The sequence below is a fragment of the Hydra vulgaris genome, chromosome 04 (genome assembly GCF_038396675.1).
Source record: "Hydra vulgaris chromosome 04, alternate assembly HydraT2T_AEP".
NCBI classification, from domain to species: Eukaryota; Metazoa; Cnidaria; class Hydrozoa; order Anthoathecata; family Hydridae; genus Hydra; species Hydra vulgaris.
Window position 1 is genome coordinate 11,894,471 of NC_088923.1, and position 63,030 is coordinate 11,957,500.

Consider the following 63,030-nt stretch of genomic DNA (forward strand, 5'->3'; position numbering starts at 1 on the left):
CCTGTTTAACCCTTTCGAATTTCAAGACTCAGGACTTCAATGTATTTTAACTGGCCTATGTGCTGATAAGGATGATGAAATCAATTGTGATCAGGCAGAAAATGTGAGTATAGAGATTCAAAACAATCTTAATAATATTGCAGTCAATCAAGCAATTATCAAGCGTTCAAAGCAGGTCAAAACACTTGCCAAGTTGATGCCATCTGTTAAAGTTAATGGCGATGCAGTCCACGTAGATCCTAATGTTTTGTTCCAAAGGCTAATCATGCTAATTGAGAGGGTTAAAGATTTGACTGACTGCTTCGAATTTGAATTAACACCGGAGCCCTCATCTCTCTTCAAAGATGGACTAATGAGGAAACCTAACAAAGCAGAGCTTGGTAGAGAACTCATTAAGGATTCCACAATTTTAACAGAGATTATTGACACGACCTATATTCTTGACGGCGGAGCTTTGCTGCATCGAGTTTCTTGAAGTCTCCTAGCTACATATTCAGACATTATTGAACAATATTGTACATATATTACAAAAATTGTACATATATTACAAAAAAGTATGGTAATCATACTTTAATTATTTTTGATGGTTACAAATCATCCATCAAAGATCAAGAACATCAAAGGCGAGGGAGAAAGTTTGTCAACATTGTATTCCAACCAAAAAACCAAGTGTGCTGCAAACAATCTGAATTTCTGTCAAACAGCAATAACAAAACTGCTTTGATCAAAGCATTGGGAATGAAGCTAAGAGAAAAAGGTCATATAGTAGTGGAATGCGAAGGAGACGCTGACAGAACCATTGCTACAAAAGGAATTGAGCTTGTACAAAATGAAAATGTGTGACTATCGTAGCTGATGATACAGATATTCTTGTGATGTTGGTTCACATGTGGGATCAAACCATGTGTGAGATTTTTTTCCGCCGCAAAACTAAAAAAGTATGAAAAAAAATACGGAAACAATCAGCATAAAAAATGTTACATTATGTTTATCATATCACGTCAAAAAATGTTTGTTGTTTATCCATGGAGTGAATGTAATACTACCTCTGCGCTTTTTGGTCAAGGAAAGATAGCTGTACTGAAGTTTATTGAATCAAATAGTGAGTTCGCTCAATCTTTATGTTCAGTTTTCCAAGATCCATTTGCAACACAAGATCAGATAGCTAATATTGGAATACAAGTGGTTTTGAACATGTATTTTTAATTTATTTATAATATTATTTATTTGATAACTATACGTCCATATTGTTTTGCATAGGATTAATTTAGCTTAACTATTACTATAGGCGAAAAAAATAAACAAGTCTCGCTAGCACAACTTAGGAAACAAAAATATATGAGAATGGTGGCAACTTCCAAAAAAGGAATTCAGCCAGAACGACTACCACCAACCGAAAGCGCGATCAAGTACCATTCGTTTCGAGTGTAGTTACAAATTCAGCAATGGTTGGGAGTCAATATGGATGAAACAAAGTGGGGATGGAGATGGGAAAATGACGTTTAGATACATATAAAGACAGACAAAGTACGTATACTGGAGCGCAATACAAACCACAAATGTCGATTTCACTTTCAAAACAAATTTCTTGAAAATAATCATTTTTCAATTAACAGTCTAACTTTTCAAGTCTAACTTTATTTTACAGTCTAACTTTTCAGTCTAACTTTATTTTTTTATTCAGGATCCTGCTCCAATTCACATTCTTAATATTATAAGATGTAACTGCAGCACTAATTTTAAAACACCATGTGAAAAACAATGCCAATGTCGACGTCATGGAATAAATTGCATGACAGCCTGCAGACGGTGTGCACAAATTGGAGTGCACAAATGCACCAAAAAATAACGTCAATATAGATGACAGTGAAAATGAATACGAAAGTAGTAAAGATGGAGATGGAAACATTTTTGAAAAAATGTTTGACTTTTGATTTTATATTTACTTATATTAGTCGAGTGTGAAAAACACTAATAGTTAAACCTAAAAAAATTATTCAAAAGTAGTTAAAATTATATTTTTTATAAAAGAAAATACTTCAAAAATGCTTGTTTTTTAAAATAGTTATACTAATAAAGTTTTTAATTCGTATAACTATTTTATACTAATAAAAAACTATTAGTATAAAATAGTTAAACTAAGTTATACTAATAAAGTTTTTATATTTCAGTCTCAATTTCAACTATTTATTTAGTAAATTTGTAAGTATAGGTGTTTTAATATACCATAAGTTTTAGCCTTAAAAAAAAAATATTGTAAAAAACTGCTGACATCAGCATTGTTAATATTGTATTTGCTAGAATTTTACTCTTAAGTAGTATTGCAATATTGTAAATATCCTTGAAATGTTTACAACTAATTTCAAGATTTGGTTTGAATATAATTTACGAAATAAATCCCGTTTTCTGTAAAAAAAATAATTATATCCATATATATTTCTTTATTATTTAAAGCATTAAAACACTCGACGAATTGACATCCGAGATGATCAAAATAGGATTTGTAATCAGCAAGAGCGCCTTCTATACTCGTTTACTTCCGAAAAGTTACGGAACATTAGTAGGCAAAAGGCACTTCAAAACAGTCCCTGTTAGATTGATCAATCCTCAGAATGAATCTTATTTAAAACATGTTGACGGACTCTTTTGCAGTTTAGCCATAAAATATGTGGAAGAAGTTTGTTATATTTTAGGGCCAGATGAAGTGTGTTTTATTAGCCAAGACGAAAAGGCTAGAGTGCCAATTGGAATCACAGCAGCCAAAAAACAGGCGCCGTTGTTGATGCATTTTGAGTACCGGGTAACTCTACCGGACCACGACAGGGTCGTCGCTGCTAAACTCAAGCATATACCATCTGTTTACGTTGGAATTACAATGAAAAAAGATGGTTTCGGCAAAAACGGGTGCTGTTACTTATTTAGGATCCACCTACATTGTGGTTCGATTAGGAAAACACGCATCCTCGACCGCCTTCGCTCATGGGTTCGACTTTCAGCGGCTCTTGGGTATCAAAGAATTCGACTCTATTACCAGAGATCCTCAAACTAATATGGTTAAGCCTATTGTTGTGTTTAGCGTTGATGGAGTACCCGACGAAAATCCCAGATACCAGAAAGTAATTGAAATCGGGATTCACCATTTCTTGAAGAATAACCTTGACGCTCTTTTCATCATGACGAACGCTCCAGGCCGCAGTGCATTTAACAGACCTGAGCGACGAATGGCACCTCTAATTAAAGAATTATCTGGGGTGATTCTCTCGCACAAACATTACGGAACTTATCTTGGTTCTCAAGGTAATTACATTGACAAAAGTTAGTTTGTAAAAATAATAATATAATTTTTAACCTATATTAACCAACATATCTTTTTAAATCAGGCAGGACAATAGATCAAAATATAGAAAAACAGAACTTTGGTTTTGCTGGACAGGCTTTGGCTGATGTTTGGTCTGATCTACAAATTGACGGTTTTCCAACCATTGCAGACTATATTGATCCAGACAAATCAGAGCTAGAGTCAAGGAGCCTTTTATTACAAGATCAACGTTGGATTGCTGATTATCTTCGTACAAGTCAATATTTTACTCAAATTGTGAAATGTGAAAATCGTTCTTGTATCGGACAATTAGAAGCTCTTACTTCACTCTAATTAGAGCAAGATTTCTTCCGCTACCTGTCCCTGTCTACCAAACGAGAGACAGGCTCAAAGCAGTAGATGTCTCAGAAGGAGCAAAAGAATTGTTTCCATCATCCGTTTTTATGCCCATCGCATCAAACATTGAAAGTATACTTCCTCGTACTGCTAAAGGATTTCCGATTTTGCCAAAAGATTTCCGATTCCGATTTTGCCGTATGATGCGTTTTGTCCATCAATTCAGTCTGGCCTTGCTAATAGAACCTGTAAAAAGTGCAATATCTACTTTGCCTCTCAAGCTATGTTAAAAAAGCACGCTTCTATCTATTCTTCTGCTTTAACACTCCTTCTAATCAAAATTTTTGGCAGTCATCGCCTTGCAGAAGAGTTCGGAAACTGTTGAATGGTTAGATGAAAATGAAGTTGACGCAACGAATATGATTGTATCTCACGAATACGATATCCTTTTAGAGCGTGGAGAGCATTTAGTTAACTAAAAAGTCAGTCGACTATTTTTAGTTAACTAAAAAGTTAGTCGACTAATTCTAGTTAACTAAAAAGTTAGTCGACTAGTTTTAGTTAGGCTAAAAAGTTAGTCGGCTAAGTTAGTTACGGTTTTTTTAGTTTAGTTAGTTACGATGTTTTAGTTAAACTAAAAAGTTAGTCGGCTAAGTTAGTTACGGTTTTTTTAGTTTAGTTAGTTACGATGTTTAGTTTTGGTCACAAGACTGTAGTAAATAGGTTTTTCATAAATATTGGATTTAGACTATTAATAGATTTAAAAGTTTCGATCTTAAGAAATCTCAAATTTATTAGATGGATTTTTATTTTTGGTTTAACCCTGACGGAAATTTATTAGATGGAATTTATTAGATGAATTTATTAGATTAAAATAGATTCTTCGGCTATTATCAAAATTTAATAATTCATCCAGAGACAAATCTTTTATTGACTCTATTTAGAGCTTTTTTATGAATTCTATTTATTTGTTTGTCATCTTTTGAATAAAACATCCAAATTAGAAGACAATAAGAAAAGTTAGACAAAATAAAAGCATTAAGCAGCAAAATAGATTTATCACGTGATAAAAAATTTCTTATGCGTGATAGAGCAAAACATTTACCATTAGCTTTACAGCATAACTGTTTAATATGTTCCCTAAACTTTAGATCTTTAACAATTGTTATTCCAAGTAGTTTTACGTTATCGGAGGCAAAAACCTATATATTATCTTTTTTTAGCGATAGAATTTTTGTATTTTTCAAGCCAACTAAAAGAAATTAGAACTTATCTGGATTAGCAACCATCGAGTTTAACTAGTGAAACCAATTGATGGTATTGGTTGCTTCTTTTTGCAAACAAAAAATAAACCTTTCCAAAGGTAAAATCACAAGCATGAATAGTGTTATCACCTGCAAAATTACATCTTAATAATCTTTAATAATTTATAAAGATATTGAACAAAATAGGTCCAAAGATTGACCCTTCAGGCACTCCAGATAATATATCCACCCAATTTGAGGCAGAGGAACCTACTTTTACCCTCAGTTTACGGCCACAAATGTAGGATAGCAAGAGATAGCTGGACACGAAAAAAAAAAGTAAAACAAGCAGGGCCGTACCGAGCCAATTTTGCGCTTCGGGCAAGAAAATAAAATTGCGCCCCCTCTTACCCTCCCTTTCCCCTCCTTAAAAAAAAAAGAAGAAAATTAAACGAAGAAAATGATTTATTGATCACAAAATTAATCACATCAAATTATAAGTAAAATTTGTCATTAAGGTTGCACAAACTTTAGTTTAATGCCACTTTTCTGGCTTTTCTTGAGGCAAATTCACTAATGACATCATCAAAATCAATGTTGTTTGCCACTTCATTTCAATTGAAATTATAGCCAAACTTGACGAACGTTCTTGGCCCATTGTTGACCTCATATAGTGTTTTATTAGCTTAAGTTTACTGAAACTTCTCTCACACGAAGCAACTGTGACTGGTAGGTGAGGAAGATGCGAATAGCATTTGTTGTGTTGGGATAAGCATCGGTCAAAGAATATTTATGAATGAGCTGCAAAATGTCGATCGAGCTAGATTTTTTAAGGTTGTCCAACATTGCGGCAGCTTGATATTCAAAGCTTGCCATTTCTGACTGGAAATTGGAAGAATCTAAATCTGCCTTGTAAATTTGAGATAAATTTGCAGCTTTTTTCATCCACTGAACTTTTAGAGAGTGAATGCCCACTGAGGTAGTCAAAATCAGAGGATACAGCAGACATCAGCCTCAAACCGCCACTCTATTTGTGTAATAATGTCAAACACAAGGTTGCACATCCTTCTAATTGGAAAGCTACCATCAGTTCCGCTCTGGTTATTTTTTTCTGTGGCATCTTTGATAATATTGTCCACCCCAACATCTCAAAAATTCTGAATGGAAGCCTTCAACCATTTCATTTTTTTTGCGGCAATGTCAATTGAAATGGTTTTTGACTGAAGCAGTTTGCTTTCCCGGTCAATTAGAGAAAGAATATGACACCAGAAATCCTACAAACACAAAAAACTGAAATCAGTATGAATTAGAAGTTCTTTTGCACTGCTAATTGTTACAGCATTTGTCATGGGATTGTGGATAATGTATTCCAAAACTTGAAGAACATCTTTGATTTGTCTGTGCAATTGTGTGATTGCTTCTTTTTTGGTAGACCATCTTGTGTCACTATTTCCCTTTAATGAGATGGTCAACATTTTCATCAGTTTTTCCCATTTTGACGTGATGCTTGAAAAAAAGTTGAAGATGGGTTGAACCTTTCCAAAAAAAGTAATCATCAGTGGGGAAACCTCAGCAGCATGAACACCAACTAGATTTAAAGTGTAAGCTGTGCATGAAACAAGTTTTGCTAACTCATTAAGAGAATGGATGTGAGCTTTGACGCCATTGTATTTTCCAGACATATTGGCTCCATTGCCATAGCCTTGGTCCCGACAATTGGAAATGCTTAGACCATCCTTCTCCAATTTTTCAGTTATCTCTGTTGCAAGACCTTTTCCGGTTTTTTGGTGAGATTCAATGAAGTCCACAAAGCTTTCCTTAATTGTGCAGGTTTCATCACTGATGCGGACATATCTGATGATCTGAGTCATCTCCTCTTTGTGAGAGGTATTTGGAGTGCAGTCAAACAGAACAGAGTAGTATATAGCTTCTTTGATGTTTGACAAAATTTCTTTCCTGACTTTCTGCTTTAGTAACTCAATCAGCTCATTATGAATTCAAGGAGAAAAATAGGATGTTGTAGTTTTTTTTTCTTTAACGGATAATAATGGCTAATGAACTTAATTAAGCTCAGAAAAATGCCACTGTTTTGTTGACCGATGTTTTCTGTTGTTCCCCGGAGGGCAAGATTGTTCTTGGCTCAGAACAAAATTGCATCAACAATCACTTTCAAGATGTCTCTCCGCTTTTTCATCTCTCCACTGGTAACTCTCTGCAGATCAGAATCCAGGGTTTTTCCTTCCTTAAGGTTTTTTTGAAGATTATTTGCAATTCTTGGGTTTACTTTCTTCCAGTCACAAAACCCTTTAGAAATTTTTGAGAAATTGTTGGTTTTTGTTGTTGAAAATAACAAACATCAAAAACAAAATAAAGAATCTTTTTTATTGCTGTACTGCAGCCAAGTGCGAACAAATTTTTCACCATTGCACAGTGATTTAGAAACACTTAAAATTTGGCCAAATTACAGTTTTTGAATGGCGCAATTTAAATAATGTTATTAGCTAACTATTTTCTACAGCTTCTCATAATTTTAACGGTATAAAAAATAAGTTCTGAAATAAAAGATTTAAACGTTAATTTATGTTTGAAAGTGACCGAAAACAGCTTTTTTTTATCCATAAAATTTTATCATTTTTAAATCTTGATTTTCTCCCTAAATACAAAACCTTTCAATTTAATTTTCTACATATAAAAAGATAATAGATAACTTTATCTTAAATTATGAAAATATTTGAAATATGTATTTATACACGTTGTGAGAAATGCATTTTAAAAATGCAGTTGTAACGAGTTTAAACTAATTTTTATAGTGCTAGGACTTTTTACGTTAGACTTTTTTCGCGAAGTTGTTTCTTTTTCTAGAGAGGGTTTGTATCATTCTATAAGAAACTAAAAAAGCTAGCTGCCCCAACTCGCCCCATTTCGAAATAATGTGGTTTTAAAAAGCTCATTTTATAAAAAAATTGGCGACGTAAAAACTAATACGACGTTTGCGCCCTCCCAATTTTGGCGCCTCAGGCCGCGGCCCGGCCGGCCCCGCCCTTGGTACGGCTCTGAAAACAAGAAGTACATTGACATCAAGCTTGATCGCATGATTGACCCATAACACGACGATATTGAAAGAGCGTTGCAGCGATGTATCGATATTTTAGTACCATTAATAAATAGTCGAATCAAGTCATTTATTGATAATTCCGGATACTAAATATTGGACCAACGAGGAAAGCAATGGTTCAAATGAAACAAAATACGTTGTGCAATATTTTCAAGAACCACTTGCAGAAGCAAATTTCTAGGAATCAAATGTTTTCGAAGAGTAGAATGCTCTACAAATAATGATAAAAGCACATTGTTCAAAGTTAACTTGTCAAGAAGTTTGGGAGAAGTTACGGAAACTAGAAAAGGCTAATTTTCCAAATATTTTGTTATTAGCTGAGTTGTGCTTCTGCTTATCTTCATCAAACAGCGCAGTTGAACGATGTTTCAGCACACTGACCACCATTCTTTCCGATAGAAGACTTCGCATGCAGCATAGGACCATAAGAATGCATGACAATTGTTGGAAATGATCATGTATGGTCGGATGAAGATCGAAATGCAATATTACAACAATCTGTCAATAAATATTTAGAAAAACGTCGAGCAGTTACATTTCAATCCGAAATCACGAATAATCAAATAAATATTATTGAATCTATCGTTGAAACAGATGAAAGTGACAGTTCCTTAGATAGATCATTAGATAGTGAACTAATTTGTTCAGAAGAAGAATACGATTATTCCTCCAATGAAATAACCGAAATGCAATCATCAGATAATGATTAATTGTATTCTGATGAAAAAGTAGAAGATTTATGACTCTTTATTACTTTACATTATAAACCAATTTTAAAATATATAAATTGATTGTACAAGTATATACAAGATGATGTGCCCCCTTTCCGTATTATCAAATATTTTATAAAACGTAAAACAAGTTTAGTAAAACATTTTTGTAAATATAATTGTAAAATTGTTCCTTCTTTATACTGACGCATATATTTCTTTATTTTTAAGAAATATTAATTGTTTTGTTTTTTGCTCGTATAAAATTTGCTTGTATAAAATTTCTTTGGTGGAAATAACAGGCATCCTAAAAATAGCAAAACAAAAACAATAAAAGGCGATAAATCTTGAATTTATGTAAGTGGTTTATATCAAACAGCATTTAATTTTTACATAAAATGGTGTGCCATTAATATTATAAAATGGTAACAACCCCACATCAGCCTATTCATTACTGCTATAACTTACTGCAATAAAATTAATAAAAATTTCGTTTATAAATAAGTGTGGTATAATCAACTTCAAAACTGTGATCTTTACGCAAACTAGACGCTTTCAAATTTTAAAAATATAAGTTTGGTTTATAACTTCTCTATTTTACTTACATTTTTTTTTCTTTTTAAGTTAAGATTATTATCTTTTTTCAGTTTACGATTTTTGTTTCTATTTTTATATAGCCAACTTACGTTTGTTAAGCGCTATTTTTAAAAACACGCAAAAATTATCCAACTATTAAACTATTGAAAAAATCGTGGCCAAGTTTGCAAACGAAAGTATTACATGAAGGGTCAGTTAAAGGCGTGCGAACGCTTCCTGTAAAAGACTGATACAAATATATATATATATATATGTATATATATTTTTGAATATATATATATATATATATATATATATATATATATATATATATATATGTATTTGTAAACATTAATTAGATTCGTTCATTCTGTAATTAGTATTTATTCTACAAGTTTCGTTGAAGAATTTGAAAGATAATTTAAAAAAATTATTAGATCAAGGACGTGCTCTTACAAAATCTGGAGGTGGAGCTCTTTCCTTGCTAAAATGTAAATACTTTGATCAAATGGTTTTCCTTCATGAAAAAAAGTTCCAACAAATAAACTGAAAGTAATGTAAAATTGAAAACTGAATTTAAAAAATTCTAAAAAACTAAATGCAATAGTATTAGTTTGACCACCGAATTAACAACCTCACCAACAATTTCTTATCCTTTTATATCTGCAGATTATTCAAGCGAGAAGATTAAAGATATACCCGTAAATAATAAACAAAAATTAGTAATAGAAAAATCTACTAACCTTTTTTAAAACAAAAAAAAAATGAAAGAGCCTGACAATCGCATAGTCGTTTCTTTAAAAAAAAAAAGCAAAACAATTTGAAAAATGTCTTCTTTTTGTAATAGTCTCATTCATGTGTTACAAGGATAACCAACAAAAAAGGCAGGACTGGCCAAGTTAAAAACTTTTATTTGGAATAGAATTTGGAGTCAAATACAAAAAACATTTAGAATTATAAAGGTTGTTTTTTATGAGTTGTATTTATATTTCTCTTAAAGATAAAAAAGCAAAAGTCTAACTATTATATTTACTCATAAAAAACTTTAATGTTTAATTTCATTTTACTCGCTTTACGATATCTAATTGCCAATCTACTGCACCTACTTGATTGAAGAATTCTTTAAAGGAGTCACTTTCCACATTAGCTATAATTGGTTAATAAAAAACACAAAATCTACTTGAAACAATAGCAAAAGATAAGTGACTACTAAGGCTATAGTTGAAAATAAGTTTTTAGTTCAAAAAGTGTTTAGGTTTGAGACTTTTAAACTTATGTGTCTTTTTAATCTATATGCGTCATCTGCAACGAAAACACGGAGCAATTATTTTCTGAAACTATTAGATTTTTTTGAATCTCTTGGAATTTTTAAGATGTTGTTTTCATAGGCAAATCCTAACACTATTGCTATAAACACTGTAATTACTTTGTCTGCCACTATCACCAATATCTACCAAAAAAAACGTTACTTCGAATCAGAGAAGGCCATTAGTGCTACAATATGTGTCTTTTTATAGTTAAAATAGCTTAACCTGATCGAGATAAAGCAAACATTTGAACATGCTTACCATCAATGGCACCAACACAAGATGGAAAACGCCGTCTGGTTTCAAAGTGATGTGCAATTTTTCCCCACTCATTTTCAGAATTTGGCGCTTTTACGTATTTTTCAAAGAAGTTGTAAATAGCATTTTTAATTAAATTAAGTTATTCTACTAACAGTGGTTGGTCACATTCGATAATTAGCAGCTATTGTAGTGTATGCATCCCCAGTTGCTAAATACCTTATTGTTATCGCAAGTCTATCTTGGGCACAAACAGGTTTACGCATTTTCGTATTAGCTTTTGTTATATCATGAGCCAAAATTCATAAAAGCTTTTTAAAAGTAAAAAGAGACATTCAAAAATATTGGAAAAAATCTCATAATCATAAAGTGTCAAATCATTAAAAAGAATTAAATATTCCCCTCTAAAATTTTAATCGTTGTAAATCGTTTTTATCCAAAAATGTTCTTTTTCTTTGTTTTTTTTTTCCATTTTGCAATATATAAATATTCATAATTTTCTGACAATAAGAAAAAATCCTAACTTTTCACCAATCATTTTTTATCGCAAAATCGTACTTCTTTTGATAAAGCAAAAAACCGTTTTGTTTTTATACGGAGATTGACTGATTTGTGTTGCAAACATATTTCATTCCGCGCATGTTAAGCAGCGATTTATCTGCGCATGAGGAGCAGCGAAAAATATCGCCCGCCGCGACATTTGTTTGATATTTGTAATCATTGAAGTGTTTAATGATTCAATTTTAATAATTAATTACGTTATAGCATAATCAATTGAAAACTTTTAGGAGTTTAATTAATTACCTGTAATATGTTCAATAACTAATGCAGTAATGATTCAAAAACTGGTAAATGATTTTGTATTAATTAAAAAATGCTAGAAATATTTCTGCTACGAAGTATTGCATTATTAAATATTATTTTTTATTTATATTTAATGTTATATTTAATTATTTAATATTTAGTATACAAGTTTTATTTTATAGATTAAATTTTTTTTTTTAAGAAATGCTTCATGATGTTAAATGTGAAAAGTACTTTAAGACTTTCGGAAAATTTATCTTTTGTTATTCCAAAGATTATTTTACCGAAGTGCTTTACGAGAGTTGGACGAGAGTCAAATGGTGTAAAAAAATTGAATTTTTCTGGCACAGAAACTTACAAATATTTGCTAGGTATATTGTCTTATTTCTAACTTTAACAAAGATAAGTAAAGTATTATTTTATGTAATTTCTTACTTAACCCTTAAAATACACAGTTAAGATGTTTATTTTAGAAGTAATTACAAAAAGATTTCCTGAGATAAACGAAAAACAAATTTCTAGTAAAATAAGTCTTTGGTTTTTAGGTGAGAACGATAGAGATGGTGGAAAGAAAAATAGACTGTTAAATAAAAAGAGAAGTGAGTGTTGAAAACGAAGACGAAGTTCTAAAAATTTTTTTTTTTTTGAAATATACAAAAAAACAAACATTGAAAAATAATATTTTGTTCGTCTTAAAAGATTACCTTATAAAATTAATGCTATAGTGTCATATACATACATATATATATATATACATACATATATATATATATATATATATATATATACATACATATATATATATATATATATATACATACATATATATATATATACATACATATATATATATATACATACATATATATATACATACATATATATACATATATATATATATATACATACATATATACATACATATATATATATATACATACATATATATATATATACATACATATATATATACATACATATACATACATATATATATATATATATATATATATATATATATATATATATATATATATATATATATAATTTTCCCAGACAGTTACCGGTAACGGCCGTTACAAAACCCAGTACTGGCTACCAGTAGCGCGACAACTCTCAATTTTTCAAGAAATTTCTTGAAATGCCATTTCTAGCACTTTAGAGTGGAATTGCACCTAAGTACTATTCCACTCTCAGGTGCTAGCATCGGTTAAGAATAAACAGCCAGTACTGGCAAAACGTGATCATCCCAGATAACTGTCAATGCACAACCAGTACTGGCTACCTTTATTCCGCCAGTGTTGAACAGTACTGGTGCAATACTATGCCTGTTGCGAATTTATAATTGAGGCAGTACTATGCCATTACCAGATGCCAGCAATGGTTAAGTACTGGACATCCAGTACTGGCAAAGCGTTATCATGCCATGTTAATGCCAATGCAGAACCGGTACTGACTGCTAGTCTTGCACCAGTATTAGACAGTACTGGCGCTGTACTGCGCCTGTTGTGAATTTTCGCTTGGGCTATATATATATATATATATATATATATATATATATATATATATATATATATATATATATATATATATATATTAGGAAATTACTATGGTTTTATTTGATTTAAGAGTGAAACTAATAACATACAAGTAAAAGAAACATACAAAAAAGCTTATCACTCTTAAATCAAATAAAACTGTCGTAATTACCTAATATATATATATATATATACACACACATATATTAGTTAATTACTATGGTTTTATTTGAGTTATAAGGTTTTTTGTATGTTTCTTTTGCTTTTTTGTTATTAGTTTATCACTCTAAAACTGTCGTAATTACCTAATATATATATATATATATATATATATATATATATATATATATATATATATATATATATATATATATATATATATATAAATATATATATGTATAGATTTATATATATACTTTACTTAATTACGATGGTTTTATTTGATTTAAGAGTGATAAGCTAGTAACATGCAAGTAAAAGAATGTCTCAAAAATAAAGCAAAAAAAAGATCTGAGAATTGAAAACAGGCTAAACTGTTATTTTAAATCTACTAATTAATTTCTTTACTTTTATATATTAATAGAACAAATGTGTTATTGAAATTATTACCACAAACATTATATTTTGCCTTATCATAAAACTTGTTTGGAATTACTGTCTTTTACGTGAAGTGTATTTGTGTTTTGTTCTAGTGTGTTTATTTGTTGTATTTTGTGAAGTGTTTTTGTTAGTTGTATTTTGTAAGTGTTAAATAAAAACTTCAGAAATTAATAGCAATAATAGACAACGGAATCGATAAAATATCTTTTGGTAAACATTGTATAACTGGAAATCTGTCTCCAACATGTCTCTACCATTTCAATATGTCGAATCCTGCTTGATCAACAATCAATGACTCATTTAAGTATAACTGTAACTAATTTTTTAATTCTAAAGAAAAAGATTTTAAGGCAACATATTTCTTGAACTTCCTAATCCTTTTTGAATATAAATAAAATGCAGAAGAAGTGGACTGATTTAAAAATACTTTTTTTTAGAACTGGAGTGTTTATCATGTTGCAATATTAAATAGCTTACTCAAATTACTATTTTTTAATATTTTTAAATTTAAATTAAATATTTTCAAATTACAGCTATTTAATATTAAACAATTTTGTTCACTTGTGGCACCATAAATTTTTCTAAAGTAGTGCACAATGTTGTACTTATTTTTTAACGTGGGTCCAACACAGATGTAATAGCTAATATATCGGAATTAGTTTTCCAATATTTTCATATTGTAAAAACTTTGCCGTCATTTTTCTCCCGATTTTACAGATAAACTAAATATGATTGCTGCACATGCCAGTTGTTTGTAAATAAATTTCACAAATATGATTAAAATAGTAGTTTCCTGTTGGATTTATTGTTGTAGAAAAAAGGCTTATTTCGTAAAAAAAATTTAAACAGTCACAAACATTGACATTTGTCCACTCCTATATATTTAGCGGAAGCGTCTAACTTAATTTCTTCCAGACGAATTTCAATGCAGCATCCAACATTATACAAGAAAAGTTTCATTTTGTTTTTACATCTAAAACAGCATTTTTACTAGGAGGTTGTGCTTGGGACGCTTTTTCATTCAACTGATGCCGTTTCAAAGTTGACGATTTGACAAAAGCTTCTTTAACTTTTACTATCATGTTTGATGCTGTCAATTGATTTTTGAACAATCAAAATTACCGTAACTGTTGAATTTAGTATGTAACTTTGAAAATTCTAACCATTCCGTCATTTGCTTAACAGTTATCTAGTTCAACACATACTTCCCAAGTAAAGCTTTATATAGCGCTATTGCAGTATGAAGCGCATGAATATCAATAAAATTAGGTTTGAGCTTTTTTAGTCTTCAATTATTATCAATGTAGAGGGAGGTAAATGCAATGTAGATTTATTTTGGAAAGACGTCCACGAATTTTGTGAACTTGTAGCCTTTCAATTTCACTATATAATTTTCCTTTTTCTTCCTAGAAGATTTTTAAACAATTATTTGTGCGTCGACTGACCATTTTAAAAAAGATTGTAGGTTTTTACCATAAATTTTTACTCTAAACGTTTTTGATAAAGGATATTCGTGAAGTATTATCATGCGGGCCAAGTCGTTTCTGCTTGTTTCTTGATTAAATTTGAAACTTTTAGATTCGAAATATCATTGAATAATACTTTACTTTAGTTTGAAAAAAGTTATAAATTATAAAAACTATCGAAGCTCAATCAAGTGTCTATCAGTCCAAAATGCGGATTTTTATCAAATGATGGCAATACCAACAATGTGTTTTGCATTGTTGTAATGTGTAGAGTTAGTCTTATCTAAGTCTGTTAAAATGGCAAATGCAGGAACATCAACCAACAGAAATGATGGAGGCAAAAGTGATACAAATTTTTATTTCGAGGAATTCGGAGATTTTACAAAAGAACCTAACAGAGGTGGATTTAAATTACTTGGAGACAATATTTGTCAATGTATATATTATATATATTGCAATATGTTTTACTATCGTATCTATATTTGTCAGACAAATCTTATAAATAACAATGATGATAGCAGAATTTATGGCTTGGAGATTTTATAAAGAATTTTTATTATAGATATTTTATACAGAATTTATGGTTTATAGATTTTATGGAAAAACATTATATTGACTATATGCTTATATTGACTATAGCAAGCTTTACACACCTCGATCAACAAAAGAACCTGCTTAGAAAGTGCGTAAGTTGTCACAAAAATAATTAATATAAAATAATTTCTGTTAATTGTTATTGAATAAAAATTTATAAAAATATATATTTTTTGACGTGTTAAAATAAACGTATTTTTTAGTAATCTTTTGAAAAATCTTATTTAAAGTAAAAATTTAATAATTTATACTATATTGACTTGTGACATATACTACAATATTCTTGAAAGTTATTTTTGAAAAAAAATTGAATTATTTTTTGTCATCAAGTAACTCATTTTAGTTTTGTAGTCGACTAATTTGTTTACAAAATATCCGCCCACAGTTTTTTTATTTAAATTTGCGTCTTTCAGGCCACTCACGTAGGCAGTGGTTTAGAACCTTTAAGAACTTGCGTACTTCTTTAGTCTTTTTCTTTGAGGTAAAAAGTCTTTTGAATCAATCGGGTTTATATATTTTTCCTAAGTCATCAATAAATTTGAATTTTTGCGAGATGTCTTTGAGAAATGATAGAAAAAAAACATTCCATACGGGGTCGTCCATAAATTACGTCACGGAATTTTTGACCGTTTTTGACCTTCCCTCCCTCCTCGCCACGTAATCGTCAAAGAACACTTAAGAAGCAAGTTTTGTATAAGTCGTCACAAAACTAACAAGCCTCCTCCCCCTTATAGCATGACGTAATTTATTGACAAACCCTAAGTAAAACTTACAATGTTAGAATTCTCGGGACAAAACTCTCCATAAAACCTGTTTTATACTTGTTTTATTTATTAAAGACAATTCACAAATAGAATTTTAATTTGGCTCAACATTTTATAGCTGTATTGTACAACTTGTTTCATACTTGTAAAAGACAATTGCTAAATCGAATTTAAATTTAATTTGAAAAGCCTAATGTAAAATCTTGAAAAGCCTAATATAATAAAACAAATGTTGTTTTTTTGTTTCACCAAGAAAAATAAGTCTAACGTCAGTAGATAATAGATTAAAACAACCGTTTTTCATTAAAGCGTTTTAGTTTGTTTTTAAAATCATTTACAGAAGTTACATTAGTAAAATTTTGATCTAGGATGTTCCACGCTTCTACAACACCGTTGGAAAAGAAAGGCCTAGAAAATAAGTTTCTTAATAATTGTATATTTAATTTCTGATCATGGCCTCTCGATCATGGCCTTTCTTTTAAGTTCGTTATGTCAGTTTATTTTACCTATTGTGTTTTGAAATCTAAACATAGATCACCTGGCAACCTTCTATCAACCAATTTTAAAAGCTCCAAATTTTGGAAAGTTTGTTCATAGTTAATACGTTTTGGAAAACAAATTTAACACAATGAGTCATCTTGATAAAAAAGCATCTTGTACATTATTGTGTATATATAAACTTTGAAATGTACTTTAGGACTTTTCTTGATGATCAAGCAACACTAAGCAAAAATAAATAAAATAAATAAAAGCAACACTAAACAAAAATATGTTTATGTAGTATATTTTTAAAATATATATGCTGATTTTATCAACATTTGTGTGCCAATTTATAAGTTAATTTAAAGTAACTATAACTGTTACACGAGGCTGCAGATATGACAGCAGAGTTTGTTACTTTTGTCCTGAATAATTCCATTATAGTTGCCAATAATGTATATTGGTCGGACACAAATTAAACCAATTTTGTCAATGGAACAAACTCATACCCTGCATACCATGCTTATTTAGGAATGGCTGTCAGAACCTTGAAGAAATCTATAGTTAATGTTTACTACAGTTATGGCAGCTGCAGATCAAATCAGGAAGGATAGCATCGTGTAATCTTAAAGTCAATGCCCTTAGCGATTCCAACACTTTGGTGGGAACTAATAAACCATCATTAGAACTGTTATTTTAGCATAAAGTAAAACCAAATATTAGATTTACTTTTATATAAGCATATCGTTATATAATTATATAAGTTTGTATCGGTATATCTCCTTAATTGAACCATATTATTGTAAAGAAAAAACACTAGATGATATCAGAAAACTGAACGATTCTAATCAAAAGCCCTAATCAAAAACGACTTGATGACTAAGTAAGAGATTTAGGTCTTAATAAATCTAAAGCCTAAGGTTAGGTTAAAACCTAAAGGTTGGAACTTTAATGGATCTATGTTGCACAATTTTAAAGTATTGCAAGAGCCTAACAACATAGCAGCAATACCTCTTTAGTTTGGTTTATAACATTTATTTGCGATTTTAAGAAGCCTTTTGTATAGTGTTGGGAAGTGTCACAGAAGCTCGCAGAATTCTGAGCTGAATCGCCATGGATCAAACCAATGCGCCTTGACATTTTTTTGATTTTAATTTTCTGTGCATTTTAAATAGATAAATTATTAAAATACAAACTTTTGATATTCTATAAATATTACATATATTAAAGACATCTTTATAATAATAAATTAACAGTTTTTAGAATGATTTTTTTAATATTTTATATCTAATATTGAAGTAAATAAGCAAGAGATGATTGGCGTGAAATAAGTTGTGTGATAAGCATAGAAATACTTAATTTTGTTAAGACCTATCTTTTACTGGTCCGGAAAGCTAGGATACATGTATAAGAGAAAAAGTTTATAAAAGGTCGGAATAGCCTTACTAAGTATTACGACGGGTCTGATCAATTAGTTTCAATAACTAGAACATTTGTCACTCATAAATAGATGGACGTTCAACCCATTGTTATAGATCAAAGGCCCCGACAGTAAACAAAAACTATGCGAGCTATAATTTTTAGCGACTCTTTTCTAAATTATTATTAAAATCAACCGACTTTAATCCGGGAATTTCGCTTTTTTTAACTCGTTTTGGAAAGGAGCGATGAATTCTTGAATACTGTTAATAAAGTTGGAAGAAATAAAAATGTTTTTTCAATTATTGGAGGTCAGGAGGTTAAAGAAATTGCATTAAAGCATGGTTTTAACTGTTACAATGAAAATAACATGATTTTTTTTGTAAAAGTTGAGATTAGTAGTTTCCGTCAAATTATCAGCAAAATATTATCCGTTGAACCAAATGGCCTCTGGAAATTGAAGGTTTTAAATCGTGAAGTACCTTTATCAAATGATAATATTAAAAAACTTCCAAATCAATTAACACTTCAATCTGCTGATATTATTTTCTCAAATATTTCCTCATGTCTTATTTGCATTGGAAATAATGATTTTCATATTTAATAAAAATAAAATTATCTGAGTTTTCTAATTTCAAAACTATATAAAATGAGGATATTGGATTTATTGAGCATGAAGAAGGACATTCAATTGACAGTTTTAATGTAATTAGACATAAAGAATGCTCATTAATATGTTGGACTCCGTTGTTTTTCCTGCACAATCTACCGCGTTAGCTTGCATGCGATGGAATCTAAGAGGAATAGTTTTAAAGACCAGTTTTTAGTTTCAGTTTCAGGAAAAATAAATGATCGCTATATGTGTCAGAATTATTAACAAAACTGAAACTTCTTGAAAAAGAAAGGAAAAACATTTATGCAAAACATCAACAGTTACAAAATAAGCTAGAGATATCTATAAAAGAAGAAGGTATTGTTCTTGAAGATGATAAGCACAATATTATTGTAGTAACATATAGAAAATATGGGAATGAAACCCCATTCACAGAAGACTCCCCTCAATCACTTTTGTGGCAGCAACAAAAAGTGCAATCAGAACTTAAAGATAGGAGGTCTATGAAGTGGCATCCACTAATTATAAGATGGTGCATTAGTTTGTATCTGAAATCTCTAAGTGCTTATCTCCATACAAAAGTACCATCCAAAAGTATATCAACTTTACTGATCCAGGTTGTGGTTTCAATGAAGATGTGTTATCCAACTTACAAGAAAGATTGACTTACCAAATATAAAAGACCACCGAAGGCATGTTTCAATTATTTTTGATGAGATGAAGATTAAAAGTGGGCTTGCTTTTGGCTCAACTGGTAAAATGGTAAGGTTTACAGAAATTGGATCAATCAATGAACTACTAGTTGAATTTGAAAATAAATACTCCGAAAGCAAAGAAAAAAGTCAAGTGGAAGATCCAACAGATAGGCCTTTGGCATCATATGTGACTGTTTTAATGGTAAGAGGTATAACATCGTCTTTGAAATATGTATTTGGACATTTTGCTTCTCATGGTGGCCTTATGAGTAGCCAATTATATTTCGCAACATGGGAAGGTGTGAGACAATTAGAATCAATTGGTTTAAAGATGATGGCTATTGTAGATGATGGTGCATCCCCTAATAGAAAATTTATGCGTCTTCATGCCTGGGATACAAAGGAAAATACCAAAGATGGTGTAATTTACTGGGCATTGAACGAGTTTTGTCTTTTTTGTCGAGTTTTGTCGTAAGTAAATTATTTTGCTTTTACTTTACTTATTATATTATCTCATTTTTCTATTTTACAAATAAAATATTAAATTAATGGAAAACAAAAAATTTGTTTTATAAATGTTATGTTTGTTTTGTAAATTCTATACATTATAAATTTATTAAATTTGAATTATAAATTGATAGTGACTGTTATTTGTTATTGGGAACTAAATCCCTCAAAATAAATTTTTATAGTTTATTTTGGATAATTTTTTTAATTTTTAGACAGAAAGATCTATTTTATTTGTGATGAACCTCATCTCATAAAAACAACCAGAAACAACTTGGAAAATTCACATGGAAATTCTTTAAATAAAAATCTCATGGTATGTAGTATTTTTTTTAGAAAACACATAAAATGTAATATTTTTATAACTATTCTTACGAATTTTATGCATTGAGTACTTGCATTAAAAAAACGTTTCTGCATAAAATACACTATTCTTACTTGAGTGTATTTGTATTTTGCACCATTTATTTTATTCATTTAAATTTTAAGGTATAAATGCTAATGCCATCATTTATATTGTTATTGTAGTTTAATTAAGTCATAAATAAAATTAGGTCACCCTGGTAAACAGGTCACTCTGCTGCTGGTAACCTTTAATCCAGTACATTCTAGTTCATATAGGGCAGGCAAGTCTCCTTATCTTAAGCAAAGGTAAGTCGCTTAGAAGACAGTAAAACTCTGATATAAAACTCCAAATTAATTGTGGGTAAGGTTAGGAGCAGTTTTTTAAACCTTGAAGGGTAATCTTCCTTGTGGTAGTATCACAATAAAAATACTCAAAAAGGTTAACCGCAAAAAGCCATTCCATTAATATAAATATCCATCCATAATAAGCCATTCCATTAATATAAATATCACTCCATCATAATATCATTTAAATGGCATTATGGAAAACCATCTGAACAAATTTTTTTTTTTTTTTCTTTGTTATTTACCTCCTCAAGGCCGATAAAGCCACTACTGATGAGGAGGCTACTTAATAGTGGTTATAACCCTCTCTCAACTCTATAACTCCGAAACACGAACCTTGATGAACAAGGACGCTGCGCAGAGAAACAAGTTGAGCGCGCTACTACCAGGGACGTGGTGGGGATCGAACTTGGAACCTCTCGCTTATGAAGCGAGCGCTTTACCAATACACCACTATCGCATAAACATACACATGTAAAAATTTAAAGACGCAGCTACAAATTTTGTAATTGTGTCTAAAATTTTAAACAGACAAGAATAGGTATCTTTTGATTAAGATTGATATTCTGTTTTATAATATATAATAGGAAAAAAAATGTATTAAATTTGTATTTGGCTTTTTATTTTAGATTGACGGTCGGCAGCTTGGCTGGCATCAAACAATTAGCTTGTATGAGTGGGACACCTTGGACTAGGGAGAGATGCAGTAGGTTTGACAATGGGACATAAGTTAGGCGAAAAGCACATAAGTCTTAATCCAAGAACACGTATGAGAGTAAATTAAGCAGGGCAGGTCAGTAGTTAACTAGCTTTCATCATATAAGTCAGTGCCGCACCGAGCATTAGTTTGGCTACGCTTCTGTTTTGGCTTTAAGCTTCCATACCAGGCTCCATGGAGGAGGGCTCCATACCAGACTCCATGGAGGACAAAAAGTTGTTGTTAGCCATAGATTGATAGGACTGTCGTTGTAAGTAATTTTATAAATACGAGATTATGTATATATAAATTATAAATATGAGATTACGGCTGGGTACGGCACTGTAAGTTATTCTAAATGAATTAGGATTCATTGTTTTTTATTTTTTATGATAGGTAGGTAAATAAGAGTCTTAGAGTAATCCTCTGACATTTATGATTTCCTAAATCCAAATATAATTTCTGATATAATATAAAAATGTATATAGGTGCTAAGTTCAACTGTGGCCAATATGTTAGAAGAACAGGGGTTCCGATCAACAAAATCGCAAATCATATTTATTCGAATGATGGATAAGTTTTTTGATTGTTTAAATGTTTCAACAATTTATAATCACTCTCGAAAGTGAGATCTCGATGTTTATAAATCTATAGATGATTTTAGATTTGATGTAAGTTGATTTTTTATCTGAAACATAAATACTTAAGTAATGTCAAACTTAATAATGTCACTGTTTAGAGTTCACATAGTTAATCTGTAATTTACTTATAATTTTTTCAGTGGCTCCAGAATACGTTTCTGACATTTCTGAGTAATTGGGAAGAACAGTGTGAAAACATCCCGAATTTGTCTCAACCAGAAAAGAACCGATTTTGTTTACGCAAACAAAATATTTATTAATAAACATTTTATGCTTATTAAATACTTCATGGCTTGTAATTAAAACCACTAATGAGCTAAAACTTTTTATAATATAAATAAAAGTTTACGAAAACAGTATCACACTTCTTATTACTAAAAAAAAAAAATATTAAACTACAAAAGTATTGCATTCCCTACACCTCATGTACTTAAATCTTTAAATTTGCTAAAAAGCAGGGGCACAGAAAATCATGGTGCAGTCTGGAACAACAAAACCGATTATTATTCTAAATTGTCCTATATTATTAGTGAGTAGCTTTTTTTCAAGTACTTTTTTTTACTTTTGGCGCCCCTTGAAAATTTCCGTCAGAGGAAAAACTATTTTTTCGCCCCCTCCCTCTCCCTCTTTTCGTCCCTGCTAAAAAGTTATAAGTAGGGATGCACCGAACATAGTTTTTGGCCGAACACCGGATCTGAACGTTAAGCCATAAAAGTTCGGCCGAATACCGAACCGAACACTGAACTATTGCTATTCTCAAATATAAACATTGGTTTTCGTCAAAAACATTTTGAACTCAAAGTGAAAACTATATCTTCAAACATTTAAATGTTTGTGTTTTTCAAAACATTAAATAAAGTTTGAAAATATGTGGAGAAACTTTGAAATGATTATCGTAAATTTATTGTCGGATGATTGTAGTGTAAAAGAAGATTCAAAAATTTGTATCACACAATTTCATAATTTGCGTCACACGTTTATAAAAACATTTAAAAAAAAGTATAAAACTACATTTTTTTAAATGTTCTTATTACATTTAAGAAATATAAAAATGTCAAGCAACGAATCGTATATTCTAGTTATTGGAGTGCCATTATCCACTCGAAGATAAATTTGATGTAATATTGTAGGTAATATAACAGTGTTATAAAAAACGTCAACTTTTAAATTATACAGTTTTAGATAAATATTTAGTAATAATGTAATTAAAATAAATATGCTTAGTATTCGTTTTTTGGTTACAGCGTTGGACTCGTAATCGTAATTGTTGGTCTCGGTTGCGGGTTCGAACCATACTTTAAAGCACGTTAAGTTGGAAACGGAGAGCCAACTTAATAAATGCTATTCTCCTTGTGGTAGTGCTCTGTATCAAGATTATTAGGACTTCTTAGAGCACCTTAATAACTAAAAAAATAATGGCAAAAAAAAATAGTGACAATAATACTTATAAAATAGCAATAGTTCTGAATTCAATAGGATATGGCGGAAGGCCAAATTTTTTACAATTTTTTACGTGCTTTGCATGTTGTCAAGTTCGCACTTATCCCAGTTATATCATTATATCATTTCGCACTTATGCCAGTTCGCACTTATGCAGATTCGCAGTGAAATTCACACTTATTCAGTCGCCCAACAAAAATATCTAACCTTACACTATACTTTACGAATTTAAAAGTTAGCTAATGAAAATAAATTTATAATATATAAGTTATAATAATATAATATGTGACTTATTTGCGATTTGATATGTTTTAAGATTATATTTATTGGTTAAACTTTAATTTTTATAATGTAGCAAACTTTTAAATATATATAGGCCGATGCATGATGATTTAATGTTGTTAATTTGCAAATTAAAATTTTTGGAAAATGTTCGGCCGAACATTTGTGAAGATTCGGCCGAACCGAACGTTCGACAAAACAGCCAAACGTTCGCTGCATCCCTAGTTAAAAGTTTAAACTCATGTTACTTACTTTAAATTCGCAGATTAAAAATATCTTAGAAATATAATTTTACATGAGTTTTTATATATTTTTTTGTCCTTTAGTGAATTCATTTATAGCCCTTGCAAAGATATTATTTGAAGAAAAAGTAGAATACATTCTTTCTGAAAAGTTATGTCAAGATCCGTTGAAGGAATATTTCGGTATGCAACGAATACGTTTAGGCTGTAATAATAATCCTATGTTGATTGAATACAACTTAAATACACTTGGTTTAAATGTTACAGGAGATATCTTAATTCGTGTTTTTGGATCAAATACAACGGTTCGTAAACATGAATTTCAACCGCTTGATGTTAAAGATATTAGTTTACCTACCAATAAAAAGCAAAAAAGATGATTTTATCTTTATATTTTTAAGTTGTTTAATTATTATAATTTATAGCGTTATCACATTTAGTAAGTATTCGTGAATTTGGTAAACATTAGATTTTAATTGGCATATTTTTTGGCTTACCCCTTTGAATAGCCCCCCCCCCCCTCCTCCTCTGCTCCCAACTTTTTGAAAATTGTTTTTTCATTCACATATTTATTTTGGCTGCCATAGCCCTCTTAATTTCCTTTTCTAGCCTAAACTTTTTTGACTTTCAACACCACTGCACCCCACTATTATTCAGTTTTAAATTATTTATACGGCAATCTTTTCCATAAAAGCCCCGACGCATTTAGCTCGCCCTGGAAATTTTGCGATGCAAATTTTAAGTCTGAGTTTAAGTAAGTTGACTGCTTTGGGGCTGTTCAAATAATACGTGACAGTCTTAGGGGATGGGGTTTTAGAAAGTGTCACCAAATGTCACATGGGGGAGGGGTGTGTTAGTTCGAGTGTGACGTGACACAATTTTATTTTTTTTAATAATTATATTTATTGCACTTTTAGCAAGAAATTTCAAAATCGGAGATGTTTTTTGTTTAAAAATAGGCTGGTAATAAGAAAAATAGGACCAGAACGACGACTAACCTTTGAGAATATTTATTCGACCAGATTACAACCTATCAAATTTAGCAAATTTTTATGATTATGATTTATTATTATATGTATTTTTACTTCCCGGATTGTCTATGCATCAAGTGTACACATCGAGTGTTCATACATACGTTTACAATTGATGAATGTGCAATCAATCTATGTAAATCAATTTATATACATTCTTTTTATATAAACTCCGATGCACCTATAGCGCAGCAGAGTGCATTTATGCACATTTGCTAATTGCATATACAGTCTAGGCAGAATGTACATACGTACCCGTACTTGTGTCTTGTGTACGTACATATGCTATGTACGTGGATTGCTAAAGCATCAACTAACTTAAATAGGCATAGGCACAGGGAAATATAGATTCACCTTCAAACTTTACTTAAATAGGGATACCCCAGTGGTCGTGTACTGTATACGATCACTAGGTGTATTTCGATTATTGTGCATCAACTGTATGGCACATCGCTGTAAAGGTAATCGATCATTATTCAGTTGATGTATGATAATCGACATAAATAATTGATGTATGATAATCGACATAATAGTTGATGTATGATAATCGACATAAATAATTTACAATAAATGTACATTCTACACATATTGTATACAGGTTAAGGTATGCATCAACTGAATGATACAACTGAAACTGTATGGTGTGCATAGATCAATACAAACATTACCTGAATGATACAGCATAAACTGTATAGTGCAGATGCAAGCACTGCGGCTATATGAGATTTAGGTACACTTTGACGCTTCTATTTATTTAAACATAAAATAAAAACTATGCGCAAACGATAATACAATTGTTAGCAAACAACAACAGCATTTAATAAACACCGAATCCAGATTAAATAAAACAAACAATTTGAAAATAATTTTAATAAGTTTTACTTTTTACTTAAATAGTTTTTAATAAGTTACTAAATACTTTTTAATAAGTAGGCTTCCGGGCCTTGATTTTGCTGAAACTTTAATACCACGACGCTACAAGTGTGCTTCATATGATAGATTTTAGTAATTTTCACGATTTTTCAATAAAAATGTCACATAGGGGAGGAGGGAGTTCAAAAAAAGTGTCACGTATTATTTGAACAGCCCCTCTTAAACAAACAAGCCTTAAAATTGCCCCTTAATAGAAGGTCTGGATCAACCAATTAAATAAAAATCTGGAAATTTCCCCCTCCACCATTACTACATAGTCTGGATCCGTGCCTGGTCTTAAGGCCAAAAATTAAGTCCTTGGCCTTGGAAGATCTGGCCTTGGCCTTGTTATTAACTCTACGTCCGGTTAGGGTAAAATTATTAAACAAAGAGGTGGCGTTTTTTAATTTGGCACTTATTAATAATTGGTCCGAATTGTATAAAACAAGCTCACCATATTGTTTTATACAACTTAATATTAACAAAGTAACATTTTTTACGCTTTTAAAGTTATACGAGTTTTATAGTCAGTACGAACGGGGTATTAGAGCGTGTATTTTATTACCCTCTTTTTAACTCATGAGCTGTTTATTTATATTATCAAAAAGTACTCCCTCCCTCTTTTAATGTCGTTTTTTGTGTCTGTAAAAACAATAGGCGGACTGGCCCAATGGTGGGCCCCTTGAATTAATTTAGAAAATGGTTGAATTAATTTGGAAAATGGTTAATTTATTTACTACTGTATTTCAAGTTTTGCATAGCATAACATGCTGTTAAAAGCTAAGTTGACGTTGCACACGCATTATTTTGTGACGTAACACGTATGGTCGAGAGGGCCTTTAGCAACTCAATAGTTGAAGTCAATTTTATATTGCAATACCACAATAATATTTACAAAATGTTATGCAATAATTGCCAAATCTTATGCATAATTCAATTTCAATATAATAATAATTAATAAAATTGATTATTAAAATTAATATTTGGTTATTAGATTATTATTTGATTATTTAGATTGATTAATCTTCAGTCATTTATGATCAAGATTTGAAGCTTTTATTAATAAGTAAACAAATCATTTCTTAAGATTTTTCATACATAAAGCTTTTCTTAATGCTGGTTTGCCTTTTTCTTTTCCATTTTTTTTATTAATGACTCTAATCCAGGATTTCACAAATGATCGTATTCGAATGCTCATCTACTTTTAAAGAGTAATATTTTTTAATAAAGACTTTAAATGTTGGGATTCCATTTTTTCGTAAGAGATTCCAGCTAAAATTGATTAGAAAACTTGTTTGAAATTTTTTCATTATCACATCTCGAAGATCTTCTCCTTTTTATTTAATAATTAGATTCAAGTTTAATACTGTTCTTGCAACATTTTCAAGTCTTCTAATAAATATATAGAAATCACCATTAACTAAAAATAGCCCATCTCGATTTATTCTAATAGTCCAATCTCTAGTATAATCTAAAAATGTTTTATTTAACGATTTATTGTCAGATTCAGATTCCCATGACTTAATCAGGTCTAAGACATCTTTGCTTAAATTTGAGCTCCTAATAATGGAATATCTTTTTCGCAATGAAAATGGTATAAACCCAGCTACATAGCGCAGAGTTTTCTCTTCTTCTAATGTTAATTTTAGGTCTAGTTCTTTTTCGTTTACTTTCAATAACACTTGGTTTTTCCAATCAAGAGCAATTTGAAACCAAGTCTTTAGCACAAATGAAAACAAAAGATCAAATCCATTAGTGTAATCTGAAAATTCACAAATTAGATCATTCCACATAGAACGTAATACTTCATTTTTTAAAAAGCTGTGTAAACGTGTACACTGTTGCTTTCTTAACTTGCACGTATTTTCTCTTAAACTCAAAATTGGAAGAAACGCTTATATATTAACTTGTCTTGCAACATAATCAAATTTAAAATATAATAAAAAATATCATAAATTATATAAAGACTATATATTAAAATTATTGTAGTATACTTTTTATTTTCATTTACCTTTTTCTTTTTTGACAAATTTGTTATATGATTCATTATTACTTAAACTACCTGAAGAGAAACCTGAATAATTGATACCTTCGATGTGACATTTCTGCTCGTGCTTTTTGAAATTAGATTGTCTAAGATATTTATTTTGACATTTTGGACACACGTAAATTGATAAACCGTAGACTCTACAGTTTTCTGGTTTGTACTGAACTTATTATCGGCAATCAGTGTAGGAATTGCAGATGGTAAACATTCTAACTCAAAATTTTCTGAAAACAATTCCTCTAATTTTTCAAGATTAAGTTCAATAGCTTCCTTAACAACAACTTCAAGTTCGCTATCGATGTTATAAAGTAAAGCAGAATAATCAACTTGGCTTATTTCAAATTCCTCTGCATTATTAAACGATTGCATTTTATTTTATATTTTTAACTTGGAAAAGCGAGACAGACGTTATTTTGACGTAAAATGTAATTAAAAAGCGCCCACGTGACTCAGCTAACCCACGTGATAAAATCTATTGTTTTACTATTGTTATTTAGAACAATAGATAGCGTGGATATTTTGACGTTAAACGTCCATCTATTTATACATCTTTGCTCATACTTATTGTTGCCTTTCCCCCTTCCCCAGAAAAAAAATTCTATTTTATGACAAGACCAGAAGATATATCTGTAGAAGATATACCCCTCCTTGTATTAGTCTCTAATACAAGAAGGGGGAGGGGGAGAATTTTAGCCAGATCTAATAAACGGGGTGTTTAGATAGGAAATTTTTAATGATATAAGTATTTTTAAAATATAGTTTCCGCCTCAACTAACAATTTCAGCAAAACATGCATAAAACTATTTAATTCTAGCATGGCTTGCGGTCAAATGCGCATTTTCTAACCACTGTTTCATAATATTTAAATAAGATATACGCTGATATAAGTTTTATACTTTGGTGAGAAATAGAGTTTTTATTTTTATCAAAACAAAAATAATTATTTTCTAATTTTTAAGGCCAATTTTTACTGATTTTGTAAGTAGTTGTTATTGATAACCATTAAAAATTAATGTTTTAAATTAATGTTTATAATTGTTTTGATTTAATGTTTTTACAATTTTTACTGATTTTGATGTTGTTGATAAACCTGTAAAAATTATTAAACGGGGAGGAAGTCTTAATAAATTTTGGGTGGGTGGGAAAATTTTTGAAAAGTTAATAAATATCCCTCCCCTTTTATTAGGGACTTGAGAATAAATGAATATAAATTATATAAATGACAATAAGATATAATGTCTAACTTTTTATTGCTTTCTTAAATAAGCACGCAATGTACTAATTGTCGCATAATTTTAATGTTTTAATTATCAAAGAGAATATGCAAGTAAAACTTGAAATCAAGTCACTCGACTTTTTAGAATCCAAATATTAAAAATTCTATTTGAAAATTTTAAAATGTTTGTGAATGAAAGTTGAATGTTTTTGTTAAAGGTTTGTGAATGAAAGATGTCAAATGCTTGCTAAAGTTGTAAAATCAATAAACAAATAATTTTTTTACGAAAAGCTATTCAAAAAGTTTTTCAGACTTTTGCAGTGAGCCTTTAGCAAAGCGTAACATTTCAGATGTTTAATCCTTAACATCAACATCTACAATACGGTCATTTCAGATAACATCAAGTAATATAGTTCCCGATTTTTGGAGTAAAACTTATTATATAAAAAAATTAATAATTACAGAGTTGTTGAAAAAAGAGGAAACGCTGTAGAACCTGGACTGAAAGACTGTTTCTCTGATTTGGACAGTTATCTTCCCCATTATTTACCGAAAAAAATAACTTATTTGAATTTAAAAACAAAGATAAAAATTTGGAGTATAAAAATATTACAGTAGCGTACTACAATGATGTTGATTAAAAATGATGATTGATGAAAAATTAAATCTTGAAAGTGTTGAGCACATTGGGGTATGCGACTTAAAGCTTAGTCAAATTCTGACTGGTATATCTCCAAGTAGCAGTTCAATTTATTCCTGTATGTATGTGAGTGGAATAGAAGAGAAACTTGGACAAATGCTCTATACAGAACTTTCGAGACCTGTCAAAACAACTATACAAAATTCAAAGAATCTGGTTCAAAACTAAGTGTGCACAACGTTTAAAGAATTGTATAAACCCTGTATTAGTACATGGAAACCCCTCTGAATTTTTTGTAGACTTGTTTTACCGGAGCTTCATATAATTGAGGGAACATATAATGGAGATAACATGGAGCGGATTTGGTCGGAAATGAATATGAAGAAGATTTACGAACAGTTGCAAATTATTAAGACTGGTCAGCATAGTGGAAAACTTAATAAAAATTCTTCTCGAAAAACTCTTAAAAAGTGGGAAGTTTTTAATGATAAGCTGCCAATTAAACTAAAGTCTTTTGGAGAATGCTTAAGGTTGTTAAATTTAGTTGTTGAGTATTGCTTTGGATCCGGACTTGATGAAAACTTTCAAACTAATATCGAAAATTTAAAAGCCTGCTATAAAAATTTGACGTTGGAACATGGTATTACTTGAACACCAAAATTTCATATCCTGTTCAATCATGTATCTGAATTCTGTAAAACAAAAAAAATGGGCCTTGGAGTTTATTCGGAGCAATCAGAAGAAAGCGTTCACTACCTCTTCAAAACCGCGTCGTGGAGCCGGTACAAGGTGTCCGCAAATAATTCTAGTAAGGACATTAAGTTCTTATAATGGAAAACATCTTGTTTCTCTTTGGACATGTTGATCTAAATGTTGATATTTTGAGTGATTCAATTCAAGAAGAAATAGTTTTTAATTTCATATTTGTAAATAATGGATGATTTAAAACATTCCGATTATATGATTATTCACTCTTAAACTATGTTTATATAACACAATACCATTTGTATTATTCATTTTCAATAAATTGTCTGTAACTTTTACAATAACATTTTGAATGAAAACATGGCGGACCGAAAAAAGGCGCAAAAAAACCTTTAAAATACCATATTTACTTAATAGGAGTTTTCTGATTTGGTGGACTATATACATAGTGATCAGTAAACTATACTCTTTCAGAAAACGTTGAAATTAAATTGCATACAATACACGATTTGCGAAATTGGATAGTAGACATGCGCAAAGTTTTGGGAGGTTAACAAACATTTAACCGAAGACTTTGGTTTGACGTTTGTTTAAAACTTTGCGCGTGTCGCTATTATTGCTTGTTTACTTCTGCGAAGTAAACAAGCAATAATGTTCTACTAATTTTTCGTATTAATTAGTAAAGCATTGGCTACTGGAAACACTTTTTTCTAATTTTTGCTGTTTATTCGTGGAAAAAGATATGTAACAATGTCGGAAACAGTATTAAATGATCCTGAGGATGCTGACTTTTAATCAAAATGACATCGGAAGACTTTAAAATTATGTCTATTGATGCACTTCAAGTATTTCTGTCGTTAAGAATAAAATCATCTGAAGGTGATCACGAAACTTTGGTATATAGGTAATTATTTTTTTATCTTATACATTTGGTATTCAAATTTATTTGGAACAATGAGCTAGAAGTTAAATCTAATATAGATATATTAACACAAAAAATAAAACTGATTTGTAATTAAATATCTTTAATATATGTGCAAACAAAACAACAATCGAGTTCTACTACATGATTTGACCAGCGCCAAGGTAGACTTTACAGCATCTAAATTCATAAAATTTACACAAAAGTAAACACAATTCAAACAAAAGAAGTATATGACTTGAGAAATATATGACAAACGAAATATTTGAGTTGAGAAATATTTTTGATGAAATTTGGGGACAAAAAAGATTTGAGACTATTTCTACCAAACATGGTATTGCAATGGAACCACATGCAAAAACTAAATTTTTGAAAAACAATTTTTCAATAAAAACTCTATCGCATGTTCGTTGTGTTCAAGATGGTACCATTTTTTTTGTGTGGGTATATTGTTTGAATCTGATATTCACCCAAAAAATAAACAATGTCTTTGCCGCATATGCACCTGCTCAACAACACCACAAGAAATTTATCAATCAACAAATATTGGTGGTAATAAGTTGCACAGTGCGGAACATATTAGAACGATATCATCTATAGAAGAAATTAATTTGATCCGACGTTCATTTGCAAGAATTTTGAATGCTTTTAATTGTCTTATTACTTGTTCTACAAGGACTCTAAAATAAGAAAATTGTGGTACCAAATTAAGAAACTGTGAATCTGTTGTCAATTTTTTAACGGAAATTGATCCTGGGTATGAACTTGACACAAAGTTAATAAATGAATTAGGTGTGATACTGACTAATACTTTTATTGTGTTATGATATCTGTATTCAGACCAAGTCATCTTTTGCAAGTCAGGATTTTTCGGTTTTTCAATAAATAATTCTGTTGCATCAATAATTAAATGTATATCTTTGATATGATCAAATCGTTTTGGTCTTGTAAAATTCAATGCTCCTTTATCAGGAATAAAAATTAAATGAAGTAAAACAGAAGCTAATCCTTTAACCCATGTTACAAATAAAACTTGCTAGAGAAACCGATATATTAAATCTATGACATAAATTGTTTTTTGTTAATGCTAATCTTATTTTCATTAAAGTAACATTTCATCTTTAGCGCATGTTTGTTACATTTCATCTTTAGCGCATGTATGTTAACTTTGTTTTTGCTCCAAGCTTAGAAGGGAACTTTTTAAATTTTCTGTTTATTATTGATTTTGTATAAGAGCCATTCCATTTTCTTCTTATGACTGGAAATACAATATCGTGTATGGCGTTGAAAATTTCTTTATTTTGAATACCGGTGTAAAATAAAACATTTTCATCTGTATTCAATATTTTCGGTAAAATTTTTGGGATTTATATTTGGCTAGTTTTCTATGCAAAATTTTATTATTTTTTTGAAGCAGTTTATTTTCTATTTAAAAGCTCATCTAGAAGTTTATTTTTGTTACTTAGCTCATTTAGTAGTTTATTTTACTTAGCTCACTTAGCTCAGTTTATGTTACTTAGCTCATTTAGCAGTTTATTGATAAGTTTTTTTTATTATTTTCTATCAAAAATGATTCAATATTCCCATTATTTTTGACTGTAGTAGTGTCTATATTAAGCTTGTGCAATATTTCTGAATCATAATTTACTTTTTTTGTGCTTGCTCATTTTGACTACTTTCCGGTAAAAAAAGAGACACACTCAGGAATTTCATATATATTTTCAATTTTAGGTTGGGTTAGCGGGTCCATACTTGATTTATTTTAAAAATATTGAGAACAAACGCTGGATTTTGCACCAGGGCTCCAAACGTTTTTATTATTTTCTCTTTTGATGAGTAGTTTCCATATATTTCTTCTATTCAGCTCTTTTTTTGTTTTGGAAAAGTATGCAACCTAAAAAGAAATAATATTATTTTAGCTGTAAACAGTTATTGTTGGCTAGCAATAATATATTTAACATTTCGTTTTATTTTGAATTAGATATGTAATAGTATAAATATTTTAACAAGGAATGTTCTTATGTTTTAAAAGCTTTTGCAATCTTATATATTTTCTGAAGAGTAAACAACAAAAAAATATATATACTTTTACTAGAACATCTATGATCATCCCCACAAACTCCATGTTCTTCACAAGTAGCTTAGTTACATTTTATTAACATATATTGACCATTAGAACATCCTTCAACCACACAATGAGTCGACATTTTTCATAAGTTTTTTCAACTAAACTTGCAAAATTGTTTTGTTTACCTCCCAAATTTTTTTTTTTTACCATGTTACAAGATATATTTCATATAAATAAGAATTTACAGTAGCAGAGTTTATACATTTGAGGGTGGGTTATTCGTAATATATATATATATATATATATATATATATATATATATATATATATATATATATATATATATATATATATATATATATATATATAATTATTGTTTTATGTCATATATACATAAAAATAATATCGTGAAATAAAATATATAAAAAAAGCAAGCTGTTAACATATATAGTTAAGAAAATGTATAAACAAATTTCTCAAATATGATATTAATATAAGTTAAAACTTCTTTGTTTGTTTCAAATATTAGATTAAAAACTTAAAATTGTCCTTTTATGTTTCTGAATTAAGGTATTTTAATATAAACACTTGTTTAAAATGTTATAAAAAGTAAAAGAATGTTTGCAGTTACAATGCGCATGCGCGCTGAAAAATAACAAAAGTAAAGAATTTTTCAGGTTCAAAGAAAAAATAGTGCTGGCTATTAACCCATGCATTTATAGTATATTTGCATGTCCGTCGTACCACTGGGTCACTAGGGACATACTCGTAAATCGTGTGTAAAAAGTAAAACATCGTGGGGATTAATTCACGACCTTATAAAATAAACACACAACCTTCACCCTCACAGAAGGGCTAGGGTCATGTTCGTCATTGTTTTAAATATGGTTGAATATTCAATAGAATTTTTCTTTTTCTTATAATTCTAATCAAGACCTACAATTCACCATATCTAAATAGTGAATGTTAAGTCTTGATTATTGCTGCTGCTATTTGCATTGTTTAATGAGAACATTTTGTGAAATTTTTCTACGTTGTTTTCTCTGAAAAATTTATTATATCGGATTTTCCAGATGTATTTTATTTCTTTTAGAATATTTCAACAGCAACTTTCGTTGCAGGTATATTTTGATTTTCTTTTAGTTTAAAGTTTCTACATTTCCATAACTTATTGGAAGTAATATGAGTTAAGGTAGTTATAATTTCAGCTGTAAAGTGTTTTTGAGGAAGATCTTCTATGTTTATTAGAAAGAGTGCGCGTATCGAATTAAAAGGTTTTAGCGGTGAAAGTTTTTCATACATTTTTCTTATTAGTTTCCACACAGCTTTCGCCTTGCTGTAGAAAATAAAAAGATGAAGAGTGTTTTCATCTCTTTTGCATGTTTTGCAAGAAGAATTTCCGTGGATTTGCCCACGTTTAATTTTTCACGAATTTAGTTTTTCTAGGGTAGGAAGGGAGTTTGTAAGAATTCGCCATAATTCGTATTCTTAAAGAATTCGTATTCTTACTGGTTCCCTGTGCATAGGAGTCAAAGCTTCTCTCCCAGATTTGTTTCCACGGAAGTGGTTTTTGGAACTTTGCTTCCCATGTTAATTGAATCAGTTTTAAACTTAAATTTTTTTCATGTTGAGTAAATGTTTTTGGACGTTTTTTGATTGATGTTAAAAATTTCAACATCGCCCCTAATTTTTTCAATCACGTCTTTATGATAAAAAGGCAGTGTGTTAAGTGATTTTGGTTTGCTGTTTCCGGTTAGAAACAGCCATTGCGGGTATTTAGTTTTTGCTGAGTTTGTTAGGGAGTATGCTAAATAATAATTTTGTAAGAAAATCGTGGCATTGCTCTATTTCTTTCATTTGAAAAATGTATTTCATTCTGATGGCAAGCGACTGATTTTTAGCATCAAGAATGCCCAGCCTTTTTTTTTACAGGTAATTTTAAAATTTCTCTTTTTAAAGGTTCGGGATTCAGGCTCTGCCAATGGTAGGTCGAAGTTCCTTTATCTATTTTTTTGAGATCAAGCTTTGATGTAGGGAATGCATTTGCAACATACCAAACCTTTGACAGAGCAAGGTTGTTAATGAAAGTGCCTTTACATTTTCAGAAATGTTTCGATATTTAAAATTTTGAATTTTTTTTGGATAAGTTTTTATGAGTGTTTCTCATCGTTTGTTTTATAGCATTGAAAAAATTTATCCCTAAGTTGAATCTTTTTAAGATTTTAAATAAAAAGGCTCTGTCGTTTTAATTTCGATATTTTTTTCGTTTGTATATTGAATGATGTCTCTAGCAAGATGTTTATTAGAAAAAATGGTTCTACCGGGTGCCGAGCATGTTTGCGTGGACCCGATTAAAACGTTCAAAACTTTAGAGAGTCTCAATGCTAGCGCTTATGTTAATATTTTATAATCAGCGCAGAGCAGTGATATTGATCGCCAATTTTGTATCAAAGTTCGGTCCCCATCTTTTGATAAAAGACAGATGAGGGCCGTTTTAGCGTCCAAGTTAGTTCTTTATTATAAATAAAGAACTAACTTTTGGTAGAACTCAAAATAATGGTTTTAGTTTGTATTTTAAAAACTTTTTTTAATTTTATAGAAACTAGCGGTATTATGCTAGTATCATACCGCAAATCATTATTATAATAGTATAAGGTATACCTTCCAAAAAACACATACGCATCAAGCTGATATTTGCGCGTTATCTAAAATAAATATTTTAAAGTTAAACAAAGATGCAGTTTTTACATATTTTCAATAGCCGGTTGCTCATTGGCAGGACGTAAACGAAAATGTCAAAAAAAAATGGACGCGACCTTCGCATTTCTAATTTTTATTTACGTTCTGCTGATAACGAGATCACTGTCAAAATTACATATAAATTGGGACATTCTAAAAGGAGATAAGTCACAAAAATTGAAAATTGATACATATTATTCAAGTCAGAAATTTTAATATATTTGAATAAGCTTGAATGGAACTAAAGTGTTATATGTTTTTAAAGAAGTGCAAAGAACTAATTTAAATTATGGAGATTATTCTCTTTATTTTAGATTAAGGATGTTGCTATTTATAGATAATTGTTAAAACTGAAAATTCTTCTGAAAATTAGTTTCCTTTATTAGTAATATCTATTTAATATTAATCCTATAAAATATTATTATATTGGATTTATAGTATAAAAACTTTTTCAAAAAAAATTTTAACAAATGTTTCCAGTACATACACATATCTCTTCACATTTAATAAAGATTTTCTTTACTTTTTTTTCCTGCATTTTGCAATAGTGTTTGAACCTTTTGTTCTTGCTTTTCATTAATGCTTGCAACTAAACTCAAAATGTCTTTAGCTTTCATTTACCCATGAACTTGAGTTATTTGTGTTGAACTGGTAGATAGATTTGGTTTTACTTTTCTAATAGTCATAAATCCTGGTATCTCCTCAAGTTGCATGAGAAGAGCATCTCTTCTCATGCAGCTCGTTAATCAAAGATTGAGTACTTTCAAATTTTTCTTTCCAATACAATGTTGATCCTCTTCTTTTATCAGGAGAGACAAATGATGAATCAGGAGAAGTCAATGTTGATTGCATGGATGAAACTGATGCCTCTTCAGGAGTCTTTATGTAATTATCTGCTCTATCAAATTTGTCCTGCTACATGAATTCAATGCTCAAGGCTTCATTGGTTACACCAACTCACTTTGCATCTTTTAAGAGAGTGGGTTTTGTTGCCCATTTAATTAGAACATTTTTTTTTTCTTAAGAATCTTTGTTTAGAGAATTTGCCTCAGTAAACATTTCACCATTTTCTTTTCTATATTCATGATGAATATATTTATTTAACTGGTCTAATAGTTGTGTAACCTTGTTGTATCTGGTGGGGTCAGAAACATCCATATGTTTCTTGATTAAAGGAATGACATGATAATCAAATTTGATAATAGGAACATTTCTCTTTTAATATTTTTTTCTTTTAAAAAACACATCAAATTCCTTAAAAGCGGCCAAAAGTGTTTGGCCTTCTGATACGCCATGGCCTGAAGTGGTTACCAGTAAGCGCACATAAATAACTTATTTAATTATATTAATTGCAGATTTTAGTAAACACAAAATAATTACCTTAATTTGAACACGATTATTTTGACAGCGAGCAACAATTGAAGATGACTCTTGCAGAAGCAATTAGTATTTGATGAATTTAAACAATTTATACATAAAGTTAAATATATATTACCATTATTCGTATCATGCAAAACAATAAAAAATGTATAAAAAACGTAAAAAAGGTTACCTTTTTAGCTTGTTTAAAAAAAAAATAATAATTAAAAAAAAAATGCAAATTTAATGTCAGCTTTTAAAAATTTACCCATTCATTTTTAAGTGAAAATATTTAAAAGTCAATCCCCTACTGTCCAGCCCATGCATTGTCGAACTGTTAAAACTTTAACAAATTTTTTGGTGAGGACAATGTAAGAAAAAGAATATTTGTTGTTTACTCTCAATATTTATTCAACTATGAAAGAGACTTTCAAAAATATAAATTTCCACATGTCTGCAATCGTAAGTCGTAATACAAACCCAATGCAGATTTCTGTAATGAAGAATATATACAAATGGTTTGCTTGGACATAATTAAAATGCCATAACTTTTCCTTTATTTGAATCTGGGAGACCAATATTATTGTTAGTGATAGTAAAACAAGACCGTTTATAACTATCTGATAAACCTCTTTTTTTGGTTTGTCGCTTAGTTGTAATCATCAATACTTGTATACTTATTATTAAATATTCAAGACTTATATACCAGATTATATCTCATCTTTATTAGCAATTACTTTACAGCTGCACTGGTGACAATACCAAAGCTCATCTTCTTTTTCATAAGCAGACTGGGGAATTTTCCCACACTCACGATGAAACCATTCTTTGCAAGAGAAACATTGAGCTGTTTGTCTATAAATATATGTATTAACATAATTTATTCGTATTTATTTTCAACAGTAAAACAAATAAGTATTCTTTTTTAAATAAATGAGTTATGAATATATAAATTTTTATGTAAAAACATACCCGCTAATAATGTTCTCATCCTTATGGGTCCAAAACATTCTACACGAGCAATGCAAACGAATACGAAAGTTTTTCGATGCACATTTTTTGAATCTAAAAGAATCGATTGTGGTAGGAAAGACATCCAACCGGTTGTTTATTATACACTGGAGGAGATGTTTCCTCATACAATTTTCTTCAAACATTATGGAAGTGGGCGGTATTCCCTTCACTTCAAGGATCTGTCTAGCCCAAGTAATAGCATATAACCCACAATCCACACCATTAGTTTGCTGTTGAATAGGTAATACTTTGATCACAAGGTATTTTTTAGCACATTTTAAAATGGAGTATATTTGCCTTTTTGTGGCAAAACTAATTGCACCATGAAAAAAACTGTCAAAAAGATAAATTTCTCCTGCAGCACAACCATATGTAGTTACACAAACCCAGTGAAGATGTCCATCATGTCGAACTTGAACAAATGGGGCATTTGGATGGATGTTAAATGAAAGTAATTGATCTGTAATAGGATCCTGGAGACCAACATCAATACCTAATTGAATAGACATGATTTGTTGACAAAAATGAATATGCTTATCACTAAGCATTTGTCCATTTTCTAGCTCATTCTTTTCAAGGTTGCCTATCAATGAGGATTTTAGATATTCAATACTATTAACCCTACTTTGAATATAGTTATCATTGTCTTCTGAATTGCTTTCAAGCAAATTATTTTCATCTTCGGATAATAATTTTAGATTAGTTTCAAATGAATTATTTGGAACTGTGAATATTTCACAATTTACATCAATCTGGTGACTTGAGATTATCTGAGAAATACACGAATCCTCGTCTTTACTTACATTTACATTTATATCAGAGGTTTTTTTTAAAACGTCACGCTTAATGCCAACGCGTTTAGAATTTTTTTTTTTCCGTCACATTGGCAGATCACACAGTCTTTTGCAAACTATTATGAGACTTGCTCCAAGTATCTGGTTGATTATCTGGACGCAAAAGAATTCCTTGCTCACTTACAATACTTTCTGCTAGGTTTGTTTTCAATTTATGAAGCCCTTCAAACAACAAATCAACATCTTTTTGAGAAGTCCATAAGTAAGACAGTTGTGTAATTTCACTTAATAGCTCACGACACCTTGCTAAGCTGTGGTTAGTACTTCTAACTTTGCCTGTACATTATGAACACCGAGTTGAGGGATGAGAATTGATGAAGATTTTAACAATTGTGTTTCATGTTCAACAGGATTATTAATGAAGTCATTATTGTTGGAATGAGAAAAATCTTTAGAGAGATCAGAAGTGGTATGATTATTGTCATCTGTCAATAAATCTAGACTGAAATAGGGTGAATTCCTGTATGAGCTACCGAAAGCAGACCATGAGAGATTTTTTTTTATAAAAATGGCAAAAAAATGCTTCCATGGATATGGGCTATTAAACCAAGAAGGGCAAGAACAACTAGGCAATTGTTCTGCATCGCCAAGGTAGCAATGGTAGATTTCTCGACTATTTAAATCAAATGAAGAAACATAGTATAACTTGTCTGTTACAAGAGTAACACCTCGTAAGTCAACATCTTGCAACTTATCTATTAAACTCATGCAATGTGTTATCAATGGTGGAGGACGATTAATCAAATATTTTGGAATGTTGTCGTTATATTTCCTATACGCTGAATGTGCTTTTTTATTTCCATCACAATATCTAAACAAATTTATCATAATCATTTTTAACACTAAAGATTTTACAAGATTTGATATTAACAAATAAAGATATTTTAATTTAACAATTTAAAATTATCAACGTTAAATTATCTTTGTAATGTAATCTATCATTACATGAGTTTTAATTTTAAAGTAACTTTTATATAATTGATCAGGGGCTATTCTAGGAAAATAATTTGGATGGCAATATCCCAAGACTGGCATGTGCCGCTAGGATATTATTGATATTATTCAATAGAAATAATTTCTTGTGAAAAAATAAAACACAATGTTTTTAAAAAAAAAAAAGTCCTAAATTTTGAATTTAGTACCCAAATACGTTCTATACTGTCCCAAAATGGTGTAGGATAGCCCCTATTTAAAGTAACTAACTTGTCAAATTTGTGAGGAAGAAATTCTTCAATACAAATACTTAGCATAGCAGTTAGTGAGGAATTTTTTCTTTTCTCCAAAAAAACTATATTTGAACGATTGGTGCTGTCGCTCAATTCCATTATTAGTGTTGACATTCAACAAAAGACGATTCTGCCTGTAAGCAAATACCCATCTTTGAAAAACAAATTTTATCCATTTATATTTTAAAACTACATAATTTATTCATTAATTAGTACCGGTCAGGTCAGGTATCCCTTACATCAAGTCAGGTTATCCTGCTACTGGTAACATGTACTCTAGTACAACCAAAATAAAATTTCTTAAATATAATGTAATGATATTTATGAAACAAATATCAATATGGATAAACTTAATGATGCCTTGACAACTCAAATATCTGAGGCAAAGGGCTATTTTAAGTTTTTTTAAAATATATATATTTTAGGCACCCCGAGAAGTCCTTATTGCCAAGAAAAGCAGTGATGATCTAAGAAAATATTATATATTGTGAGTAAATCTGATAGGGTGCGCCAGGGAAGATTAAGCTGGTTTACTTTTTTTCTTGCCATTTAAAAACCCTCTTTTCTAAAAATCATTATGATTAAGCTACGAGGAATCAAGATTTAGAATTAATTTAAATTCTTGTATACCTCCTTTAAAAAATGCAAAATATTTGCCATAAATTTTAAATAAAATGTGTTTAAAACTTGTATATTTATTAAATATAGAACTTTTAAGCGCATTGCCTGGTCACTCCATAAAATTTTTTTTTTCTTGGTTTAAATCATAAAAATGTTTTCTTTATACCCTGTTTTTGTAAAAAGGTTTTTCTTTTAAATCATTCAACCCCAAACTATTTTAAAAATTTCCTAATGAGATGATGTTTTGTTATTTTTCGTATTTAATTCACAATTCCACTTAGTAAAGAACTTTGTCTAAGTTGAATCAACTGTCACTGGTAATGGAAAAAGTCTTTGTTTTATAAATTAAAAAATAAATAACGAAAATGCTCATCTTTGTACAAAAAATGAAATTAAAATAAGCACATTACTTACAAGTTGCATGTTGCAAGATTGCAAATTTACTTACCTTTTGGATAGATAAGTGTTTGTTAAATATTCTGCAAGTTTTGGGTATTTTTTCCACTCAGGCCATTCTTCGAGCTCTTGAACTAACTTTTTACAAATCTCTTCTGTTTTAGAATGTGCAATTTTACGAAGCATCTTCTTAACTTGGTCTTTTACATAGGAGCATCCATTTGTGGATTTTGACAGCCATCTCTCCCAGGCTTGCTCACGATGAAAATCACAGATAAATACTTGACAGCCTAAATAAATGAATTTTATTAATGAATATATCTTAATGTTACAATCTTTAACAAAAAGTCATTATAACTCCTATCTGATCTGACTTTAGGCATTGCAAAGTTTTTCATTTTAATCAAGGTTTCACATTTTATTAAAAAAATTATAACATGATTAAAAACATTATAAACATGATAATTTACAAAAATAAAATCTTACCTGGAAGCACAGTTTCAAGTAAATTTATTTCTTCATTTGAGTAATCTGTCATGAAAAACTTTGGTTGAAATAATGGATTCCATTTTTTATTGCACATTAATGCTTCTGTGGTCTTATTCTCACAAACAAATATTGCAACAATTTGGTAATCAATATTAGTTTTAACAACTAAGAAAAAGAGAGGGAGGGCATATTTAGTAGTGCGATATGTCGTATCTAGAAAAGCCAGTTTATTCCCATATCGATAAAGTAATTTTTGCTGCCATTTATCTTGATAAATGAACAGCAATGAATTTTGAAGCTTTAGGTCCTTGTCTGAACTGATTGCTCCTTTAGGTCTAAACTGCATTTTTGCATCTGGATAGTACATTGCCCATTCATTAATCTTGTCACGAAGGCATTCCTGATCTATCATGGATCTACGAAGAGTTAGTCTAGCTTTCTGCATATGGTTGGCAATTGTCTCATCTCGTGGAAAAAAACGTTTATTTGTTTTCTGTGGTAACTCAATTGAATTAAATTTGGTACTGACAAAAGAATCCAGAAGACGTCTCATTTCTGAAACCGATTTGACACCCTTTGCAACAAGCTGACCAATTTTTGTAATAATTTCCTTGGATAAAGGTTGATTAAGACCAGCTTCCTAAAAATAAGTACAGCAATAAATAAAGACACAGGACAACTTTATGTAAAATAATGGTGTTACGTACATCACCAGTTGGATGGTTTTTGTGAGCAGATATTTCAGGTAATAATAAAATGTATTTTCTACAAATTGAATTATTTTCTTTGGTAGCCAAACCTGCACGAAGTTTTTTTGACGCTTCTTGTCTTAACCATACTGAATCTCTGTCCAGCTAGAGCAAAGAAAATTATAAAAACATTTATATCTTTATAAAAAGTACAGTAGGTATAAAAAATTCAAGTAATAAAGATAATTTAAAACAATATTCAACATTTTAAAATATTGAATTTCTTCATTTTAAAATACCTTATATTGAGGAAATTCAACTATTTCTTTTATCACTGCTTTAGCAGGACAATCAAATTTCTTTGTATCTTGCAAAACAATTTTGTTTTTTTTACAATAATGATCTGTAGCCTAAAGATAAAAAATAAATAAGAATATAACAAATAAAGAGAACATAAAATATGATATCCAGGCATATATATCCGTGTATTAGTCCGGAAAATATTTTATACCGCGCTTTTGCGATGTTTATAATTATTTTTACTGAAAAAATATATCAAGACTTTCCAGGACCATTTTTTATTTGAGGATATTGGCTTCATTATTTCAAGGACTTACAAAAAAAAAGTTATAAATTCAAGGACTTCACAGGACTTTTTTATCAATTGCTCAAAATATCTACTAAATGTAAAAAAAATTTAACACAAAATAAAAAAATACATAACTACAACTACAGAGCTAAATATAAATTTAAAAAAGTATTCAACAAAAACTTGTTTTTTATTTGTAAGAGAACAATTATTGAATTAAGCTATTAAACTTTTAGAATCTCTAATACTTTATACTTGAATATATTAAAGAATGCAACTATGCAATAATTAAATATTAAATCAAAACAAAAAAGAATCAATTTTATATATATTTATAATTTATGTAAAATAAGATCTATTGTGGATGTGTAAGTTTTTTGAAATTTTGATTAAAACAATATTAAAATCTTATTTTTCATAAAATAATTTATTAAGAAATAATTAGAGCAATTATATGTATTTTAATTTTAAATATAATCTTAGTGCATCTTAAGTTTTTTTTTTCAAGTACAAAGCTTTTGCATTCAAATTTTTGTCTTTTCCATGCTGACAATCAAGAGTACTACATGCCGAAATAATAAATAGCACTCCAGTATATAAAAGATTTTTATTTTCAAAATAAATCTTATGATTTTTCTTCGTTATATCTACACACAAAGAAAAAAATGTTTTTTTTAGTTTAAATATGTCACCAATAGAGAAATGTTAAATATTTTTTGTCTTTAAAGTAACTAGAATGACACATAAATATATACATATATATAAATATATATATACATATATTTATATTTATATAAATATATGTATATATATATGTATATATATATATATATATATATATATATATATATATATATATATATACATATATATAGTAGAATCCTGTTTACTCGGACCCTGAATGGGTATATATATTTTGTTTGACTTAGTGAATGTCCGAGTTAAGCAAAGCTTTTGGTATCTATAGAGAATTCAAGGGGAATTGAAAATTTGTCTGACTTAATAAAAGTTCGACTTAAGGTTTTACTGTATATATATATATATATACATAACTAAAATTTAATTTGGTCTTAGGTCAAAATTAAAAATACTGTAAACCATCAATATTATCTTCCATAGTTCTTTTAAAAGCTACTATATAATGCACAGTATGCAACATTTCATGTTCTTTAATTTTTGCTATAACATCAGCACATGTTGACAAAATGTGCTGTACATGATTATCTGAAGCCAAATTTGATGCTTTAGCCAACACGTTTGGGTCTATTGGTATGACAAAACAAAAAATAAAAAAAATAAATGACCCAGTAAAAAATTTATATTAGAATTTACTTTAATATAAATGTAATAATAAATAATAAAATCATACTAACCTATATAACATATAAATTTATTAGTTATTAGTAAATTCAAATTTTATATATTATTTTAATTGTTAAACTAATATTAACAATTTGAATTTACTAACAACTAATGAATTTGAACAACGTGGGAATAAACAGTTTTAGAGTGACTTTTTTATATTAGACTTATATGGAAACAGTCACTCTAAAAGTTGGTTTATTCCCACGTTGATGAAATGAAACTACTTTGATAAGTAGATAAGATTATTATTCGATAGAACATTTTCTTAAAAAGAATAATTAATAATAGAGTAATAAAATAAAATTATGCATAGTAATAATTGCTAACAGATTAATCTAATCTAAATATCTCGGACATAAATCAAAAACACTTTTGGTATAAAGTAAGCAATCAATATGATCTTACTCAGCAATTGTTCTAAATCGATGGAAGTATTATCTAAATCCATTTTGTTATCGAAAATAAGTAATTAACTTTAAAAATTTGATGAGGACGTGCTAAAATTAATAAATTTTTCTGACTATCCGAGTTCTTGTAAAAAAGTTTCGCATGCGCAATAGCTGACGAAATCATTCTAGGTCTGTGTTTTCTGTATAGTCGCAAACCTGGACTTGCGTCTTACTAAAGATAGCTAACCCAATTGGGATGCCGTCAATTCCAGGAGTTTTCCCTTTACCTAAGGAACCTCCCAAATTTTTGCGCATGACATTTGTAAATACTTGCGCATGTCAACTATCCAATTCCGCAAATCGTGTATTCAGTAAACCTAAATTTAGTTAGGTTAGCAGACTTTAACATCTCTCAGAATTAGGTCGCATTTTTCGGTTACCGGATAATTTTTTATTTTATATATTGTCGCAAAACTTTACCAGACTCTACGTCCTTAAGTCCTAGGGATGTTAGAATTTTTATTTATTTAATTTAAGTTACAAGTACTAATAACATTTTTTTAAATAAAGCGAGTACCATCACTTTCTCCATTTTTATTTTATATTGAATTTAATATTTTTAACTCTATTTTAAACTGATTCATAGTCAATCCATTAACTCAATTTAATTATTAGAAGTTTATATTAAATAAATTTATTAAATAATATATAAAATTATTGGGGTATTTATTGGAGAAAACCTTTTTTTTTGATAGATATCTACACAAGCAATTGAAAAATCTAGATTGAAATATAATATAATCAGTCTAGATTTTTCATTTTTTTTTTGTAGTTATCTACCAAAAAAAATGGTTTTCTCTAATAAATCCCACAATAATTTTTATAGTAATATAAACTATATTATAGTGTAATAGTTTTTATATTAACATATTTAAGGTATGGCATAGCTCCACTTTTATTAGTGGTACTCATGTTGCTTCTGGATTTAAATAATAATAGAAGTCCAGAAGCAATAAGGACTTTATTCTTCCAGTCTATTCAGTAAAGATAGGTTTTTTCGGTTTAATATCATTGTAACTGATGTAAAGATCTTTAATAAATATATTTTAATCAAAGCATTGTATTTCAATGAAATGTATTGGTCAATCCAAGTCACAACTAAAAAGGTTTTATTTAATACAGTTGCAATGTGTACAAATTATTTGTCACAAACCTAGGATCACCCTTTTTGCTTCCCTTTTAAAAATAAAACTCAACACCTTACATAAGAGAAAAAATGTTTATGCATTAAAAGTTGTCAAATCTGCATTATCAGGAATATACCATCCATCTATAGCATGTTTACAAAAAATAAAGATTTAAAGCTTATAGTTAAAAAGCAATAGACTGTCAAGGAAGCTTAAAACTCCAAAATTTCCTGTTGCACATAAGGTAATTTTTAATTTTTCCAATGACATTTGTTATTTTTGAACAAATGCAAAAAGTTTCTACACTTTTAGAGTTCAAGTGAAAAAAGTGTTCAAACATTAATAAATGTATGTAATGTACTTTTATTAACTCATAGTTCTGCTATAATTTAAAATAATAATCTTTAATACAGCTGTATGTATTTTCAAGTTTTTAATTATTTCATTATATATTCATTGTTTTTGTGTTTCTTTTTGATAAATTCAATTTATGAAATAAATGTTAACTTAGTTTAACTATTAACTTTCTTATTTTAATATTTGTAGTATTTGTAATATTTTTATTTCTTTTTTATTTTTATATTTGTACTTTTTTTTAGTCTGATTGCAAAGAATATTTTTATTTTATCTGATGTTGTTTATTGATGTATCTTAATTTATGATTGGTGTATCTTAGTTTAAGATTTTTTTTGTTTTGGTGACTTTTATTATAATTATCATGACAGTTTATCTTTTCAAACCATTTGATTTAAATAATCTCTAAATATTTTGTTGAAACATTAAAAAACATAAAAAGCAGGTAACATTTTTGTTTAATTCGTTATTATTGGCATTTTAGTTTTAATTATAAAGTTGGAAAAATCTTGCAAAATTTATTTTTTGGTTAGGTGATATTTGTGAACAACTGTTAATTTTTTTAAAAAAAAAGGAAAAAGAAAACTGAAGAAAAAACTGCAGAAGTGGATTTGGACACTCATCTTATAAAGGCATACATTCTGCGTGAATTGACTTTAATCCATTATAATTTGACTAATCTTGAATAATGACAATTAAAGATTATAGTCACGTGTTTGTTGTGATCCTGTTGATTGGAATGTATTATCATCATCATAACTGCAGCAAAGAATTTTTTTTACCTCTTTGCTGCAATTATGATAATGTGTACACTCGATTACGATTATGTGAGTATAACCATGATGTGTTTGATTGCCAATAGGAACACCTTTTGGCAAAAGATTACAATATGAATGAGATGAAATATTTATAAATGAAGCTTGAAGGAGGGATATCTATGTTCATGTTTCTCAGGTCCTAAAAAAATTTCTGGCACTTGAACTGCAGCAAAATATCAACAGGACTGGAAGTCGTGGCAAACAAGCTTTAACCTAGAAAAACTGCTCAAAAATGTTAATTTCAGATCTACTCTGATTAGATCTAAGTTTAATTCAGATCTACTCTAAACATTTTTGTATAAATAGGAGTCGGTCTAACTGACTGCTCATGCTCATAGTGCTTGATTTAACAACAATAACAAAAATTTTGAATTTAAGGTAAAAACAATAAGTAACAAAAAAAATTCTATATACTTCCAAAATATTCAAAATGTATATAGATGTTAACAATTTTTTTTACTTATTATAACAGTTACTTGTTTAATCTTTGCTTCCAAAAAGCTGCAAGCAACCACTACTAGAGTTAAAAGTTACTGGAAGAGCCAAGATAAAGTTTATGAAGAAAGATAACAACTCACAGATAATTGACAGATTGCAAATTATATGAACCAGAAAAACAAGATGGAGGGAGAGAATTCCAAAGAACATATGTTCAAGTAAAAAAACTAGGCAAATAAGAATTTTTAGAGCACTTAGGAATAGTCGCAGTTAAAGGATAAGACTAAATTGAATGATGAGTAATAAAAGAATAAATTTAAGTAGATTGCAGAAGAGACGCTAGCTCTTACAACAGAGAAGAGAAGCAACATTACAACAGTGTGATAATGGTTGGAGGCTGGCTGCAACCTTTACTTGTTTACTTATATTATAAGTTATTAATATGCAGATATTTATATTGTCTATATGATACTATAAAGCTCTTACTTATTATAAGATTGTTTGTTCATCATAAGTTGAACTTTCTTACTTATTATAAGGTTGTTTACTCATTATAAGTTGAACTTTCGTATTATAATACTGTTTGTTCATTATAAGTTGAACTTTCTTATTATAAGACTGTTTGTTCATTATAAGTTGAATTTTCTTACTTATTACATGATTGTTTACTCATTATAAGTTGAATTTTCTAACTTAATTTATATGTGTGAACTCATCTAACAACTATAGTTATTGAACAATATTATAGATTAGAATAAATTAATGTTAAGTGATCATTTTATTATATTTATAGTGTCAACTTTTTCCTGGATCAACGATGCGACAAAAGAAATTGAATCGAAAGTGGCTCCATGTTTTAACAAGGCAAGAGATCGCTATGATGGTCAAATGTGGTGAGGTATGTAAATGATTGATGTTTCAATTGATGAGAAAAATAACAATCCATGAGAAAAATAACAATAGTTAGAAGGGGAGTGAAGAGGATGGTGAAAACGATCCTCAACAAAAAATCGGCAGATTTTTAAAATAAATATAAACATCATGCTTTAAATAAATATTTATATGAATACTTTAAATATAAATTTCAATAAATAGTAATATAAATTATTTAAATGATGGTTTTAAAATTTTATTAATAAAAAAATTTTCAAAAAGAGCCACGCTATACTACTCATCTTTTGATGAGTAGCGCGTAGTGTTTTTTTGTTGTCGCAATAGGACCATCCCTTAATGAACCCTTGTATTTGGTGCAGACATTGTTATCAGGTTCCCTAAAGTATTTTTAAGGCGGATGGTGGTGCCAAATATAACTTTTTTTTTTTTTTTTTTTAAATTCTGATTCACTCCCAACAAGGCTGCAAGCAACCACTATTAAATTGAGATTTACTTTGCTGTTTGATGGACAACGCGTGATGTTGGTATGACTTATCTGGGTTTATATGTTTCAGTGAAATAACATTTTTTTAATGAGCTATGGGTCTAAACTTTGGTTAGGGGCATATGGATTCTTTTTTAGTTTGATACAATGTTTATCACGTAAATAAACTATAATCATGTAAATATATCTCTTTCGCCAAGATGTTTTGTTTGGTTAAAGAAAACTTATTTTATTGCATAGTATAGGTTTAAATTTATGCATAAAAATGTTTGCTTTGCAACACAATAACTTCATTAAATGGTTTTCATTCACTTTTGAGATTCCCAAAAATAATGGATATGCGCCAAAAAAAATTTGTATTTTGAAGTAACTTCTTTTCTTTTTTTAAATCTGAGCCTCCATATGCGTTATAAGTGTTGTGCTTATGCAAAAAAAAAGACATGAATTTTCTACAAAAAATATTCTTTTTATTGCAAACCTATATATTACGTTGTATTTCCTGTAGATATAGAAGTGCATATGCATTTTTTTTTAACTAAAGTAGGCTATCCACGTCCACTAATTTGTGTAGTATAGTTTTTATTGAAAGCCAGAGGAGTTTTTAGTAATTTCTCAGACAAAAACGAAATTACATATAATGTATATATACATTTTTTTTGTCTTACAAATTGCTCAAAACACCTCTGATTTGCTTTATACAACACAAATTAGTGGACGCGGATAACCTACTTTAGTTCCAAAAATATTTACATGCACTTCTAAATCTGGTATTTACAGAAGATTAAACGTAATATAAAGATTTGCCATTAGAAGAGTATTTATTTTAGGAAATACATGTTTTTTTTTTGTAATGTGAGTTAAATCAATATACCAGCATATTGACAATATCAATATGCTAGTATTTGATTCACATTAATAAGCTACAAGCATTGCATCTGGTCTCACCGCAATATAAATAGATTAAGTTAATTTGAAGTTTTAAATTCCATGTTCAGTTTTGTCTTTCTTTTTTTTTTTAACTTTCATTTATATTTATTTTGTTTTTTTGCCCCCATAAAGCACCATTCACAGAGCACTGCGAAAAAGCATTTAGCAAGCAGTTCACGCGAACCACGGATCCCTGTATTTAAATTGCGGAAGGTTTAAAGTTATATCGATTTAAAAGATATTTCTAAACAGTACTTTATAGAAGGTGGTAAATCCCAAAAAAATAAATTGTTTTATAATAAAATTATGGAGTATTTAAAATGTCAGTCATTTTTATGGAAGAAAGAGAGAAAAGGTCATCCATAAAAACATTTTTAAATTGAAAAAAGTAGTTATTGGGCGGGTCCGGACGGCATCAAAACCTATATTAGATTAAAAGAAGGGTTGAATTTTAGCCCTACGTATTTAGATTTTTACAGAAACATAAAGAAATTACTTTAAACCATATTCAAGTGAGCTATTATTTCTTTGTCTAAAAAGTTACTTCTCTCTGCATTTTTAAGGTAAGAAACGTAACTTTATAAAATATTTTTCTTTTTACTCTTAAAGCTTGATTAATATTCTATTAACTGATTGGTGTACAATAGCTAAAAGTGGTTTGTGATACAAGATAAAAGTTAAAAATTATCGTTTTTTTGCTGAAAGATTATTTATTTTTTTTAATGATAACTTTGAACAGCTGCGGGGAAGCGTAAAGTGGTTTAACCTTTTTTTTTTTAAAGAAAATGAAAATGTGGTCCGTTTGCAACAATCTTGCCCAAATTTTTCATATCAGATTTTTACAAAAATGGAATTCATGCCGTTTTTTGATTATTTCCAATAACTGTGAAACGGAGATCTCCGTTAAATAAATGGAGTATTAATTCGACGGATTATATACGTTAGGGTAAAGTTTCCTAATTCCGGCCACATCTTAACAATTTCGTTTCTAAAAAAAATGCCACATTTTCGCAATTTTTTTTTTAAATATGTTAACAAATAGGTCTTCAAGACAATCATACACTGTTAGAAAGATATACCTTTTAGCACTCGGATCTTAATTTTTTTTATATATAATAAAAACTGCGTAGACAAACAAAGATAACAAAGGTAAAAGAATTCGACCAAATTACAGCAAATTTAACAAAATATCAGCCTGGCTTTGAATTTTTTTCGATTCGATTTCAAATCAAATAATGCAAATGCTCATGTTATAAACGATAACAAAGTTAATTCTTAAATATATTAATTAATTCAAAATATTAAATAATTCTAAATATTATCCCAATGAGCAGGACCTTATTGAGCCAGGGCTGGCGAGCCAGCTCCGGATAAATACGTGTGATCCAGTTAAGTGCCGTAGCTGGCGCACCAGAACTGGCTAGCCATTATCGGGTCATAAGCGTATCTTAAGTGGCACGCCAGCTAAGTACGCCAATTAATTGGCGCCGATTGGCGTACCGCCAATTCATTATTGTGTTAACACCATAATGAATTTGACAAAATTACTTTTTATTGATGCGAATAAAATAGAGAGCGAAATATATAAATATTTTTCATAAAGCTTTTGTAAGTTAAATAATCTTATAAAGCTGTTGTAAGTTCATAATTTTTATTTAAGCACACGACGTAAGTTTATAAAACCAACTATATGTATATATATATAAATATATATATATATATATATATATATATACATATATATATATATATATATATATATATATATATATATATATATATATATATATATATATATATATATATATATATATATATATATATGTATATATATAACCAACTATAGTTGGTTATAGCAATGAGCTACTGGACTAAAAGAAGAAAGATTCGGAGAGAAGTAAAAAATATTTAGACTGAAATAAAACAAGGTGAAATCGTTATCGATGGAGCCTGTAATTATGATTACATACGCGAAACTGGGTTTTATTTTCCTCAAGCTACTGACACTTTGCCCAAGACAGTCATTCAAACAAATTGCAAAGAATATGCTATAAACAACTCAGGTAATGAAGCTTCCAACTCTACTGCTCTGGATGATAACCCCAATATTTCTTATCTAATCGATAATGAAAATAGCGAGTTTGAAGTTTTATCCGATAGTGATTCAGATATAAGTGACAAGCATAATGCAATAGATGAACTGGAGGGTGATTTAGCTTTTTGGTCTTCTAAACATAACATTACACAACGAGCATTTAGTGATTTAATTTGCATTGTGTGCAAGTGTGTTCCTGGTTTGTCAAAAAGTCCAAAAACAATAATGAGAACAGAAATTGCTAAGCGTGAAGTGAATGAAGGTTTCTGTTATTTTGGTATAAAGCAGGAGATACTTAATAAATTTCCAACTTTGTGTAGTGATAATGAAATGGAAGTTTCAACAATATCTTTTCAAGTCAATATAAATGGCCTTCCATTATTTAAGAGTTATAACACACAACTTTGGCCCATTCTTGGACTAATAGAACAGTTTGAAAATAAACTTCAACGAAATAGGGAACCATTTGTTATTGGACTATACTGTGGAAATAGTAAGCCAACGGATGTTAAAAATTTTTTAGAAGATTTTGTTAAAGAAGTAAAAGAGCTTCAGCTTAATGGTCTTATCATTAACAATGTGCATTACAAAGTAGAACTTTCTGCTCTTGTGTGTGACACCCCAGCTAGAGCTTTTGTTAAATGTATAAAGGGGCATAGTGCTTATCATGGGTGTGATAAATGTGAACAGCATGGTGTCTATGTTGGTCGTGTCACCTTTCCAGAAACAGGTGCAGTTCTTAGAACAGATAACTCTTTTGCCAGAATGACAGATCGTCATCATCATATTAGTGAAAGTCCACTTATAAATATTCCAATGAAAATGATATCACAAGTGCCTGCTGATTATATGCATTTAGTTTGTCTTGGGGTTATGCGAAAATTAGTATATTTATTTTTGAAAGGTCCTTTAAAGACTAGACTTGGTCCTCGTGTTGTCTGTGAGTTATCAGAAAAACACCTAAATTTAGGAAATTATATCCCATTTGAATTTGCACGTAAGCCTAGATTGTTCAAAGACTTTGAGCGTTGGAAGGCAACTGAATTTAGACAATTACTGTTGTACACTGGCATGGTCTGTTTTGAAGGTATACTACCAACTGCATTATATGATAATTTTATGTTACTGTCAGTTGGTATGAGTATCCTGTTAAGTGAATATTTGTACAATGAATATGTTGACTATGCTCACAATTTGCTATTGTTGTTTGTTAAACATGTTGGTGATATTTATGGCAGGGAAGTGATCACATACAATATGCATGGGTTGCTGCATTTATCTAGTGTTTCTAAAAGTTTTGGACCTCTAGATAATGTATCATCATTTCCTTTTGAAAATTATTTGAAAAAATTAAAAAAGCTTGTACGAACTGACTACTTGTTGCCATTGCAGCAAGTAGTCAGAAGGTTATCAGAAAGACAAATAATTGATAGGAGAAAACAGTTGAGTTATAAGATGAAAGATTTTCCCTACTTTAAGAAAGAGCACAGTGATGGACCTGTACCAAGAGAACTAAAAATAAGTACTCAGTTTAAAGAATTGTTTGCTAAACATTTTTGTATCAAAATAACTGATGGTGATAATTGCTTTAGCTTAAATGATGACAAAATAATTGTAGTGATGAATATTGTGAAAGCGATTGATGATGTGTGTATCATATATAGAGTGTTTGAAAACATTGAAAATTTATTTGTATACCCTTGCAATTCATCAGCCATAAATATTTTTAAAGTATCGTGTTTGAATGCAACATTGTGTTACTGTTCAGTGTCAGAAATAAAAAGGAAATATGTTCTTTTACCTTTTAAAACTAACTATGCTGCTATACCCATGTTACATTTTTAACATTTTTTCCATATAATTTTTTTACATTTTTTTTGTATATATTGCTTACTACAATAAAGTTATTTATAAAAATGTGTACTTTGTTTTTGTTTAAGTTATTATTTTATATATATATTCAGCCTATAAATATTTATTTTAAATTAAAAATCATATTATGTGTGTGTATAAATATATATATATATATATATATATATATATATATATATATATATATATATATATATATATATATATATACATATATATATATGAGATCAAAAACAAGCTATTTTAATAAAAAATCTATTCACAATTTATTAATAAATAAAATATGAGGATCAAATAATACAAGCACACAAATATATATGTTACAAAATTTTTATAGCTTTCAAAGTAAGTTATTTATTTTACTTTTCCTTATAAATAATATAACCATTGTTATTACTTTTTCACTATTGATAATAATATTATTAATAACAATATTAATTTTCACTATAAATAATATTGTTCTTTAATAACATTATTTGTTAAGTAATAATAATTGTACTATAATAGTATTTATAAGAAAAAAGTAAATAATTTAATTTGAAACCTATAAAGGAAGAAGTTTTTTATATATGTTATTTATGTATCCTAAACGATATTATAATTGATTTGTAATGTGGTTATTATTTTTAAGATTAATAAGAATTGAAATTTAAACTTTAAATAAATTTAACACATTTAAAATAAGATAAGTTAAAACTATTTAACTGAGTTGATTACAAAAGGTTTGAAGTTTATTTTGTGTTGGGTTTATTGTTCTGAATTGTAGATGGATAAAAATTGTTTTGCAATTGTTGCATTTGTTGACGAAAATGATGATGTTGCAATTGTACCAGGTGCATGGCTGATCGGTAAGGATATGTGTTATTGGCCTCCTTATACAAGCCAGCAAAGAAACAATAAATCTGCCAAGGAGGAAGAAATGCCAACTGATAATTGGAGAAAGCATTCAGTCAGAATTTTAGGGACAAAAGTTAATTCACTCATATTTTAATTTAAAAAACAATTAAATGCTCTCTTTTTTTATGATAGGATGTAAAGTTATTGTTTTAGGTTTTCTCTAAAAATGTATAATAAAATGGTATTCTACTTCTTAAATGATGTCTAGCTATGTTTATAGTTTATCATTTATCTAATTAATTGTACTTCCATTTAAGTTGTGCCACAAATTTAAATCCAGTTACTTTAATACAATGGTTTTAAGCTGTGTTATTAATTTTTCTACAATTTTCAGAATCTTATGGGAAGGCTCAATTTTGCCTTTCTAAAGCTACTGTCACATCAGATCTGCAGAGTGACGCCGAAAGTCAAAGATTGCGCCCCAAACGGTAAGCTACTATAATTTATATGTAAATTTGATACACACCATATTTTTAAAGTGAAATGTATTGCTTTACTTGTTGCATAATATAGTGGCGATTGCTTGGTGTTGTAGCAGTAAATTAGTTAAATGATATTGTGCAAGTTGGTTCATAATCCAATAAATATAAAAAATTATCCATACATTAATTTGCTAGTTAAATAAATTTACTTGTTTGTAGCAAGCTATCAGGTTGATAAAACTTAGCCAGGGCCAGGTTTATGACCGGGGCTGCATAAATATTGATGCATCCTTGTAACATCTTCTTCTTTTTTTTATTAAAATTCACATTATATATGTATTTATTCCACCTTTATTTTATGTATATATATTTTTTTATTTGGCCTTAAGTAAAACAAATGTTTTACTAAATTTATATTATTATTTGTTGACTATGTATAAACTTATTTACTCAGTCAATGTTTAACCTTGAAATTGTTTTCACTGCTGTGTTATAATATCTTAAGGTCTTATATGGCATTTCATAATGTATACTTTAGGGTATTTATTAGATACAATAAGATGGATTTCTTTAAATCATTTTTAAACATATGACTTATCTGTTTAGAATACAAAAGTATCCTGCTGAAAATTATGATAGTGACTCTGAAGATTATTATGAACAACCACAATTTAAAAAATCTTATCTGCTACCACCTACTCCTATAGTCAATAAAGAATGGAACATGATTGAAAAAAGTGATCGAACAGCAAAAAAAAAATTATCTCCTTCTCGTGCACCAACACCTCCTCCATTTCCTGATGCCAATCAAACATTAATAAAAGCAGTTGTTTCAAAAGAAGAATTATTAACTAGCCAGATTCAAAATAATTCCTCAAATGACAGTAATAATAATGTTAATAGAGAACAGCTTGAGTCTGAGCTTGTTCACAATGCTGAAACTGTTTCATTAGTTTCATCAACTACTGCCTTTTCATCAATGAATGCCACTTTGAACAAGATTATTCTTCTTCAGGTGGAACTTAAAGCTGCTGTGAATAATCTACAGAAGCAAGTGAACAACAACACTGCCATGTTAGACTCTTACACAAGGTGGTAAAGATGATGATGATATATTTGATTCTCTTGATTTACCGGTTTGTGACATCGAACAATTGCAGCAACTTGAGGATGCACTAAAGCAGGATAAAATTGTTTTTATTAAGCTTGTAAGCTTTAGAATTGTTTCAAACATGATTTTAATAATTATTTTTCCAAATTTAATAGTTTCAGTTTTTAATTTATATATAGTTAAAATTTAAAGATTAATTTTCAAGCGGACCATTGACTTATGTCTTAACCTAACAACATAATTCAAATAATCATTTTAAAGCGATGATTTTTGTAAGAGGCTATTGATTTGTGTATATATTAGTGATTCTGAAACGGTAAAAATGCTATTTACAATTTTTTCAAATTGTAAAACCTAAGGACATAATCTTTGTCAATAAAGAGCCATACGATTAAGTTGTCTAAAAAATGCTTCTGAAAGTTTGAGAACTAATTGTAATGGTTATTAATATATGTAATTACATGAAAATTATCTTTTTCCAACTGGTAATTGGTTAGGTATAGAACGTTACTTTTTTTTTAAAGGATTTATTGAAAGAGCTAATCAAATATTTCTAAAGTCAAAACAATCTTAATCACATCTGTAATTAATTTGTAGTATATTGCAAATGATTTTATAAGTTAATAAAAAAAACAAACAGATTTGTTTTATACCCAGTTCACACTAAATTCTGTTTTAAATAAACATGTTTTAATGTAAACATAGTTTTATAATAAACATGTTTTCAGTTTTCTTGCGTTCAGATTGAACGTTCTTTAGTATTTATATTAACGTTCGAAAATGGCGCTCTCAAAGAAAAACTTGATCTCGAAGTTACGAGTATTATTGTACATATCAAGGAAAAAAAGAAGACTGCAATTGCAGCACATACTGATAAACTGTATTACTGCTTATAATTTTGCGGTTTACAGAAAAATTTGGACTAAACCTCGCAGTCAAAGCTTTTGGTACGAAACAATGGTAAACTGTTGGAACGAAGATGATTGGATAAAAAACATAAGAATGTCTAAAGCAGCCTTTAATTATCTGTGCAAGGAAGTTTCACCTTTTATGCCTATACAAGGCACTAACTTTCGTAAATCTTTGCCTTTAGAAATGAAGTTAGCTGTGACACTTTACTTTTTAAGTGGATCTGCAGATTACCGAACAATAGCCAATTTATTTGGCTTAGGAAAATCAACTGTTTGTACAATAGTTCACAGAATTTGTAAACATTTTGTTGATAACTTAATGAAGAAATACATTTCCTTACCCTCAAGGGAAGAAACAATGGAGGTTATAGTAAGTTTTGAAAAATTATATGGTTTTCCACAAGTAGTTGGAGCAGTTGATGGATGTCACATAAGAATAAAGGCTCCTCATAAAAATTCAGAGGACTATATAAACAGAAAAGAATATCACTCCATTATTTTACAGGGATTGGTAGACAGCAAGTATTTATTTAGAGATATTTTTGTAGGGTGGACTGGCAAATCACACGATTCAAGGGTTTTTAAAAATTCTCCCTTATATAAAGAGTGTCTGGCTAGAACCTTTTTACCTACAAACTTATCTAAAATAATTGATAATATTGAAATTGGTCCTCTTATCCTTGGTGATTCAGCATATCCCCTTAAAAATTGGCTTATGAAACCTTACTCAGATCGTGGAAAACTTAGTATAGAAGAAGCAAAGTTTAACGTTTCTCTTAGTAAATGTCGTGTGGTGGTGGAGAATGGATTTGGAAGATTAAAAGGTCGATTTCAATGTCTTTTAAAAAGATTAGATACAACAGTTGAACACACAGTCAATATTGTTACAACATGTTGTATACTACATAACTTCTGTACTTTGACAAAGCAAAAGTATTTAAATGAATGGATTGAACAAACAGAAATTGACTTAGTAAACCCTATATTAAACCACAGTTGCATTGAACTTGACAATAAAGCTGAGTTTATTAGAAATTCCATAAAAAAACATTATTTTACAACTGTTTAGTTGTAAATGATTTTTTTCAAACAATGTTGTAAAAGGCATGGTTTATTTTATTTTGAGAAAAAAATAACAAAACAAAGAAATTGCTTCACATTTTTTTAATCATAATTAAAAACTCTATCTCAGTCCCACTTTTAAGACGTTTAACATCCTTATCATTTCGGATAAGTACATTTGGTAACTTGGTAATCAATAAAGATGCATTATCTTGAACTGAAAATTCCTCTTTTATTGTGCAAGTAAGTTTTTCTAGTGTCAAATCTGCCAATGAAAGTTCTATTTCAATAAAATATAAATCTTCAACTTGACGAACTTTTAATATAACACATGATTCTTCTTGTTTGTGGTTTTCTAAAATACTTTCTAAAATTTTATGATCAATATCAGCCTGAGAGGTCATAAATTTATTAACAGTGGCATTTAATTGTTCAAACATTACCTCACTTCTTGATTTTTTCTTTTTGGATTTTTTAAAGTAAAAACTATTATCTTTTTTTACCAACTCTTCAGATTTAGAACTTGACGGAGTAGTTTCAATGTCTATATGTTCACAGTTTTCTAACTCATTAACACAATTATTAAAATTATTCACTTCTGCAGTTTTTTCAATAATAACATTCATGCCTGAGGAACTTTTCAAAAAAGTTGGTAATGTGGTTGGTTTGTCACTAAGAACCTTATCAATTTCATCAAAGCAGGATGGTTTTTTGGAAGGACCAGTCCCACTTGTATTTCGTTTATTATCAATATAATTGCGATATGCACTTGTCAATGTGTGAATTCTTGTTTTACACATCTCTTTATCTCTGTCTTCATATCCAGAAGCTTGCAAGAATAGCAAAATTTCCTCCCAAATTTTTCCTTTTCTAAAATCCAAAAAATATGAAGTTATATATATATATATATATATATATATATATATATATATATATATATATATATATATATATATATATATATATATATATATATATATTGTGCTAACTATCAAAGAGAAATAAATATCTTGTTGTAAAAAGTACAATTTATAAACATTCATTTCCTTGTTTATTCAATATTAATGTAATTCGTAATCACTTCTTGTCTATTTGTGATTTATTTAAACTATTTAGTAACGAGTGGTTTGATTTTATTTAACAAGTTATTTCAATTTGATCCAACTTAACTGAAAAAAACAAAACAAAACCTTGTGCATGACTTCAACTTTTCTTGGATATTATCTTCTGACCATTTACTAATTAGTATTTTTGTTTCCTCATCATCCCAATGTCTAGCTCTCTTTCTAGATTTAACTTTTTCTTCAGCAACAGCTTTTTCCTCCGCCATTTAAAAACAGTTCAGGGTAATAAAACGCAATTAAAACAACCTCGCGACGTTGTTTTATTAAAACAACTTTTAACGTTGCGTGTTTTAATTAAAACCAATTTTAAATTTGATGAGAATAGTAAAATGTAAAACGCGTTTAAAATACGACAATTAAAACGTGTTTTATCGTCAGTATGAACGGGGTATTATTAAGAGTAACAGTTTTTTTTAGGTAAAGGGAGTAGCAGCAAAAGGCGGGCAAAATCTCAAGGAAGCCACAAAGCGAATGATATCATCCGTAATAAATAATGAAGTGGCAAAAAAATTGAACTGGACGGGACAAGGTGAACTTAATAAAAAGTCTTTCCGAGCTCTTAAATTTTGCCAAGTTATTGAAAGTAAGTTATTGTAAGTTATTAAACATAAATATTTAAAAGTAATTGTATGCAATTGTTTTCTTTAATTAATTGTCATTTATTTAATTCTAATCATTGTCATATACTAAAATCTTTAAATATGTTTGACGTTATTCAGAATATTTTGTGAATATCTTAAAGATTATTTAGCTTCCTTGACAATTTATGGATGTGTTATGTATATTTTAAAAATGAAAAATTGTCTTGTTATATATAATATATATAACATTTATCAATTGAAATGGTAAATTTATATTAGGAAATCGTACATCCCCTCATTACTGCATGATTAGTTTTACTTGCATGAACTTTTTTAGAGTTTTCATTAAATCAGAATGAATATATAATAATAGCCTTTTTCTGTTGTATTTATACTACATTATTACTACATATCTGTTGTTTTTTTAAGTTGTAATTCGACCAAATAGTTGCTATTTGTTCGAAGTTTACTAACAAAAATTATGAAATAAAAATTTAAGCATGCAGAGTGTAAAATACAGCGTGTATAATACATTTTACGTATAGTATAACAAAACTATTAGTACGTACGTAAACAAAGGCTTTGATATTTGTAAAATTTTTTGTAAAAACACTTTGTATATGACTGTTTCATGTTTGTAGAAGCAATACGAAGAAATTTGCCGACAAAAGATGCTACAGACAGCGAAATTCAAAAGGCAATTGTGGCTTTCTTGTCTGGAGCTCTCGACAGAAATGGAGGCAGAAAGGAAAGAGCCGAAAGAAAGTCCATTCTGAAAGCCAGTTCAACAGAAAGTCGTGGTAATTTGAACCATACCGTCCAATCATTAACATCGAAACCTTTACCGCGATTATCATTACCACGATTTGAACGCTCTAATTCTAACGAATCTGACAAAGATTAATGTGCTTAGGGTGTCTTACATTATCTGTTTTATATGTTTTGTATGTTAATTGTATATTTGGCATTATTTTAAGCTTTACAAGTTTTTCTATTATTAATGATATATGAGCATGTAATTTTTTTTATTTTGGAATTTCTTTAACTTTTAAAATAATATACCTAAAAAGTACATAATTAGGAAAACATTCATAAATTGTTGAATTATTTATTAACCACTTTTAACTATTTCTTATTGTTAACTTACCACCTTATTAAAAAAATTTAAAAATAGATATTGTAAATATAAATATAATAATTAGGTAATACTTTTATATAATTTATTTATAATTATATATATTATACATACCTAAGTATAATTTAAATAATTAAGTATATGTGTAATAAACGCATAATGTGGGCCTTTAATGGACCCACGTTGCAACATGCGCTGGCAATGAATTGAACCAGCACTGGCTTACGGATACCGGGCCATTGCAAAACCAATGGGCAACCCGGCGCTGGCACAGCACTGGCGTGCCAGGCCTGGTACAGCGTGGCAGCCAAGCCTGGTACGCTATTGGACCAAATAGTGTCTGCTTATTGGGATAAAGCGAAAAATGTTTTTAAACTTTTTGTTTTAAATATTCAGCTTATACCATGCAAGTAACATAAACAATTTATATTAAATGATGTAACCTTATTAACATAAATATCTTACTTGCCACAGGTATTACATTTCAAGAAATTAAATTTAAAATGGAACTTGGTAATTGACTTGAATTTGGTCGCTTTATCCTTCACGATTGAAACATACCGTAAGTTTAACGGATACAAAGTTGAAGTCACAGGATCCTTCGTAGCATTGAAATAAAAAACTATTTCGGTTATCCTGACCTAATTGTGACCAATTGCCCGTAATTTTTTTGTAACAAAGTAAACATAACCAAAACATTTTGTAGTACTTATTTTAAAAGGAACAAATTGAGGAAAAAAAACGTTATCTTTTTGACTTCTTAAGACTATCAATCTATTTGCTGCGTGCAAAGGTAGACAAGCATCTTAAGAAAATATATTATTTAATATACATGTAAGGATCATATGATGAACTAGATGTATCTCATTATAAACTAATAAAAAAAATTTAACTTAACTTCTTTAATCTTACTATCCTAACGCTCTCTTATAAATTAACGGACGTTCAGCTGCTATAATGTTTTTAAGAAAATTTGGCTATAAAATAGCCGTTTTTTGAAGTAGCATCGTTTATCATTTATTTATTTTTCTCCCCTAACTCTGGAAAATGGTCTCTGATTTCTTTGGTGAAATATAAGACTTTAATATGGTAATGGTAAGAACTTAATAT

At 29.2% G+C, this 63,030-nt stretch overlaps 3 protein-coding genes across 3 annotated transcripts; all 3 read right to left on the reverse strand.

The window, feature by feature from the left end:
• Positions 1-38,532: 38,532 nt before the first annotated feature.
• On the reverse strand, positions 38,533-39,859 carry LOC136079568 (uncharacterized). The gene is made up of 2 exons (XM_065795465.1): positions 38,949-39,859; positions 38,533-38,831 (listed from the first exon to the last, which is right to left on the reverse strand). Exons 1-2 carry the CDS (start codon positions 39,536-39,538, stop codon positions 38,687-38,689), a joined length of 735 nt encoding a protein of 244 aa, XP_065651537.1. The 5' UTR covers positions 39,539-39,859; the 3' UTR covers positions 38,533-38,686.
• Positions 39,860-41,047: 1,188 nt separating this feature from the next.
• LOC136078917 (uncharacterized) lies at positions 41,048-45,667 on the reverse strand. The gene is made up of 7 exons (XM_065794724.1): positions 45,625-45,667; positions 44,946-45,117; positions 43,993-44,002; positions 43,565-43,675; positions 43,284-43,430; positions 42,574-43,216; positions 41,048-42,377 (listed from the first exon to the last, which is right to left on the reverse strand). Exons 1-7 carry the CDS (start codon positions 45,665-45,667, stop codon positions 42,136-42,138), a joined length of 1,368 nt encoding a protein of 455 aa, XP_065650796.1. The 3' UTR covers positions 41,048-42,135.
• Positions 45,668-59,167: 13,500 nt separating this feature from the next.
• LOC136079569 (uncharacterized) lies at positions 59,168-60,592 on the reverse strand. The gene is made up of 2 exons (XM_065795466.1): positions 60,271-60,592; positions 59,168-59,950 (listed from the first exon to the last, which is right to left on the reverse strand). Exons 1-2 carry the CDS (start codon positions 60,408-60,410, stop codon positions 59,173-59,175), a joined length of 918 nt encoding a protein of 305 aa, XP_065651538.1. The 5' UTR covers positions 60,411-60,592; the 3' UTR covers positions 59,168-59,172.
• Between the last annotated feature and the right edge of the window lie 2,438 nt (positions 60,593-63,030).

Bases quoted from the DNA above. Each gene is read 5' to 3' on its own strand.
- LOC136079568 (XM_065795465.1), bottom strand. From the start codon at position 39,538: ATGCTTAGTGATAAGCATATTCATTTTTGTCAACAAATCATGTCTATT. The intron at 38,832-38,948 runs GTATGTTTTTAC...ATATATTTATAG, and splicing joins GATGAGAACATTATTAGCGG to ACAAACAGCTCAATGTTTCT.
- LOC136078917 (XM_065794724.1), bottom strand. From the start codon at position 45,667: ATGGATTTAGATAATACTTCCATCGATTTAGAACAATTGCTGA. The intron at 43,217-43,283 runs GTACGTAACACC...ACTTATTTTTAG, and splicing joins AAAACCATCCAACTGGTGAT to GAAGCTGGTCTTAATCAACC. The intron at 42,378-42,573 runs GTAAGATTTTAT...TCATTTATTTAG, and splicing joins ACTTGAAACTGTGCTTCCAG to GCTGTCAAGTATTTATCTGT.
- LOC136079569 (XM_065795466.1), bottom strand. From the start codon at position 60,410: ATGGCGGAGGAAAAAGCTGTTGCTGAAGAAAAAGTTAAATCTAGAAAG. The intron at 59,951-60,270 runs GTTTTGTTTTGT...TTTGGATTTTAG, and splicing joins AAGTTGAAGTCATGCACAAG to AAAAGGAAAAATTTGGGAGG.